Raw genomic sequence first — 72,089 nt, 5'->3', positions numbered from 1 at the left:
AATCAATGTGTATTCCATATTACATTTAAAAAATAAACAAAAAATTATGATTAAAGTAATTGCCCAACAGCGGAGAAAGTGACCCTATCACTGAAAACTTCCCAGAAAGAAATTTGTTTTTGAGAAAGGCATTCCAAGGTATGCAAACAGCCCAAGGGCTTAGCAGTAGATGAGTGGATTAAAATAGCTGTGGTACATTGACACAATGGGATACTATGAAGCTGTAAAAAAAGAAAGAACGCTTACCCTTTGCAGCAACATGGATGAACCTAAAGATTATTATGCTAAGTGAAATAAGCTACTCAGAGAAAGACAATAACCATACGATCTCATTAATATGTGTAACCAAATGAACAAGATAAATTAAGAAACAAAATAGGACCAGAGGCATGAATACCTGAAGTAGACTGCTAGGTGTCAGGGGTGGGGGTAGCGGGGACTGGATAAAAGAGCTTAGCCAAAGAACCAATATACATAGACCATGAACACAGGCAACAGTGTGGTGAAGGCCAGTGGAGGAGGGGAGTGGGTTGGGTGGAGGTCAGCAAATGTCAGGGGGAGAATCGGGGACATCTGCAATAGTGTCAACAACAAAAGAAGGAAGAACAACTGTCTTCATGCACCTTCTGATTTCGTGTTTCTCTGCAGCACTTATCACCATTGACATACAGACACTCGTTGTTTCTTCTGTTACCCTTCCCCCGACTAGAAAGACACCCTTACTACATAGTCTTTGCTATTCCTCCAACTTTGCACTGACGTTCCCCCAGTCTGGACACTTTCTCTTATGTACGCACCTACATGACTCTTTCCCTCGTTGAGAATTAGTCCAAATGCCAACTTTTTCTTGAAGCCTACCTTGATCATAATTTTTTATTGTTTCCTTATGCCTCTCTTCCAGAACCCCTTCCCCTACAATAATTTACATTTTGTTATTTTTTATTACTTTCACCTTTTAACATGTATTACTAATTTTTGTATTTTCTGTTTTCCCCTGCTTAGAATTTGTAATCTATAAATACTACAATTAATAAGACCAGACTTTCATGTCAACATTTGAATCTTTCTTTCCTAGAATATGAGTCCTTTATACCAGTTGATGAAAATTAATATGTAGATGTCAATAAATTTACAAAATTTAACTTAAAGGAGTCACCTTTTTCTGACTGCAGTGCAGCACAAGTTAAAAGTAATATCTAAAAAATAAAAATAACTTTTAACTTGAAAATTAAATACATAAAATTAATCTCAAATTATAATTAATTAAATAGAAATTTTACAAATAAACTTTCCTATCCATATAATGTATCATAGTAGGAATAATTAATATCACTGTATGTAAGTGAAAAGTAAGTGGCACTCTGATGAATAATGCAAATAATAAATTCCTGTATTATTAAATAGGTAAGAAAAAGTCAATAAAACAAGCAGTTGGTACTAGGAGCTCAAGAAAAAAACACTAAATTAAAAATGAGCCGAAACCGGTTTGGCTCAGTGGATAGAGCATTGGCCTGCGGACTGAAAGGTCCCAGGTTCGATTCCGGTCAAGGGCATGTACATTGGTTGCGGGCACATCCCCAGTAGGGGGTGTGTAGGAGGCAGCTGGTCGATGTTTCTCTCTCATCGATGTTTCTAGCTCTCTATTCCTCTCCGTAAAAATTCAATAAAAATATATTTTAAAAAAAGAAATTAAAAATGAAATAAAATGATAAAACTTAGAAAACAATTAATGAATTAAAATAAATAAATAATTGAGCATCAATCTCAAAAAGAAAGTAGAGCTATTTCTTTATGAGTTAAAGAAGAAAGAAAATATAAAAATAAAAGATAGAATAATCCAGGAGAGAAAGAAAAAAAAGATATAAAAAGTATAGTTAAAAATGTGATGAGCTAAGTAATACAATTATATCATTAAAGTCAAAACACATTGAAAATAGCTGATCAAACTTTGAATTCTGCCATGACAATATGTGACAAAAGTATAGCTTTGCAATCATAAGTAACTGTAATGGGTTCCAATATTTGGAAAATATTTTTTAAAAAATGTTGCTCCTGATAATTTTGCAATCATCATGCCTATTGAGGTGGCATTGACATTGAAGATAAGACCTTGTCTTCCTTTCGCCTCTACTCCCAAGGTTACCTTTTGTCAAGTAGTTTAATGCTGGTTTTTAAATTTCCAATTAAGCCTGTCTTAGCAGAACTACGTTTTTGTGAATAGAAGAATTGCCTTTCCAAAGGCTCAATGATATAACACATGCATGTAGCTCTTTTATCCAAAACAACAAATTGTGAAATTATGAAGTATAAGCAGACTTTCCTATAAGAGTTGCTTTTAAATCTAGATGGAAATTGATTTCATTGTCATGAATTAGTACAATATTCAAGAGAAGACTTTAATCTTATTCTCACTCTATCCCTTTACAGTTTATTTCTTTGCTTCTTCATCTTGGACAAACAATTCTCAATAAAATATTATACCTATTTTCATATTTTAATTTTTCACTTATATTTAGGAAAACACTTGACACATTTATATACAGAATACACTAAAATAGTAAAACAAAGTACAGAATATTGCTACATAGATGAATTAGGTGATTGTCAAACCAGAATGGGAAATCTACACCATGTTTCCTTGTGCTGCCTTAAAATATTTATCAAAGACTAATGTAACATTGGACATAGTGTGTTGTGAAGTTTTGGTCATGAAGTGAGGATTGGATGCTAAATATACAATATAATGATAAGTATGCAAATCTATAAATGCACAAGTATTAATGAAGGTAATAAAATGGTAGAAGTTTATCAAAATGTTGTAACATTATTGACATTCTCAATTTGTTCTTTGATTTCTGTTGCATTCTAATTTTTTCTGATGAACATATTTTAGTTCCGTGACAGTATCACACTTTTAAACATTAAAATGTTTCCTTGTGAATAATGAATTACTCCATCTTTGATGGTTTCACTCATACAGTAATTAAGTAAGTCTCTAGAAATGGTTTCTCCACCAACTCAGTGGAAAATATAGAGGATCACAAAAGAAGACCAAACAAGGTTCCTCATTGTGTGCCATCGAGGGAGAAAGGCAACTATTTCCTCAGAACATAAATAGCTGCAGTTAGTCCCAGTGTGATTTTTCCGTGGAAACATGCCAAGCAATCTTGCTTGGAACCTGATCTCCGGGGATGGCCCAATGTTGCGTTACCCACTATCCCCAGTATAAGAGGTGCCCTAGAAGAGAGACAAGACATCCACTTATGTTCACAGCAGATCCCAGATATTCCATTTAGACATAATTTCCTGGCAAATCTTCCATTCCACCAGGACCTTAACAAAATTTCTGTTGATTTTTTTTTTTTTACCTTGGGATAAAACGACATGAATGCACAAAAATTAACAAAGAACTTATCTCAAAGAAAAGAATATATTACAGAAAATTTTGACTCAAATGGTTTTCATATTTTATTAGTGAAAAACCTTGAAGTCGACAAATTTCTAGTCAGATAAGATTGGAGGAGGGGTTTTTTGGTGTGTTTTTTCTACTGACTTTGGCTCTTGGTAAGTATTACTCCAATAATAAGAGAGTTTTGGTGAGGATCAGGTAAAATGGGAGTATTTTTTAAGAAAAGTATACATACACATAGGACTTAGACCTTACCCTAAGTAATGCCAGGTTTTTGTGAAACCAGAAATATAGAGCTAATAAAATTATGGTCAACAAGCAAAGTACATGTTTTAATTTTATATTATATTTGAAAGAAATATGATTTTAATATATTCAATTTAGGAAAATATATCTTTTAGAAAGAAATATGTGGTCTATAATTTTAATCCCATAAATTAGAAATTTATTTGTGGTTACTATTAAAACATTTCAAACAAAATGACAGTAAGTGATGCATTGAAACTGTTTTTCATCATTGTTTATGACACATTTAGCATTTTCCCTCAGGTTTGCTCCTATTATTATTAACAGGAATATAATATAATGAGCATGTTCTCTGGAATCAATCTATCTTGGTGAAATCACAGAGCCAACATTGACTAGGTTTACTAATTAAGCATGGTGGTCCCTCCTTTGGAAAACTGCTGTTTAAAACTGCTGATTGAACTACTCTTTATTTTTAGATAGTCTCTTATTTTATAAAAAATAACTTTGTTTTTTAGCTTGAATAATAGAAAAGATAAATTTAAATGTCTGACCTTGCAGGCTAGCCATCTAAAGGGGCTGATACACTGATACTGATATTAATTCACATATTCTGCCAAGTGTTTGTTCATCCAAGGTTACAGGTGTCTATATAGATATGATATGTACTCAAGGTTACAAGCTGTCTTACACAAGGAACTGGAAGGATGTAAAAAGGAAAAAATCCTACTTGTGTTTGTTCAGAATTTGACAGAGGTAATCTGCTCTGAACCTGCATGCAATAAAGATGACTCCTAATTGTCTGATTAAGGTGTCTTGTCCAGATTGCTGATTTGCGATACAACACTATGAATAAGTTACTTAAACTGTCCGTGTCCTTTTACTCATTTAAAAATGTGGTTAATAGTAGCACCTGTGGTATAATATTCTCATGTGCTGTAAATAAATTAATATATGGAAATATTTAGAACACTGTAAGACTCACTCAAATTAGGCAATATGTTTGGGATGTTTGTTTGTTATATTTATGCCTACTTCTATATTTGGGAATCAAATTAAAAGTTTTCCATCATATTCTGTAAACCACTCATTATTAGTTTTTAGAAACATTAAACTATTATAAATAACCCTGTTTAAACTAAGTCCTTCCAATGATCACCTTTATTTCTCAACAGTTTGAAGCAGTTGAACACAATGGATCGAAGGAATAACACAAATGTGTCTCACTTCATCCTTATGGGATTGACAGACTCTGAGGAGATCCAGCTGGTCCTCTTTGTACTATTTCTCCTGATATACCTCACTAGTGTGCTGGGAAATGCAGGGATGATAGTGATAATCCGCCTGGATCTCCAGCTTCACACCCCCATGTATTTTTTCCTCAGCCACCTGTCATTTCTTGACCTCATTTATTCTAATGTCATCACTCCTAAAACCTTAGAGAACCTACTGACCTCCACCAAGTACATTTCGTACCTGAGCTGCTTCACCCAGATGTTCTTTTTCATCTTCTTTGGTGCCACTGAATGTTTTCTTCTCTCCTCAATGGCCTATGATCGCTATGTAGCTATCTGCAATCCTCTACACTACCCAGTCCTCATGTCCAAAAGACTCTGCTGCTCTCTCATTTTTGGGTGCTATTTGAAAGGCTCTTTGGACTCCATTATCAATGTGCTTTGCATGAGCAGACTGCATTTCTGTGACTCCAATGTAATCCATCACTTTTTCTGTGACACTTCCCCAATTCTAGCCCTGTCCTGTACCAACACACAAGACATCGAAATCATGATATTCATTTTTGCTGGCTCCACCCTGATGGTATCTGTGATCACAATATGTGTGTCTTATCTGTCAATTCTGTCCACTGTCCTGAAAATTACTTCCACTTCAGGAAAGCAAAAAGCCTTCTCTACATGTGCCTCCCATCTCCTGGGAGTCACCATCTTTTATGGAACTTTGATTTTTACTTATTTAAAACCTCATAAGTCCTATGCCTTGGGGAAGGATCAAGTGGCTTCTGTTTTTTATGCTATTGTGATCCCCATGCTGAATCCACTCATTTATAGTCTGAGGAATAAAGAAGTGAAAAATGCTCTCATTAGAGTCTTGCAGAAAACAAGTGGGCTTCAGGCTATTACAGTAACAGTGTTGCTAAACTGTTAACTTCTCTGTTCTCTCTTTCCTGTTGGGCATTTCTTTGGTCTCTTCCAAAACAACGAACTCCTTTCATTGTTTGGGTTTCTGTTGAAACACCCTTTACTTAATCAAGTATAATCTGGACATTTCCAGGAATATGTCTTTTCAAATCCTCAATGCAATATACTGATGATGTATCATAGAATTGTATACTTCAAACGTATATAAGCTAATTAAGCATTTTCACCCTAATGCATTTAATTACACAATTATAATAAAAGTACTCTTAGAAAACAATACAACAACCAGCAAGGTAGCCTGTTGCTGTTTGAGGGATGAAGGCAGAAGTCACAAGACTTCTAGTTAAGTGACAAAGGACATTATTATTCAGAGCAAAAGCAATAGCTACAGTTCATATTCACATCAGTTTCTCATACCCACCTAAGTCCCAGGAGTGTGAAGAGGTAGACATAGATGGATGAAGGCATATAAAGTGGGCTGGGTCATAGGAAAGAACAGTTGAGTATGGGAGACACACTTTGATGGTAAGCAGATTCATGTCTATTCTTTGAATACAGGAACATTACCTCATTGCCCACAGTAGCTCAATGCAAAAACAGCCTTGATATATAGCTCAAGTAAAATTTATACTTTTTTGAAATGTTCAGTGTTTACTTTGTAACATTATATTTGATTATTCTTTCTAAACACATTCTAAATGTTTAAAACTCATCAAATCAACAGTACCAAGAATAGAGCCCAAGGTAAGCTATGGATTTGAATAAGTATGTGTCAATGTAGATTACTCAATTGTAAGAAATGCTCCATTCTGGTGTGTGATGTTGACGATAAGGGAGAATATGCATGTTTGTTGGGGGATGGAGGTGTATGTGTACAGGAAATCTATGTACCTTTCTTTCCATTTTGCTGTGAACCTAAAACTGCTCTAAAAAAATAAAGTTTTTAAACAAAAGCACACACACATAAAATAAAACTAGGAAATAAAGTGCAACCTCCTTTTCGGAGTTAAAAGTGTATCTTTTTTTTTTTTTTACTAATTCAAAAGATTCAGTTAATATTTTCAATCATTTAATTATACATTATTTTCCTTTATTTAATTTATTTTAAAATGCCTTATACATCAATGCCATTTTAAAGTATGACTTATTTTTGCTTTAATATTCATTTTGTCTATACTGTACTCTAAATTTTCAGCTATTTCTATTTTTGTTGATAATCCTCACTCAATGACACTTATTAATTTTATAAAGAGAGGGAGAGAGAGAGAAGCATCCATGTGAGAGAGAAACATTGTTCAGTTGACTCTTGTACAAGCCTGGACCAAGATTGAACCCACAACCTAGGCATGTGCCCTGAGGGAGAATGGAACCAAACAACATTTCCATGTACTGGCAATGCTCCCACCAGCTGAGTCCCATTGACTAGGGCACTATTTGATTCTGTTTGCAATTATATATAAATATTCCATGAGCATTTATTATTTAACTATAGGCCCGGTGCATGAAATTCATGCACGGGGGGGTGAGGGGGGGGGGGAGGTTCCTTCAGCCCAGCTTGCATTCTCTCCATCCAGGACCCCTGCCGTCAGTTGGACATCCCTCTCACAATCCGGGACCTCTGGCTCCTAACTGCTCACCTGCCTGCCTGTCTGATTGCCCCTAACTTCCCCCCCTGCCAGCCTGATCATCCCTAATCACCTCTGCCTGCCAGCCTGATCGTCCCTAACTGCCCCCCCACCACTGAGCTGGTCACCCCCAACTGCCCTCCCCCGCAATCCAGGTTGCCCCTTACTGCCCCCCATGCTGGCCTGGTCGCCCTGAACTGCCCCCCATGCTAGCCTAGTTGCCCCTCACTGCCCTCCCTGCCGGACTGGTCACCCCATGCAGCCTGCTGGTCAGTTGTTTGATCATCCCTCACTAAACCCCCTGCCAGCCTGGTCACCCCATGCAGCATACTGTTCAGTTTTTACTGTGAGGGCATCATGACCAATTTGCATATTAACCTTTTATTAGTATAGATAATATGCCTTTCTGGATCATCTCTCATCTTACATAAGTATTTTGTCATTTCATATATTTATGGGCTTTTTTTTATTTTCCAGGTATTTTTTATAAACTATCTTTTCACCTTTCATTTATCTCTATTTCTATGACTAGGAAATGTATCTTCTTAAAATATGTTGGCAAAAATGGTCAACAGCCCTGCTGGTGTGGATCAGAGGTTGAGTGTCAACTCATGAACCAGGAGGACAAGGTTCAATTCCCGGTCAGAGCACTTATTGGGTTGCAGGCTAGATCCCCAGGATTGAGTGCGCAGGAGGAGCAGACTAATGATTCACTCTCATCATCAATGTTTCTATCCCTTTCTCCCTCTCCCTTTCTGTCTGAAATCAATAAAAGTATATTAATAAAAATAATGCTCAACAAATTCCATGAGTTGTAGATACTAGTAACACTTATGTTGAATAAATATTAATTTAAGATTACTTTATCCTCTTTACAATATAGTTTAAAACTATATATATATATGTACATATATACATATATATATAATGTTATTACATACATGTAAAGTAATCTACAGGCAACATGGAATATTTAGACTATTCACATTTGCCCTGTAATTTCCTTGTTAAATTAGTGCATATCATCCTATATAATAAAGAGGTAATATGCAAATTTACCCTCACACCCTCACACAAGATGGCCCCCCATGTGGTCAAAGATGGCTGCCACAAGATGGCAGGCAGGGGAGGGTAGTTGTGGGCAATCAGGCCATCAGGGGAGGGCAGTTAGGGGTGACCAGGCTGGCAGTGGAGGGCAGTTGGGAGGGGCTGGCAGGGGAGAGCAGTTGGGGGTGACCAGGGCAGCATTGAAGGGTATTTGGGGCAACCGGGCCGGCAGGAGAGGACAGTTGGGGGCGATCGGGCCAGCAGGGGAGCAGTTAGTTGTTGATCAGGCTGGCAGGGGCATAGTGAGGGGGTGATCAGGCTCCCAGGCAGGCGAGTGGTTGGGAGTCCCAGATTGTGAGAGGGATGTCTGACTGCCAGTTTAGGCCCGATCCCACAGGTTGGACATTCCCTGAGGGTCCCAGATTGGAGAGGGTGTAGGCTGGACTGAGGGACACTCTGACCCCACCCAACCCCCTGGGGCAAGAATTTCGTGCACCGGGCCTCTAGTATTTTATTTTTTTTTATTTATTTATTTATTTATTTATTTATTTATTTATAAATATATTTTCATTGATTTTTTTACAGAGAGGAAAGGAGAAGAACAGAGAGCTAAAATCGATGAGAGAGAAACATCAACGAGCTGCCTCTTGCACACCCCCTACCGGGGATGTGCCCGCAACCAAGGTACATGCCCTTGACCGGAATCGAACCTGGGACCTTTCAGTCCACAGACCGACGCTCTATCCACTGAGCCAAACCGGTTTCGGCGGGCCTCTAGTATTTTATATAAGATGCAATCTGAAGTAATTTTAGACATAATCATCCTGCTTATGATGTCATGCCAGAATTCTATTTAAAAAATATATGATACAGAACAAGAGTAGAGGGTGCCAAAAGTATGAATAGCTGCTTGTTTTCAAATAATTGATAGACATAAGGTAATAATATATTTTGCTGAGCACGTACCATGTGCCAGACAATATTCAAAGGGCTTTAGATGTATAATTACCATAGTTTTTCAATTAGTTTTCCATATGTTTATTTCATAAAGGAAAGCCATCTTTCTACTTGTTCAGGCAAAGACTTAAGGATGTTCCTGGAATTTTCTCTTTATCTCATACACCTTATGCTCAATCCATCAGCATATGACATTGATTCTAAATACAGGGTCTGACTGGTTACAACACTTTCTGCCATACCAACCCCACACCCCTAACAAGGACCCATTCTCTTAGTTTTAGGATTATTGCTGCAGTCTCCTAGCTTGTCTCTGTGTTTTGGCCTTATTCCACTTAAGTCTATTCTCAGTGTAACAGCCATAGTGCTACTGCTAGACACTAAGTTGGTTCACATCACTTCTACAAGAAGACTTCAAGACTTCAAATGCTGCAAAACTTCTCATCACACTAAGAATAAAGCCTACAGCCTTTACAAGAGTCCACTGGTCCAAAATGATCTCATCCCCACTCCTTACCTCCAAGAACCCCTTCCTTATTATTCCATTCTTCATGCTCATTTTGTTTTGAACACATGACTTCTTAAGTCTTCCTGTACACACTAGTCCTGTTACTGCCTGGAATTTCTCCATTCTCTCCTCTTCTTCCTGACAATAAATGATACAAGAATAGCCCTGCAATCATAAGTAGCTGTAGTGGGCTTTAGTATTGGGAAAACATTAAGAAAAATATGCTCCTGTTAATTTGTAATGACAGTGCCTATTGAGGTGGCATTAACATTAAAAATCACTCCTTGTCTCTCCTTTGCCTTAACTCCAAAGGTTACCTTCTGTCAAGTAGTTTAATGCTGGCTTTTAAATTTCCAGATAAGTCTGAATTAGCTGCACTAAATTTTTGTGAATACAAGGATTGCCCTTTCAAAAGTTTGTCAATAACACAGGCAAACGTAGCTCCTTTATCCACACCAACAAATTATCTTCTGAAATTCTGGAGTATAAATGGACTTTCCTGAAAGTGTTACTTTTTAACTTAAATATATTTTTCTTTTTATTTTATTTTAACTTTTAAAGTACATTTTTATTGATTTCAGAGAGGAGGGAAGAGGTGGAGAGAGAGAGAGAGAGAGAGAGAGAGAGAGAGAGAGAGAGAGAGAGAGAGAAACATCAGTGAGGAGAGATAAGCATTGATTGGCAGCCTCCTGCATACCCCCTACTGGGGATCGAGCCCACAACCCTTGAACAGACTGGAACCTCGGACCCTTCAGTCCCCAGGCTGATGCTCTATTCTACTTAGCCAAACCAGCTAGGGTTGAAAGAATTACTTGTAAATCTATATAAATTGGTTTCATTATCATGAATTAGATGATTCATAAGAATGCTTTAATCTTATTCTCAGTCTATCCCTTTTCATATTATTCCTTTTTTTCTTCATCTTGGACAATTTTCAATAAAATATTATACCTCTTTTCATATTTTAATTTTTTATTCATATTTAAGAAAATACTTGACATGTTTATATACAGAGTACACCAAAATAGTAAAATAAATTGCAGAAATATTGCTACATAAATGAATTAGGTGATTGTCAAACCAGAATGGGAAACCATGTTTTCTTGTGCTGCCTTAAAATATTTATCAAAGACTAATGTAACATTGGTCATAGGGTGTTGTGAAATTATTGTCATTAAGTGAGGATTGGATGCTAAATATATAATGGTAAGTATGCAAATCTATAAATGCTCAAGTAAGTATTAATGAAGGTAAGAAAATGGTAGAAATTTATCAAAATGTAACATTATTGAAATTCTCAATTTGTACTTTGATTTCTGTTGCATTCTAATTTTTTCTAATGAACATGTTTTATTTCAATGACAGTATCACACTTTTAAACATTAAAATGTTTCCTTGTGAATAATGAATTACTCCATCTTTGATGGTTTCAATTATACAGTAATTAAGTATGTCTCTAGAAATGGTTTCTCCACCAACTCAGTGGAAAATATAGAGGATCACAAAAGAAGACCAAACAAGGCTCCTCATTGTGTGCCATCGAGGGAGAAAGATTTCCTCAGAACATAAATAGCTGCAGTTAGTCCCAGTGTGATTTTTCCGTGGAAACATGCCAAGCAATCTTGCTTGGAACCTGATCTCCGGGGATGGCCCAATGTTGCGTTAGCCTCTATCCGCAGTATAAGAGGTGCCGTGGAAGAGAGACAAGACATAATTTGCTCCTCTTATGTTCACAGCAGATCCCTGATATTCCTTTTAAACATAACTTCCTGGCAAATTTTCCATCTCACCAGGACCTTAACAAAATTTCTGCTGATTTTTTTTTTTTACCTTGGGATAAAACGACATGAATGCACAAAAATTAGCAAAGAACTTATCTCAAAGAAAAGAATGCATTACAGAAAAATTTGACTCAAATGGTATTCATATTTTATTTGTGAAAAACCTTGAAGTCGACAAATTTCTAGACAGATAATATTGGAGGAGGTGTTTTTTCTGTTTTTTTTCCACCGACTTTGGCTCTTGGTAAGTATTACTCTTAAAATTAGAGAGTTTTGGTGAGGATCAGATAAAATGGGAGTATTTTTAGAAAAGTATATATACACATAGGACTTAGACCTCACTCTAAGTAATGCCAGGTTTTGTGAAACCAGAAAAAAGGAGCTAATGAAATTATGGTCAATAAGCAAAGTACATGTTTTAAAAATATAATATTTGAAAGAAATATGATTTTAATATATTCAATTTAGGAAAATATATATTTTAGAAAGAAATATGTGGTCTATAATTTAAATCCCATAAATTTGAAATTCATTTGTGGTTACTGGTAAAATATTTTTAAAACAAAATGACAGTAAGTGATGCATTGAAACTGTTTTTCATCATTGTTGATGACACATTTAGCATTTTCCCTCAGGTTTGCTCCTATTATTATTAACAGGAATATAGTATAATGTGCATGTTCTCTCTAATCAATCTATCATGTTGAAATCACAGAGCCAACATTGACTAGGTTTACTAATTAAGCATGGTGGTCCATCCTTTGGAAAACTGCTGTTTAAAACTGCTGATTGAGCTACTCTGTTATTTTTAGATAGTCTCTTATTTGATAAAAAATAACTTTGTTTTTAGTTTGAATAATAGAAAAGATAAACTGTCTGACCTTGCAAGCTAGGCATCTAAAGGGGCTGATACACTGATACTGATACTAATTCACATATTCTGCTAAGTGTTTGTTCATCCAAGGTTACAGGTGTCTATATAGATATGATATGTACTCAAGGTTACAAGCTGTCTTACACAAGGAACTGGAAGGATGTAAAAAGGAAAAAATCCTACTTGTGTTTGTTCAGAATTTGACAGAGGTAATCTGCTCTGAACCTGCATGCAATAAAGATGACTCCTAATTGTCTGATTAAGGTAGTCTTGTGAAGATTGCTGATTTGCGATACAACACTATGAATAAGTTACTTAAACTGTCCGTGTCCTTTTACTCATTTAAAAACGTGGTTAATAGTAGCACCTGTGGTATAATATTCTCATGTGCTGTAAATAAATTAATATATGGAAATATTTAGAACACTGTAAGACTCACTCAAATTAGGCAATATGTTTGGGATGTTTGTTTGTTATATTTATGCCTACTTCTATATTTGGGAATCAAATTAAAAGTTTTCCATCATATTCTGTAAACCACTCATTATTAGTTTTTAGAAACATTAAACTATTATAAATAACCCTGTTTAAACTAAGTCCTGCCAATGATCACCTTTATTTCTCAACAGTTTGAAGCAGTTGAACACAATGGATCGAAGGAATAACACAAATGTGTCTCACTTCATCCTTATGGGATTGACAGACTCTGAGGAGATCCAGCTGGTCCTCTTTGTACTATTTCTCCTGATATACCTGACTAGTGTGCTGGGAAATGCAGGGATGATAGTGATAATCCGCCTGGATCTCCAGCTTCACACCCCCATGTATTTTTTCCTCAGCCACCTGTCATTTCTTGACCTCATTTACTCAAATGTCATCACTCCTAAAACCTTAGAGAACCTACTGACCTCCACCAAGTACATTTCGTACCTGAGCTGCTTCACCCAGATGTTCTTTTTCATCTTCTTGGGTACCACTGAATGTTTTCTTCTCTCCTCAATGGCCTATGATCGCTATGTAGCTATCTGCAATCCTCTACACTACCCAGTCCTCATGTCCAAAAGACTCTGCTGCTCTCTCATTTTTGGTTGCTATTTGAAAGGCTTTTTGGACTCCATTATCAATGTGCTTTGCATGAGCAGACTGCATTTCTGTGACTCCAATGTAATCCATCACTTTTTCTGTGACACTTCCCCAATTCTAGCCCTGTCCTGTACCGACACACAAGACATCGAAATCATGATATTCATTTTTGCTGGCTCCACCCTGATGGTATCTGTGATCACAATATGTGTGTCTTATCTGTCAATTCTGTCCACTGTCCTGAAAATTACTTCCACTTCAGGAAAGCAAAAAGCCTTCTCTACATGTGCCTCCCATCTCCTGGGAGTCGCCATCTTTTATGGAACGTTGATTTTTACTTATTTAAAACCTCATAAGTCCTATGCCTTGGGGAAGGATCAAGTGGCTTCCGTATTTTATACTATTGTGATCCCCATGCTGAATCCACTCATTTATAGTCTGAGGAATAAAGAAGTGAAAAATGCTCTCATTAGAGTCTTGCAGAAAACAAGTGGGCTTCAGGCTATTACAGTAACAGTGTTGCTAAACTGTTAACTTCTCTGTTCTCTCTTTCCTGTTGGGCATTTCTTTGGTCTCTTCCAAAACAACGAACTCCTTTCATTGTTTGGGTTTCTGTTGAAACACCCTTTACTTAATCAAGTATAATCTGGACATTTCCAGGAATATGTCTTTTCAAATCCTCAATGCAATATACTGATGATGTATCATAGAATTGTATACTTCAAACGTATATAAGCTAATTAAGCATTTTCACCCTAATGCATTTAATTACACATTTATACTAAAAACTAGGGGCCCGGTGCACGAAATTCGTGCACTGGTGGGAGGGGGGGGTAGGGGGGGTGTGCCCCTCAGCCCAATCTGCACCCTCTTCAATCTGGGACCCCTCAGGGGATGTCCAACTTCCAGCAGTCGGACATCCCTCTCACAATCTGGAACCGCTGGCTCCTAACCACTCACCTGCCTGCCTGCCTGATTGTCCCTAACCCCACTGCCTGCCTGCCTGCTCGCCCCTACCTTGATCTCCTGCCAGCCTGATTGCCCCTACCTTGCCCTCCCCTATCAGCCTGATCACCCCAAACTGCCTGTGCCTTGGCCCCCCGTCTGGCCTCCCTCTGGAGGCACCACCCCCATAACCCCAATGCTGCTGCCACTGCAGCTGGTTATGGCTGCCTGAACCTTGGCCTTTGTAGCCACTGCGGCTTTGTCTGGAAAGATGTCCGGAAGACAACCACTCTAATTAGCATATTACCCTTTTATTAGTATAGATTTGGGGACCATTACAACCACGCAGAACTTGAAGAAAACACATGGCCCTGGTCAGTTTGGCTTAATGGAGAGAGCATCGGCCTGTGGACTAAAGAGTCCAGGTTTGATTCTGATCAGGGGCACACATGCCTGGGTTTCGGGCTCAATCCCCAGTAAGGGGCCTGTGGGCGGCAGCTGATCAGTGATTCTTTTTTTTTTTTTTTTTAATATATTTTATTGATTTTTCACAGAGAGGAAGGGAGAGGGATAGAGAGCTAGAAACATCGATGAGAGAGAAACATCGACCAGCTGCTTCCTGCACACCCCCCACCGGGGTATGTGCCCTCAACCAATGTACATGCCCTTAACCGGAATCGAACCTGGGACCTTCCAGTCCACAGACCGACGCTTTATCCACTGAGCCAAACCAGTTTCGGTTGATCAGTGATTCTTATCATTGATGTTTCTATCTCTCTCTCCCTCTCCCTTTCTGAAATTTTAAATATATATATATATATATATTTTAAAGAAAACACATGATCTTCACTTTGGGCTTTGTCATCTTACAATATCCTTTGTGCAGTGTTTTAACTTCCCTCAACTTTCCTTTACCCACCTTTAAAGTGCAATCTATTTTGGGGAAGATGATCAGGAAAGTGATTCCAGTGGGTAGAAGTTTTTTTTGGAGGGGATGGGTCATGAAGATATTTAAAAATTGAGCATGGTGATGGTTGTACCACTCTGAATTTACTTTAAAAAACCAGTTCATTGTACACTTTAGGTGACATGTACAGTATATGGGTTATATCTCAACAAAGCTGTTCTTTTATTTCTTTTTAAATAAAGACCAGTCTTATAATCAGTTGCAGATGTTTTCAGAGGCCCCTCAAGATTTGCTTACCATGTCCCAAATCACGGCTGTGATTCCCAGTTGCCTCCAGTCCTGGTGGATCTGGATGGTGTGGTTTGCAAAGGAGAAGGTGGCAAGAGGCTTATGGAATTTCGGCAACCCCATTCCCCCGGTCTCCTCATAGGGCACCAGGGCCATTCCCACTGTGCCAGCTCTGCTCCCTTTAACCTGTTGGGCAAAAGAATCCTGCGTGCTCTGGCCAGAAAGTGCATTCTTTCTTAGGTGGCCCGGATGCTTTTTTTAAGGTCGTTTTATGGATTCAAAAGAATAAACAGAGATGTGGAAAGCTTTTGTCAAAATCCTTTTACATGGTACTTCCAGTCTCATGGGAAATGAGATGTGGCTCTGAATTCATCCCAAAGTGTGTCTTTGGGCAAAAGCACCCAGAACGGCACAACTCCTGCAGAATGCCCCACACACTTTGCTGTCAGGACTCAGGGGGGCTTGAGGGTGAGCGAGGCGGCGGTGCCAGCACAGGACCTGGGAGAAGGTAGCCCTTTCTACACTGCCCAGGCCACGTGGACTACAGCAGTACCCGCCCAGGTGGGCAGGGTGTTTCTGCTGTTTTGTTTAGGTCTGGCCTCCACCCCGTCAGCCACGGACCTGTGCCTGCACTGAGACTGAATGGTTTGATGGCCCTGCTTTTTGGTGGACAGTGGATGCACTCCCAGAGACTGGCAGTTAGACTCTGGCGGCTTCTGAGTCAATTGCGGGGAGAGCCCGGCCCTAGGTCAAGAACAGACTCAGGCGTCCTCGGCCAGGAGGCCTCCTTGGGCTAGGGGCCGCCACAGTTTGAAGGCTGGCCATGACCCCAATCCTGGCAGGGGTCTCCTCTGGGGTACTGGCAGGCCTGGGCTAGATCTGGGGGCAGTTTGGAGGCCGGTCACGCCCCCAATCCTGGTGGGGGTCTCCTCTGGGGTGCTGGTAGGCCTGGGCTAATGGCCGCCCTGGTTTAGAGACTGGTCAAGCCCCCGATCCTGGCGGGGGTCTCCTCTGGGGCGCTGGCAGGCCTGGGCTCTGGCGCCGCAAAGGGAGAGGTTCCTGAACCTGCTTCCCACACACCTAGGCTAGGATACATCTTGTAGGAGGCGGCTTCAATGCCGGGGGTCGGTGACCAGGTCCTCCAGAGCCTCGCTTTCTGGGCTGCAGTCCCACATCTCCCAGTGCCCTAGGCTTGGATGTGCCCACGCAGTTGCCCCCACCACCAGCCACCTCAGCGCAGGCCACAGCACTGAAGCTAGCCTCTTGGAAGCCAGGCCACCACACCCACCACCCCTAGTAGCTCTCTGCTGCTCGCTCTCTGTGTCCTGTCCACTGGGGTGGGGGAGTGCTCCCAGCCCAGAGGCCCACCCTCCCTCGGCAGCCTGGCTTGGGAAGCTGGCCTCATGCAGCAACCCCACTCGGCCACTATGGGTGCAATGCGGACCCCACGGAGGCCAACCTGGAGAACGCAGACCTGAGATCTGCATCCAGCTGCTGCAGATGCCCTCATTGGTCAACTACCTCCGATCCTTCCACGGGCCCCATTGATCCCTCTAAGCACCAGCCATTTAGGCCAGGGTGGCGATCGCCCAGGGATACCCAGGGAGCGCCGGGCTCGGCCCGGACACGACCCCCGGGTGGCGATCGCCACGCGGACACCCGCGGAGCGCCGGGCTCGGCCCGGACACGCCCCCCCGGGTGGCGATCACCCCCGGGACACCCGCGGAGCGCCGGGCTCGGCCCGGACATGCCCCCGGGTGGCGATCGCCAAGCGGACACCCGCGGAGCGCCGGGCTCGGCCCGGACACGACCCCCGGGTGGCGATCGCCAAGCGGACACCCGGGGAGCGCCGGGCTCGGCCCGGACACGACCCCCGGGTGGCGATCGCCACGTGGACACCCGCGGAGCGCCGGGCTCGGCCCTGACACGCCCCCCCGGGTGGCGATCGCCCCTGGGACACCCGCGGAGTACCGGGCTCGGCCCGGACACGCCACCCCGGGTGGCGATCGCCATGCTGACACCCAGGGAGCGCCGGGCTCGGCCCGGACACGCCCCCCCGGGTGGCGATTGCCATGCGGACCCCCGGAACTTACAGGATTGGGCGCAGCCATCTTGGTCTTCCCAACGGCCGGATGGGCCACCCGGAGTCCCGCCCCCAGCCTCTGGCAGGCCCAATCATGGGCATAGCGGAGGTGCGGTCAATTTGCATGTTTCTCTATTATAAGGTAAAATACTCTCAGAAAACAATACAACAACCAGCAAGGTAGCCTGTTGCTGTTTGAGGGATGAAGGCAGAAGTCACAAGACTTCTAGTTAAGTGACAAAGGACATTATTATTCAGAGCAAAAGCAATAGCTACAGTTCATATTCACATCAGTTTCTCATACCCACCTAAGTCCCAGGAGTGTGAAGAGGTAGGCATAGATGGATGAAGGCATATAAAATGGGCTGCGTCATAGGAAAGAACAGTTGAGTATGGGAGACACACTTTGATGGTAAGCAGATTCATGTCTATTCTTTGAATACAGGAACATTACCTCATTGCCCACAGTAGCTCAAAGCAAAAACAGCCTTGATATATAGCTCAAGTAAAATTTATACTTTTTTGAAATTTTCAATGTTTACTTTGTAACATTATATTTGATTATTCTTTCTAAACACATTTTAAATGTTTAAAACTCATCAAATCAACAGTACCAAGAATAGAGCCCAAGGTAAGCTATGGATTTGAATAAGTATGTGTCAATGTAGATTACTCAATTGTAAGAAATGCTCCATTCTGGTGTGTGATGTTGACGATAAGGGAGAATATGCATGTTTGTTGGGGAATGGAAGTGTATGTGTACGGAAAATCTATGTACCTTTCTTTCCATTTTGCTGTGAACCTAAAACTGCTCTAAAAAAATAAAGTTTTTAAACAAAAGCACACACACATAAAATAAAACTAGGAAATAAAGTGCAACCTCCTTTTCGGAGTTAAAAGTGTACCTTTTTTTTTTTTTTTTTTTACTAATTCAAAAGATTCAGTTAATATTTTCAATCATTTAATTATACATTATTTTCCTTTATTTAATTTATTTTAAAATGCCTTATACATCAATGCCATTTTAAAGTATGACTTATTTTTGCTTTAATTTTCATTTTGTCTATACTGTACTCTAAATTTTCAGCTATTTCTATTTTTGTTGATAATCCTCACTCAAAGACACTTATTAATTTTATAGAGAGAGAAAGAGAGAGAGAAGCATCCATGTGAGAGAGAAACATTGTTCAGTTGACTCTTGTACAAGCCTGGACCAAAATTGAACCCACAACCTAGGCATGTGCCCTGAGGGAGAATGGAACCAAACAACATTTCCATGTACTGGCAATGCTCCCACCAGCTGAGTCCCATTGACTAGGGCACTATTTGATTCTGTTTGCAATTATATACAAATATTCCATGAGCATTTATTATTTAACTATAGGCCCGGTGCATGAAATTCATGCATGGGCGGGTGTGGGGGGTTGCCTCAGCCCAGCTTGCATCCTCTGCATCTGGGACCCCTGCCGTCAGTTGGACATCCCTCTCACAATCCGGGACTGCTGGCTCCTAACTGCTCACCTGCCTGCCTGTCTGATTGCCCCTAACTTCCCACCCCTGCCAGCTTGATCACCCCTAATCACCTCTGCCTGCCAGCCTGATCTTCCCTAACTGCCCCCCCACCGCTGAGCTGGTCACCCCCAACTGCCCTCCCCACCACCATCCTGGTTGCCCCTTACTGCCCCCCATGCTGGCCTGGTTGCCCTGAACTGCCCCCCCTGCTAGCCTAGTTGCCCCTCACTGCCCTCCCTGCCGGACTGGTCACCCCACGCAGCCTGCTGGTCAGTTGTTTGGTCATCCTTCACTAAACCCCCTGCCAGCCTGGTCACCCCATGCAGCATACTGTTCAGTTTTTACTGTGAGGGCATCATGACCAATTTGCATATTACCCTTTTATTAGTATAGATAATATGCCTTTCTGGATCATCTCTCATCTTACATAAGTATTTTGTCATTTCATATATTTATGGGCTCTTTTTATTTTCCAGGTATTTTTTATAAACTATCTTTTCACCTTTCATTTATCTCTATTTCTATGACTAGGAAATGTATCTTCTTAAAATATGTTGGCAAAAATGGTCAACAGCCCTGCTGGTGTGGATCAGAGGTTGAGTGTCAACTCATGAACCAGGAGGACAAGGTTCAATTCCCGGTCAGGGCACATATTGGGTTGCAGGTTAGATCCCCAGGATGGAGTGCGCCGGAGGAGCAGATTAATGATTCACTCTCATCATCAATGTTTCTATCCCTCTCTCCCTCTCCCTTTCTGTCTGAAATCAATAAAAGTATATTAATAAAAAAAATGCTCAACAAATTCCATGAGTTGTAGATACTAGTAACACTTAAGTTGAATACATATTAATTTAAAATTACTTTATCCTCTTTACAATATAGTTTAAAACTATATATATGTATATGTACATACACACACACACACACACACACACACACACACACACACACATCCTATCTAATAATAGACAAATATGCAAATTGACCATACCTCCGACACACCCACAAGCCACGCCCACCATCCAATCAGAGCGAGCATGCAAATTAACCCAAACCAAGATGGCTACAGCCACAGAGAGCAAGGTTTCCTAGGTAACAGAGGAAGCCAAGCTTTCTGCCTGCCCTTGCCAGGCCTAAGCCTCCACTCAAGCTACAAAGTTTCAATTATAGAAGGTAAACAAGTTCAAACAAATGGCGGCGGAATGGAGCTTGAGAGAGCAGGCCAGGGTTGCCGCTGGCAACAGGGGAAGCAAAGCTTTCCGCACACCCTGGCCAGGCCCACCCACTTAAGGCAACAAAGTTTCAATTATAACCCCAACACAAATGGCTGCGGGCCTCGGAGGGAGCCCCAGGCTTGGCTCTGCTCCAGGCTACAAAGTTTCAATTGTAGAAGGAAAATAAATTCCAGATACCAGGGCCTCTTCTTGGGTTGCCAGGGGGTGTGGCCGGCCTGCAAACCACCACAGGCCCCTTGCTCAGGCCGCCCCACACCCCAAGGAACCCCCACCTGATCCGGGACGCCCTTCAGGGCAAACCAGCTGGCCCCCACCCCTGTACCAGGCCTCTATCCTATCTAATAAAAGACTAATATGCAGATTGATCATCACTGCAACACACAATATAGCTGCCCCCATGTGGACACAAGATGGCCACCATAAGATGGCCAGCAGGAGAGGGCAGTTGGGAGGCACCCGGCCTGCAAGTGAGGGCAGTTGAGAAGGACCAGGCCTGCAAGGGAGGGCAGTTGGAGGTGATCAACCCTGCAGGAGAGGGCAGTTAGGGGTGACCAGGCCAGCCGAGGAGGGAAGTTGGGGGCAAACAGGCTGGCAGCAGAGTGGTTAGGGGGTGATCAGGCTGGCAGGCAGAAGCGGTTAGGGGCAATCAGGAAGGCAGGCAGGCAAGCAGTTGGGAGCCAGCAGTCCTGGATTGTGAGAGGGATGTCCGACTGCCCGTTTAGGCCCTATCCCGGGATCGGGCCTAAACGGGCAGTCAGACATCCCTTGAGGGGTCCCATATTGGCGAGGATACAGGCTGGGCTGAGGGACAACCCCTCTCCGTGCACGAATTTCGTGCACCGGGCCTCTAGTATATATATATATGTATATATGTACATATATATACATATATATATATATAATGTTATTACATACATGTAAAGTAATCTACAGGCAACATGGAATATTTAGACTATTCACATTTGCCCTGTAATTTCCTTGTTAAATTAGTGCATATCATCCTATATAATAAAGAGGTAATATGAAAATTTACCCTCACGCCCTCACACAAGATGGCCCCCCATGTGGTCAAAGATGGCTGCCACAAGATGGCAGGCAGGGGAGGGTAGTTGTGGGCAATCAGGCCATCAGGGGAGGGCAGTTAGGGGTGACCAGGCTGGCAGGGGAGGGCAGTTGGGAGGGGCTGGCAGGGGAGAGCAGTTTGGGGTGACCAGGGCAGCATTGAAGGGTATTTGGGGCAACCGGGCCGGCAGGGGAGGACAGTTGGGGGTGATCCGGCCAGCAGGGGAGCAGTTAGTTGTTGATCAGGCTGGCAGGGGCATAGTTAGGGGGTGATCAGGCTGCCAGGCAGGCGAGCGGTTGGGAGTCCCGGATTGTGAGAGGGATGTCTGACTGCCAGTTTAGGCCCGATCCCACAGGTTGGACATTCCCTGAGGGTCCCAGATTGGAGAGGGTGCAGGCTGGACTGAGGGACACTCTGACCCCACCCCACCACCCAGGGCAAGAATTTCGTGCACCGGGCCTCTAGTATTTTATTTTATTTTTATTTATTTATTTTTAAAAAAAATATATTTTTATTGATTTTTTTACAGAGAGGAAAGGAGAGGGACAGAGAGCTAGAAACATCGATGAGAGAGAAACATCGATGAGCTGCCTCTTGCACACCCCCTACCGGGGATGTGCCCGCAACCAAGGTACATGCCCTTGACTGGAATCAAATCTGGGACCTTTCAGTCCGCAGACCGACGCTCTATCCACTGAGCCAAACCGGTTTCAGCTGGCCTCTGGTATTTTATATAAGATGCAATCTGAAGTAATTTTAGACATAATCATCCTGCTTATGATGTCATACCAGAATTCTATTTAAAAATATATGATATAGAACAAGAGTAGAGGGTGCCAAAAGTATGAATAGCTGCTTGTTTTCAAATAATTGATAGACATAAGGTAATAATATATTTTGCTGAGCACGTACCATGTGCCAGACAATATTCAAAGGGCTTTAGATGTATAATTACCATAGTTTTTCAATTAGGCGCTAGCAAAATCCATATGTTTATCTCACATAAAGGAAAGCCATCTTTCTACTTGTTCAGGCAAAGACTTAAGGATGTTCCTGGAATTTTCTCTTTATCTCATACACCTTATACTCAATCCATCAGCATATGACATTGATTCTAAATACAGGGTCTGACTGGTTACAACACTTTCTGCCCTACGAGTCCCACACCCCTAACATGGAACCACCCTCTTAGTTTTAGGATTATTGCTGTAGTCTCCTAGCTTGTCTCTGTGTTTTGGCCTTATCCCGCTTAAGACTATTCTCAGTGTAACAGCCATAGTGCTACTGCTAGACACTAAGTTGGTTCACATCACTTCTACAAGAAGACTTCAAGACTTCAAATGCTGCAAAACTTCTCATCACACTAAGAATAAAGCCTACAGCCTTTACAAGAGTCCACTGGTCCAAAATGATCTCATCCCCACTCCTTACCTCCAAGAACCCCTTCCTTATTATTCTATTCTTCATGCTCATTTTGTTTTGAACACATGACTTCTTAAGTCTTCCTGTATACACTAGTCCTGTTACTGCCTGGAATTTCTCCATTCTCTCCTCTTCTTCCTGACAATAAATGATACAAGAATAGCCCTGCAATCATAAGTAGCTGTAGTGGGCTTTAGTATTGGGAAAACATTAAGAAAAATATGCTCCTGTTAATTTGTAATGACAATGCCTATTGAGGTGGCATTAACATTAAAAATCACTCCTTGTCTCTCCTTTGCCTTAACTCCTAAGGTTACCTTCTGTCAAGTAGTTTAATGCTGGTTTTTAAATCTCCAGATAAGTCTGAATTAGCTGCACTAAATTTTTGTGAATACAAGGATTGCCCTTTCAAAAGTTTGTCAATAACACAGGCAAACGTAGCTCCTTTATCCACACCAACAAATTATCTTCTGAAATTCTGGAGTATAAATGGACTTTCCTGAAAGTGTTACTTTTTATTTTAAATATATTTTTTCTTTTTCTTTTATTTTAACTTTTAAAGTACATTTTTATTGATTTCAGAGAGAGGGGAAGGGAGAGAGAGGAGAGAGAGAGAGAGACATCAATGAGGAGAGATAAGCATTGATTGGCAGCCTCCTGCATACCCCCTACTGGGGATCGAGCCCACAACCCTTGATCAGACTGGAACCTCGGACCCTTCAGTCCCCAGGCTGATGCTCTATTCTACTGAGCCAAACCAGCTAGGGTTGAAAGAATTACTTGTAAATCTATATAAATTGATTTCATTATCATGAATTAGATGATTCATAAGAATGCTTTAATCTTATTCTCAGTCTATCCCTTTTCAGATTATTCCTTTTTTTCTTCATCTTGGACAAACAATTTTCAATAAAATATTATACCTCTTTTCATATTTTAATTTTTTATTCATATTTAAGAAAATACTTGACATGTTTATATACAGAGTACACCAAAATAGTAAAATAAATTGCAGAAATATTGCTACATAGATGAATTAGGTGATTGTCAAACCAGAATGGGAAACCATGTTTTCTTGTGCTGCCTTAAAATATTTATCAAAGACTAATGTAACATTGGTCATAGTGTGTTGTGAAATTTTGGTCATGAAGTGAGGATTGGATGCTAAATATATAATGGTAAGTATGCAAATCTATAAATACTCAAGTAAGTATTAATGAAGGTAAGAAAATGGTAGAAATTTATCAAAATGTAACATTATTGACATTCTCAATTTGTACTTTGATTTCTGTTGCATTCTAATTTTTTCTAATGAATATTTCAATGACAGTATCACACTTTTAAACATTAAAATGTTTCCTTGTGAATAATGAATTACTCCATCTTTGATGGTTTCACTCATACAGTAATTAAGTAAGTCTCTAGAAATGGTTTCTCCACCAACTCAGTGGAAAATATAGAGGATCCCAAAAGAAGACTAAACAAGGTTCCTCATTGTGTGCCATCGAGGGAGAAAGGCAACTATTTCCTCAGAACATAAATAGCTGCAGTTAGTCCCAGTGTGATTTTTCCTTGGAAACATGCCAAGCAATCTTGCTTGGAACCTGATCTCCGGGGATGGCCCAATGTTGCGTTAGCCTCTATCCCCAGTATAAGAGGTGCCGCAGAAGAGAAACAAGACATACTTTGCTCCACTTATGTTCACAGCAGCTCCCTGATATTCCTTTTAGACATAATTTCCTGGCAAATTTTCCATTCCACCAGGACCTTAACAAAATTTCTGTTGATTTTTTTTTTTTTTACCTTGGGATAAAACGACATGAATGCACAAAAATCAACAAAGAACTTATCTCAAAGAAAAGAATGCATTACAGAAAATTTTGACTCAAATGGTTTTCATATTTTATTTGTGAAAAACCTTGAAGTCGACAAATTTCTAGGCAGATAAATTTGGAGGAGGTGTTTTGTTTTGTTTTTCCACCGACTTTGGCTCTTGGTAAGTATTACTCTGAAAATTAGAGAGTTTTGGTGAGGATCAGATAAAATGGGAGTATTTTTAGAAAAGTATATATACACATAGGACTTAGAACTTACCCTAAGTAATGCCAGGTTTTGTGAAACCAGAAATAAGGAGCTAATGAAATTATGGTCAATAAGCAAAGTACATGTTTTAAAAATATAATATTTGAAAGATGATTTTAATATATTCAATTTAGGAAAATATATATTTTAGAAAGAAATATGTGGTCTATAATTTAAATCCCATAAATTTGAAATTTATTTGTGGTTACTGGTAAAATATTTTTAAAACAAAATGACAGTAAGTGATGCATTGAAACTGTTTTTCATCATTGTTTATGACACATTTAGCATTTTCCCTCAGGTTTGCTCCTATTATTATTAACAGGAATATAGTATAATGTGCATGTTCTCTTTAATCAATCTATCTTGGTGAAATCACAGAGCCAACATTGACTAGGTTTACTAATTAAGCATGGTGGTCCCTCCTTTGGAAAACTGCTGTTTAAAACTGCTGTTTGAACTACTCTGTTATTTTTAGATAGTCTCTTATTTGATAAAAAATAACTTTGTTTTTAGTTTGAATAATAGAAAAGATAAACTGTCTGACCTTGCAAGCTAGGCATCTAAAGGGGCTGATATACTGATACTGATACTAATTCACATATTCTGCTAAGTGTTTGTTCATCCAAGGTTACAGGTGTCTATATAGATATGATATGTACTCAAGGTTACAACTGTCTTACACAAAGAACTGGAAGGATGTAAAAAGGAAAAAATCCTACTTGTGTTTGTTCAGAATTTGACAGAGGTAATCTGCTCTGAACCTGTGTGCAATAAAGATGACTCCTAACTAATTGTCTGATTAAGATGTCTTGTACAGCTTGCTGATTTGCGATACAACACTATGAATAAGTTACTTAAACTGTCCGTGTCCTTTTACTCATTTAAAAATGTGGTTAATAGTAGCACCTGTGGTATAATATTCTCATGTGCTGTAAATAAATTAATATATGGAAATATTTAGAACACTGTAAGACTCACTCAAATTAGGCAATATGTTTGGGATGTTTGTTTGTTATATTTATGCCTACTTCTATATTTGGGAATCAAATTAAAAGTTTTCCATCATATTCTGTAAACCACTCATTATTAGTTTTTAGAAACATTAAACTATTATAAATAACCCTGTTTAAACTAAGTCCTGCCAATGATCACCTTTATTTCTCAACAGTTTGAAGCAGTTGAACACAATGGATGGAAGGAATAACACAAATGTGTCTCACTTCATCCTTATGGGATTGACAGACTCTGAGGAGATCCAGCTGGTCCTGTTTACACTATTTCTCCTGATATACCTGACTAGTGTGCTGGGAAATGCAGGGATGATAGTGATAATCCGCCTGGATCTCCAGCTTCACACCCCCATGTATTTTTTCCTCAGCCACCTGTCATTTCTTGACCTCATTTACTCCAATGTCATCACTCCTAAAACCTTAGAGAACCTACTGACCTCCACCAAGTACATTTCATACCTGAACTGCTTCATCCAGATGTTCTTTTTCATCTTCTTGGGTACCACTGAATGTTTACTTCTCTCCTCAATGGCCTATGATCGCTATGTAGCTATCTGCAATCCTCTACACTACCCAGTCCTCATGTCCAAAAGACTCTGCTGCTCTCTCATTTTTGGGTGCTATTTGAAAGGCTTTTTGGACTCCATTATCAATGTGCTTTGCATGAGCAGACTGCATTTCTGTGACTCCAATGTAATCCATCACTTTTTCTGTGACACTTCCCCAATTCTAGCCCTGTCCTGTACCGACACACAAGACATCGAAATCATGATATTCATTTTTGCTGGCTCCACCCTGATGGTATCTGTGATCACAATATGTGTGTCTTATCTGTCAATTCTGTCCACTGTCCTGAAAATTACTTCCACTTCAGGAAAGCAAAAAGCCTTCTCTACATGTGCCTCTCATCTCCTGGGAGTCACCATCTTTTATGGAACTACTATTTTTACTTATTTAAAACCTCATAAGTCCTATGCCTTGGGGAAGGATCAAGTGGCTTCCGTATTTTATACTATTGTGATCCCCATGCTGAATCCACTCATTTATAGTCTGAGGAATAAAGAAGTGAAAAATGCTCTCATTAGAGTCTTGCAGAAAACAAGTGGGCTTCAGGCTATTACAGTAACAGTGTTGCTAAACTGTTAACTTCTCTGTTCTCTCTTTCCTGTTGGGCATTTCTTTGGTCTCTTCCAAAACAACGAACTCCTTTCATTGTTTGGGTTTCTGTTGAAACACCCTTTACTTAATCAAGTATAATCTGGACATTTCCAGGAATATGTCTTTTCAAATCCTCAATGCAATATACTGATGATGTATCATAGAATTGTAAACTTCAAAAGTATATAATCTAATTAAGCATGCATTGCCACCCTAATGCATTTAATTACAAAATTATAATAAATGTACTCTTAGAAAACAGTACAACAACCAGCAAGGTAGCCTGTTGCTGTTTGAGGGATGAAGGCAGAAGTCACAAGACTTCTAGTTAAGTGACAAAGGACATTATTATTCAGAGCAAAAGCAATAGCTACAGTTTCTCATACCCACCTAAGTCCCAGGAGTGTGAAGAGGTGGGCATAGATGGATGAAGGCATATAAAGTGGGCTGGGTCATAGGAAAGAACAGTTGAGTATGGGAGACACACTTTGATGGTAAGCAGATTCATGTCTATTCTTTGAATACAGGAACATTACCTCATTGCCCACAGTAACTCAATGCAAAAACAGCCTTGATATATAGCTCAAGTAAAATTTATAGTTTTATGAAATGTTCAGTGTTTACTTTGTAACATTATATTTGATTATTCTTTCTAAACACATTCTAAATGTTTAAAACTCATCAAATCAACAGTACCAAGAATAGACCCCAAGGTAAGCTATGGATTTGAATAAGTATGTGTCAATGTAGGTTTCTCAGTTGTAAGCAATGCTCCATTCTGGTGTGTGATGTTGACGATAAGGGAGAATATGCATGTTTGTTGGGGGATGGAGATGTATGTATATGGGAAGTCTCTGCACCTTTCTTTCCATTTTGCTGTGAACCTAAAACTGCTCTAAAAAATAAAGTTTTTAAACAAAAACACAGACACATGAAATAAAAACTAAGAAATAAAGTGCAATCTTATTTGGAATTAAAAGTTTAATTTATTTTTTTACTAATTCAAAAGATTCAGTTAATATTTTCAATCATTTAATTATGCATTATTTTCCTTTACTTAATTTATTTTAAAATGCCTTATACATCAATGCCATTTTAAAATATGACTTATTTTTGCTTTAATTTCACTTGGTCTATACTGTACTCTACATTTTCAGCTATTTCTATTTTTGTTAATCCTCAGTTGATGACACTTATTAATTTTATAGAGAGAGGAAGAGAGAGAGAAGAATCCATGTGAGAGAGAAACATTGTTCAGTTGACTCTTGTACAAGCCTGGACCAAGATTGAACCCACAACCTAGGCATGTGCCCTGAGGGAGAATGGAACCAAACAACATTTCCATGTACTGGCAATGCTCCCACCAGCTGAGTCCCATTGACTAGGGCACTATTTTTTCCTGTTGCAATTAGATATAAATATTTCATGAGCATTTATTATTTAATAATATGCCTTTCTGGATCATTTCTCATCTTGTGTAAGTATTTTGTCATTTCATATATTTATGGGCTCATTTCATTTTCCAGGTATTTTTTATAAAGTATGTTTTCACCTTTCATTTATGTCTATTTCTATGACTAGGAAATGTATCTTCTTGAAATATGTTGGCAAAAATATGTTGGCACCAGCCCTGCTGGTGTGGATCAGTGGTTGAGTGTCAACTCATGAGCCAGGAGGACAAGGTTCAGTTCCCGGTCAGGGTACATATTGGGTTGCAGGCTAGATCCCCAAAATGGGGTGTGCAGGAGGCAGCAGATCAATGATTCACTCTCATCATCGATGTTTCTATCCCTCTTTCCCTCTCCCTTTCTGTCTGAAATCAATAAAAGTATATTAATAAAAAAATGCTCAACAAATTCCATGAGTTGTAGATACTAGTAACACTTAAGCTGAGTAAATATTAATTTAAATTAAGATTATTTTATCCTCTTTACAATATAGTTTAAAAACTATATACATATATGTATATATACATATATGTATGAATATATACAATGTTATTACATAGATGTAAAGTAATCTACAGGCAACATGGAATATTTAGACTATTCACATTTGCCCTGTAATTTCCTTGATAAATTAGTGCATATCATATTTTATGTAAAATGCATTCTGAAGTAATTAAAGATATAATCATCTTGCTTATGATGTCATGCCAGAATTCTATTTTAAAAATATATGATACAGAACAAGAGTAGAGGGTGCCAAAAGTATGAATAGCTGTTTGTTTCCAAATAATTGATAGACATAATGTAATAATATATTTTGCTGAGCACGTACCATGTGCCAGACAATATTCAAAGGGCTTTAGATGTATAATTACCATAGTTTTTCAATTAGGCGCTAGCAAAATCCATATGTTTATCTCACATAAAGGAAAGCCATCTTTCTACTTGTTCAGGCAAAGACTTAAGGATGTTCCTGGAATTTCCTCTTTATCTCATACACCTTATACTCAATCCATCAGCATATGACATTGATTCTAAATACAGGGTCTGACTGGTTACAACACTTTCTGCCATACCAACCCCACACCCCTAACAAGGACCCATCTCTTAGTTTTAGGATTATTGCTGCAGTCTCCTAGCTTGTCTCTGTGTTTTGGCCTTATTCCACTTAAGTCTATTCTCAGTGTAACAGCCATAGTGCTACTGCTAAACACTAAGTTGGCTCACATCACTTCTACAAGAAGACTTCAAGACTTCAAATCCTGCAAAACTTCTCATCACACTAAGAATAAAGCCTACAGCCTTTACAAGAGTCCACTGGTCCAAAATGATCTTATCCCCACTCCTTACCTCCAAGAACCCCTTCCTTATTATTCTATTCTTCATGCTCATTTAAACACATGACTTCTTAAGTCTTCCTATACACACTGGTCCTGTTACTGCCTGCAATTTCTCCATTCTCTCCTCTTCTTCCTGACAATAAATGATACAAGAATAGCCCTGCAATCATAAGTAGCTGTAGTGGGCTTTAGTATTGGGAAAACATTAAGAAAAATATGCTCCTGTTAATTTGTAATGACAGTGCCTATTGAGGTGGCATTAACATTAAAAATCACTCCTTGTCTCTCCTTTGCCTTAACTCCTAAGGTTACCTTCTGTCAAGTAGTTTAATGCTGGTTTTTAAATTTCCAGATAAATCTGTCTTAGCTGCACTAAATTGTTGTGAATACAAGGATTGCCCTTTCAAAAGTTTGTCAATAATATAGCACAGGCAAAGGTAGCTCCTTTATCCACACCAACAAATTATCTTCGGAAATCTGGCGTATAAATGGACTTTCCTGAAAGTGTTACTTTTTATTAAATATAATTTTTCTTTTTCTTTAACTTTTAAAATACATTTTTGTTGATTTCAGAGAGGAGGGAAGAAGGAGAGAGAGAGAGAGAGAGAGAGAGAGAGAGAGAGAGAGAGAGAGAGAGAGAGAAACATCAATGAGGAGAGAGAATCATTGATTGGCAGCCTCCTGCATACCCCCTACTGGGGATTGAGCCCACAACCCTGGCATGAGTCCGCAACCCTTGATCAGAATAGAACCTGGGACCCTTCAGTCTCCAGGCCAACGCTCTGTTCCACTGAGCCAAACCAGCTAGGTTTGAAAGAGTTACTTTTACTTCTGTATAAATTGATTTCATTATCATGAATTAGGTGAATCATAAGAATACTTTAATCTTATTCTCAGTCTATCCCTTTTCAGATTATTCCTTTGTTTCTTCATCCTGGACAAACAATTTTCAATAAAATATTATACCTCTTTTCATATTTTAATTTTTCATTCATGTTTAAGGAAATACTTGACATGTTTATATACAGAGTATACCACAACAGTAAAATAAATTGCAGAAATTTTGCTACATAGATGAATTAGGTCATTGTCAAACCAGAATGGGAAGCCTACACCATGTTTCCTTGTGCTGCCTTAAAATATTTATCAAAGACTAATGTAACATTGGACATAGTGTGTTGTGAAGTTTTGGTCATGAAGTGAGGATTGGATGCTAAATATACAGTATAATGATAAGTATGCAAATCTATAAATGCACAAGGATTAATGAAGGTAAGAAAATGGTAGAAATTTATCAAAATGTCGTAACATTATTGACATTCTCAATTTGTACTTTGATTTCTGTTGCATTCTAACTTTTTTCTAATGAACATGTTTTATTTCAATGACAGTATCACACTTTTAAACATTAAAATGTTTCCTCTTGAAAAATGAATTACTCCATCTTTGATGGTTTCACTCATACAGTAATTAAGTATGTCTCTAGAAATGGTTTCTCCACCAACTCAGTGGAAAATATAGAGGATCACAAAAGAAGACCAAACAAGGTTCCTCATTGTGTGCCATCGAGGGAGAAAGGCAGCTATTTCCTCAGAACATAAATAGCTGCAGTTAGTCCCAGTGTGATTTTTCCGTGGAAACATGCCAAGCAATCTTGCTTGGAACCTGATCTCCGGGGATGACCCAATGTTGCGTTAGCCTCTCTCCCAGGTATAAGAGGTGCCTTGGAAGAGAGACAAGACATAATTTGCTCCACTTATGTTCACAGCAGATCCCTGATATTCCTTTTAAACATAACTTCCTGGCAAATTTTCCATCTCACCAGGACCTTAACAAAATTTCTGCTGATTTTTTTTTTTACCTCAGAATAAAACAATGAATGCACAATGGTACAAATTTATAAAGAACTTATCTCAAAGAAAAGAATATGTTATATAAAATTTTAACCGAAATGGTATTCATATTTTATTTGTGAAAAAACTTTAAGTTGACAAATTTCTAGACAGATAATATTGGAGGAAGGGTTTTATGTTTTTTCCACCGACTTTGGATCTTGGTAAGTATTACTCTGAAAATTAGAGAGTTTTGGTGAGGATCAGATAAAATGGGAGCACTTTCAGAAAAATATGCATACTTATACACTTAGACCATATCCAAGGTAATGCCAGGTTTTTAACCAGAAGTATAGAGTTGATGGATTTATGGTTTACAAGCAAGATGTATGTTTTAGAAATAGAATTTTTGAAAGAAATCTCATTTTGAATGGTCAACTTAGTAAAACTTATCTTTTGGAAATTAATACTAATATGTGGTCTATAAATTTAGTCCCCTAAATTTAAAATTTGTTTGTGGTTAATAATTGATAATTCTCAAAACAAAAGGACAGTAAGTGATGCATTGAAATTGTTTTTCTATCATTGTGTATGACACATTTAGCATTTTCCCTCAGGTTTGCTCAAATTAGAAATAGTAATATAGTATAACAAGGGTGTTCTCTGGAGTTTATCTATCTTGGTGCAATAACAGAGCCAACATTTAATACCTCTACTCTAAACAAGTGACTTAAACTGTTTGTGCCCTTTTTTATTTAAAAAAATGTGGGTAATAGTCACACCTATAGTTTAATATTTTCACGTAGAGTAGATAAAACAGTGTAAAGCTCATTCTTATTATGCAATATGCTATTTATTTTATTATATTAAGCCCAAGGGATATTTTATGCCTATTTCTATATTTGGCAATCGAACTAAATTTTTCCATCATATTCTGCAAACCACTCATTATTATCAATTTTTAGAAATATTAAACTAATATAAATAACATTTTGAACTCATTTCTACCAAGTATCACACTTATTTCTCAACAGTTTGAAGCAGTTGAACACAATGGATGGAAGGAATAGCACAAATGTGTCTCACTTCATCCTTATGGGATTGACAGACTCTGAGGAGATCCAGCTGGTCCTCTTTGTACTATTTCTCCTGATATACCTCACTAGTGTGCTGGGAAATGCAGGGATGATAGTGATAATCCGCCTGGATCTCCAGCTTCACACCCCCATGTATTTTTTCCTCAGCCACCTGTCATTTCTTGACCTCATTTACTCCAATGTCATCACTCCTAAAACCTTAGAGAACCTACTGACCTCCACCAAGTACATTTCATACCTGAGCTGCTTCACCCAGATGTACTTTTTTACTTTTTTAGGTTCCACTGAATGTTTTCTTCTCTCCTCAATGGCCTATGATCGCTATGCAGCTATCTGTCATCCTCTACACTATCCAGTGCTTATGTCCAAAGGACTCTGCTGCTCCCTGACCTTTGGGTCCTATTTTCTTGGCTTTATTAATTCCATTATCAATGCACTTTGCATGAGCAGACTGCATTTCTGTGACTCCAATGTAATCCATCACTTTTTCTGTGACACTTCCCCAATTCTAGCCCTGTCCTGTACTGACACACAAGACATTGAAATTATAATATTCATTTTTGCTGGCTCCACCCTGATGGTATCTGTTATCACGATATGTGTGTCTTATCTGTCAATTCTGTCCACTGTCCTGAAAATTACTTCCACTTCAGGAAAGCAAAAAGCCTTCTCTACATGTTCCTCTCATCTCCTGGGAGTCACTATCTTTTATGGAACTATGATTTTCACTTATTTAAAACCTCGTAAGTCCTATGCCTTGGGGAAGGATCAAGTAGCTTCTGTTTTTTATGCTATTGTGATCCCCATGCTGAATCCACTCATTTATAGTCTGAGGAATAAAGAAGTGAAAAATGCTCTCATTAGAGTCATGCAGAAGACAGAGGGCTTCCGGCTACTAAAATAACAGTGATGCTAAACTGTTAACTTTTCTGTTCTCCCTTTCTGTTGGGCATTTCCTTGGTCTCTTAAAAAACCATCAAGTCCCTTCGTTTTTTGTATTTCTGTGGAGCCATCCTTTACTTAATCAAATATTGGCTATTTTCTGCAATATGTCTTTTCAAATCCACATTGTAATTGCAAACTATAGAATATGTGTTAAATCCATGGTCCAAACATATATGTGTTTTTAAGGGGAACTGATGAGCAAAATGAGAAATTATAGATGTGATCTTTTGAACTCCATCCGGCATACATATTACCATGCATACCCCCATGACAAAGAATTTTACTATGAAAATGAGGTCCAGTTGGCACACTGATAACAGTTTCAGAAACAATTTTATTTATCATAAAGAGAAAAAATGCATTAGAATGATTATGAGCCCTGACTTTGGAACCAAACATTCTCTCCTCTTCATCCTGGAACTCCTTTTTTTATAGATCACTGCACTGTATTTCCGAGTCTCTTCTGAATAAGAACATTCTATGTCATCTTATTTTAAATTGTGCTGGTTCCTCCTATCCCTCTTTCATGCTTCATTTGTTTTCCATAACAGTTATCTCCATCTAACGTTTTTACATCTGTAACTTGTGCCTTTTGCTTCTGCTCTGCCACCCACACCCAGCTCTCCCATAAGCTCAACGAGCACAGGCCTTTTCTGACTTTGTTCAATGTTTTATGCCCAGCACTTGGAGCAATGCCTCAGTAAATGTATCTGAAAGCCAAATCTTACAGATGATGAATCTGAAGCACAAGGGATGAAATAACTGGTTCGTGATCACTCCATTAGTTAAAGAACAAGCTCCTTTTGAACCCAGACACTCTAGAGTTCACATTCTTCATCATCACTCTGTTGTGAGAGTGGTGAAAAATAGAATTAATCATTATATTAAGGAAGGCATAAATCAAATACCAGGAACCTTTGAAAGGTGTATGTGGCTGGTAAACATTCTCAGAACTGCTGATAGAAGACAATGTGATTTTGGCAATATTTGTTCAAGCTCCTCAAACCCACAGGCATAGTCTTATTTACAGGAAGAATAATCCTGGCAAAGAAATGACAATCCCATGATGGAATGATGCCAGGAAGAGAGTCTGCATTAGTACGAGGACAGGTATCCTGGTATTGTAAAGGGATTCAGAAACAGAGTGGCTCCACAAAGGAAAGCATCCTTGGTTAAAACCTTGCAGAATTTAGCTGACTCGGGTTTGTCCATGGCTCTTCTTCATGAGGTCACCATGGAAACTAGGCTTCTTTTCGCCTTGGTATGTTTTCTCCCAGATGCTGTCCTCTTCTGCCTGGGAGAAGAGGGCTCACCCAGCACTCTGCACATTGCCTTCTGAGACCGACGTGACATTTTCACGTTGGAAAAACAATTCTCAAACTTTTGTGCATACAGTGGTGAGAGACTTCCTGCATGGCTTTTAAGGAATATGGTAATTTATTTAATAGATTAAGGAAAAGTCATGTCACCCAATTCTTCTGATGTGAGCATCTTTAAGCAATTGCATATTTCTCTTCCTTATCAAAATTATTGTCAAAGAGGTGCTTATAATATTTTATTATTTTTATTATAATGTTTGTAGGGACCAAGTGTTTTTCTTTTTTTTTAATTTCTGATATTGGTAATGTGTTGTTGTTGTTTTTTTCTGTTTAATGGTGACCATAGGAATGATAATACACATGTTTAATGTATCATTGTCAACTGAAAATAATATACAATATAACTTTTAATATAAGAAACTTAGAGTAGTAAAGACCAACTTCTTCTCACCCAAACTTTGTGCTAATTTTGTCATAAAAATCTTCTTTGTATGTTTTAAACCCCCAATATATCAGCATAGTTTTATTTTGGTCATTCATCTTTAAGCCAATTAAAATTAAAAATTCAATATTTATTACATATATCTTAATATTTATATTTTTGGTCTTATTTAACTTTTGTGTAAACCCTTGTTTCCTTCTGTTGTCATATTTATTTTCCTTGGAATAGCGTGGAAGCACAAGTCTGCTGGCTAAAACCCATTTCAGTGTGTGTGTGCTGCATACTCATGCATGTGATTAAAGAATGCCCTTGAACAACAACAAAAACAACACCGACAACAAAAGTTATGTTAACAGCGGAGATTGAAAATCTCTAGGTATAGATCTAAGAAAGATACATTGAAACCCTAACTCTCCCCAAAGAATTAAAAAAAAAAAAAAAAACTTAAAAAAAATGAAAACATCCTGCCAAGTGTATGTATTTATTTCATTTAGTATGAGGGAGAGAAAAAGGTTCCAAAGAAGTCCCACCTATTTAAAAATACTATGTAAACAAATGAGAAATATGTTATAAATATTTATTGATAATAAAAATATATTGAGAAAATACACCTTAAGGAAACACAGGTACACACAAACTAATTAAGAATGTCTAAGATGTATTGCACATGACATAGAAAATATAAGCAAGAGTATGTGTAAAAAATGAGATTTCATAAAAAGAGCTGCTTACATTCAAGAAAGAATTGTGCTAGAAACAGACTTATAGGACAACAGACTGACAGTTGTCAAAGGGGAGGGGCTTGAGGGCTCTTAAAAAAAAGGTGAAGGGATTAAACAGTACAAATGGTTAGTTACAAAATAGTCACAGAGATGTAGATTATAGCATAAGAAATATAATCACTAATATCAAGAGAAATAAGTATGGGGCTAGGTGGGTACTTAAAGCAGTTGGGGACCACCCTGTAAAGTACATGGTTTTCTAAACACGTTGCTGTACATATGAAACTAAACAGAATAATATAGAATGTAAACTTAAATTAATAAATAAAATAAACTTTAAAGAAAGAAAGAACTGTGGAAAAATCATAATGTAGTAAATGAGACCTTACTAAGAATTGACATTTAAAGGAAGGAATTGAGAGAATCACAGTGAAGAGAGAAATCAAAACAGGAGAAAAGAAATGCAGAAAATTTTTTTGGTGGAATATATTGTAATAAGAGATACTCTGTGTTTGCACTGTTGAGGTGTTATTTAATCTTAATCCCACTTTAGAGAAGTATTCTTAGTACTCTGTATTCTAAGGAGATTATTTTGGTTGGAATGAAAAGGGTTTTTACAAAATAAAAATATATAATAATAATAATAATAATAATAATAACAATAGACTAGAAAGAAGAAAGGAAGGGAAGAAGGAAGGACCATTGCCACTTAAAATTATTCTTGAAAGACACATGTACTTACAATGGCAACGAGGCTTGTTGGAAGCAGGGCTAAACATGAGCATAGGAGATATGCTTTTCTGTACCTTGGTTTTGGGCCTTGGGACTGAGGAGTAGTAGCAAGTTCATCACAGAGTGGTAGGTGTCAAAGTAAAACAACCAAAGTTGAGTCAGGACCAGGCCTCAAGGGAAAAGCATAAAGATGAGCTGGAGCTCAGTTGTGGGAAGAGTCCAATCTGCCAGCCAGTTGTACCTTACTTTACAAATTGTGCTTGTCTTTTGTCATTCTTGAGTATAAGTATGACCTTCATAAACATCAATGCCTACTTTCTGTGTATTGTAAGAAATTAAAGAATGGATTTTGTATTTGTGCTCTAGTTGAAATAATAAAATCTCTCTATATAAAGAGGTAATATGCAAATTAGCCAGGATGCCATAATAGTCACGACCAGTCAGGAGGAGGTTTCGTGCAGGTGAGTCCCGGAGTGGAGACGGAGACAGAGATGGGGGGCTGCCGGAGTGGACACAGGGGGACCTGGGGCTGCTCCAGCCGCAGCACACCAGCAGTCACACCTCTGTGTGTGAGCTGCAGAGGAAACACCTTTTCTGACTGCTCATTGGCTAAGCTCCTGGTACGCCACTTGTAGTGTTCTTGGTAACTTGGGTAATAAGAATCCAAGAAGGTGATCTAGGGTTTTTCCACCTCACTCCTGGAGGAAAAAATGAAGGTCCGCTTCTGGAGGGGCTAAGAAATGTCATATCCTGCCCTAACTGGTTTGGCTCAGTGGATAGAGCCTCTGCCTGTCTGCAGGGTCCAGGTTTGATTCTGATCAAGGGCATGTAGGTTGCAGACTACTCCCTGGCTGGGGCCCCAGGTCAGGGATCATGAAGAAGGCAACCAATCGAAGTGTCCCTCTCACATTGATGTTTCTCTGTCTTTCCCTCTCTCTTCCACACTCTTTAAAAATCAATGAAAAAATATCCTCAGGTGAGGATAGAAAAAAAAAAAGAGAAAAAAATGTCATATCCTACGAAAGAGTCATCTTGAAAATGCCTAAAGAAAGTTGTCATTTTTTGTGTGTGTGGTGAAGGGACTGGTGTTTGTGTTGATGAAAACACCTTGGCAGCTGCAGTGGCCAGCAGTGGCAGCAACAGCGGGGTGATAGGGGTGATGACTTCCCTTGATCAGCCAGTCACCTTCCACAGAGGGAGGCCAGATTGCGACTTAGGCCCGCTCCCTCCAGGGAACGGGCTTAAGCCATCAGTAGGACATCCCCTGAGGGCTCCCAGACTGTGAGAGGGGGCAGGCTGGGCTGAGGGACCCCACCACCAGTGCACAAATTCCGTGCACCAGGCCTCTAGTAAAGGACAATAAAAATTGTGCTCTAGTTGAAATGCACTGTCACAGACGACATGGTAATGACACCAAGAATTTGGAAACATTGTGGACTTCAAACCACAGGCTATACTTAGATTACTGCCAATGTATAGACCTAAGGAAGGAGCAGAGTGCTTTGAACTGGAGTCAGGTACCATTGTCAGGTGTGGTAATATGTGAGCTCTAGTTTTGGTATTTATTAAGTAGTATTTGTTCAAGCTTGTCAGATATAATCATAAAGATACTTGTAACTGCAACCTGGAACTCTTTCTAATTCTAGTCACATTGATATGAAAATGAACACTATACATTTTAAAGAAAAGATTACATGTGTATGGGACTATATGTGTGTGTTTATATACATATAATATATACCAGTATTCATGTTGAAATCCTAATGCTTGTACTGCAGAATGTAAATATATTTGAAATACAGGCATTGTGAAGGTAATTAAGTTAAAATGAGGTCTTTTGGGTGGGCCCTAATGCAATATGACTGGTGTTCTTATAAGAAGAGGATATTAGGACACAGACACTTAGAAGAAAACAGGTGAGGACATAGGGGTAAGACCGAGAAGAGAGACCTCAGAAGAAATCAACCCTGCCATTAACTTGACCTCAGACTTCTAGATTAGAGAACACTGAGTAATAAATGTATAAGCCACTAATAGTCTGCTGTACTTTATTATGGTAGCCCTGACAGACTAATACAATCACCATCAGCATATATGTAAATATACAGGTGTGTGATTGGGCAGTGTGTGTATCTGAGAATAAATTAAGTGAGGAGTAAATGGATGACACAGCTTTCCTACACGTGTGGAAACAGCACAGGTGGAGGTGTGACTACAATCTTTATATAAAAAGTTCCAGGAAGAATAGAAATACACTAATACACTAAAACAAAACATTTTTATTATAACTTTTAAATATGGAGACAACAAACATAATCTTAACTTTTAATGTTTAGGAAGAAAATATATTTTATTCATACACCCATTTTTCCCAAACACTCTTTTCATTGCCTCTTTCACATCTTTGTTCCTCAAACTGTAGATGATGGGATTCAGCATGGAAATCACAATGGTGTGACATACTGACACTGTCATGTCATGGTCCAAAGCATAACTGGAACTCGGTCTCACATACATGAAGAGGATGGTTCCATGATAAATTGACACTCCAGTTAGGTGAGAGCCACATGTAGAAAAGATTTTTCTCCTCCCTTCAGCAGAATGCATCCTCAGAATCACCAACAGAATAAAACCACAGGAGATCAGGACAATCAGGATGGTGACGATCTCAATAGAGCCCACAAAGTAGAAGAGTAGAAGCTGGTTTGTGTGTGTGTCAGAACAAGAAATGGCAAGGAAAGGAGAGATGTCACAAAAGACATGTCTAATTTCGTTGGATGCACAGAAGGATAGGCTGAAGGTGGCCACTGTGTGTATAGAAGCATGCAAAATGCCACCAACATAGGAAGCAATGATGAGTGACACATAGACCCTGGGTGACATGCTGACTGAATACAGGAGAGGGTTATAGATTGCTACATAGCGGTCATATGCCATTGCAGCCAAGAGGAAGCATTCTGTGGTCCCAAAAGTAACAAAGAGAAACATCTGTGTTGCACATCCAAGGAATGAAATGACTTTATTCTTTGACAGGAAATCTACAACATATTTGGTGTAAATACTGAGGAAAATCAGGCATCCACAGATGATAACACACTCAGAAAATAATACATGGGGTTGTGGAGCTGGAAATCCCCAGTGACCAATACAAGCAGCCCTAAATTTCCCATCAGAGTAAACAGGTAAATTGCTAGAAATAAGAATAAGAGGATCTGTAATTCAAACTTGTCTGTGAAGCCTTTCAGTACAAACATAGTATCTTCAGCAAAATTCTTCATATTGAAACACACTTGAAGATATTAATAAAATAATTTATATTGCTCTGACTAAAAGAAGCAATATTGTGACTAAGTTAAAGTGAATTATGTCTTCATATATATATCTTTTCAATGAATAATTTCTCAGCTGTAGTTCAGGAGCAGGGATATGACCAGGGGTCAAAGGTTGATGCCACTCACTACAGAATCAAATGGAAAATTTTGGTTTCAACTCACAGGCTCAACTCATGTTATTTACAAAACCATAAAGTCAAATGGTTAATTTACCACTGAATTCTATTAGTTGTTTTTCTATTAAGTCACATTAAACACAAGTAAACATCTAAATACTATTCCCTTACATAATCAAGACAATTTTTATCTCAAAACAGAATAAATATTGAACAGAAAATATATTAATAAAATTATATCTTTAAAATAACTCAATAGAATGTGTTAAATAAGGTTTGTTTGATTGACTAATGGCTTAATGAATTATAATTTTTATAAGTTAATCTCTAAAAATTTTCCAACTCTGTTAAGTTATTGAAAAAAAGCTAATCAAGATTTTTTAAAGTACATGGATTAGGATTTTATATATTATTTTATGATAGTTTATGTACCACTAAATTTGTTATTGAAATGATCTGCATTAGATTGTCCTATTGGGCAAATATTTGGTCATTTGTAATATTTTTGGAAATCAAAGATCCTGAAAATATATAATTTTCTACTCTCTCAAAATTATGTGGTGACTATAGAAGAAATAATAATTGCACCTAGACATAAACTTCACAATTAAGAGTAAATAAACTAAAAAAACAAAACAGTTAGAAGTAATAGAAAAAAAAAATTCCTGCATAGTGGCATGGTTAAATTAGGAGTCAAAGTGATACCTGAATCTGAATTCAAAGTTTTATTATTAGCCGATAATATAACACTAGTTGGAAGGATAGATTTTATTCAAGTTAGTTATCATAGTAATTTATTTAATTTTTTAATAAATCCACCCAGAGAAAATTTGAGTTGGTCTTAGAGCACATAATCTGCTGCAAATAATATTTTGTACATTATTTTAACTCATAATGTAAGTCAAGCTCCAGTTTCAGTACTTTAGCATGATTTCATCAGTGTGAGAGAGAACCATTTGGATTTGAAATAGAGAATAAAGTATATATGAACAATCTTATGGGAAGGACAAAGTCAGGATTACCTAGAAGAATTGTCACTATCAGGAGCAAATGTTTTCATAGAATTATTGGGAAGACTAAAGGCAGAGAAAACAGGAACAACTCAAATTATATGTCCAGTAAGGCAGAATTTAGGTTGAATCATATGTATTGGAAATAAAAGTTACAACAAAACAAATTAGGACACTTGAACCACTTATTCTAATTAACTCTGCATTTTTTTAGCTGCTCTAGCATAATAAAATACTTTTAAATATATATATCATTTCATTAAAAAATCTTAACAAATTGATTGGAGAAACCACAAATATATATACATATACATTTTTTAAAAAGGCATGGGAAATGGTGACATGACAATTTAATGAAAGGGAGGTTTAGAGGAAAGAATTTATGTAGATGAGGTCAAGACAAAAATGAAAGAAATAACAGAATAAACTTTTATAAATGTGAAGAAATCAATCTGTGTTTTACTGCAATTAGGAATCACAAGAAAAAGCTCAACCCCAATACAGTTCTTGCCATCAGTTCAATGATACACCTGGTACAAGGAAAATTACATAATATTTGGTATCTGAAAGTGTGTACTCAGCTCCATAATTAAGTCATATGTGATGTTAGGTTTGTCCTCCAAAATTTAATCTTCTTTCAAAGAGCAGTAAATTTAAATGACAAAGCAGACACAATAATGCACAGCTAGGCAGATTAATTAAATATAAAAAACAATAAATATTTAAAGCAACTTATTTTAAATATGTCAAATTTTGTTATAAATTTAGGATGCCCACATAAGTGAACTTTTGTCATTACATATGTTTATTTTTAAAAAAATAGCATATATTGAGCTACAACACTAAGTTATCTACACTAATAAAAGAGAAAGATGCAAATTGACCATACCTCCACGATGCCCACCAACCAATCAGGAGTGAGTATGCAAATTAACCCAACAAAGATGGTGGGTTAATTTGCATACACAGGTGCTGAGCAGCTGGGGGCCTCTGGGCAGTGTGGGAAGGCGGAAAGGCAGATCCGAGCAGAGCAAAGGCAGAAAGGCGGCTCTGCGCCAGAGCAAAGGTGGTGCCAGCAGCCAGGGAAAGGAAGGGCCATTCTTGCATGAATCTTCGTGCATCAGGCCTCTAGTAACTATACAATTAAAAGACATAGCCTTACACTAGATATATTTCTTTAGCAACATGTGAAATATTTATTTTTGTGATAATTAATATGCACTTAAACATTTTTCTATCAGATTAAATCAAATGGATTATATTATGATTCTCATTTTTCCTCTGTGCACTTTTTATGTGTCTGGATTGGAAAATAAAGAAGCTTTGTGAGTTGCATAACCTGTTAATTAAAAAAAAAACTGACACAGATCAATACAATCTCATTGGCTACATAGTAGTGGGCTTATTTTTGCTTTGAGTAAATAAGATAATGAAAAATTACTATGTTAAACATTTTGGTTAAATTTATCTTAAAACTGTCATTTCATTTAGATGAGTATGACTAAAATGTATCAGAATATATTGAAAAGACTCAGAGTTATAAAGAGAAAATGACTATGTATCCTAAAGAATTTAGTAATATAGAATCAACTTTTATAATTAACTAGAGGCCCGGTGCACAAAATTCGTGCAGGGGGTGGGGTGGGGTGTCCCTTAGCCCAACCTGTCAGATCAGGCCTAAACGGGCAGTTGGACATCCCTCTCACAATCTGGGACTACTGACTTCCCACTCACCTGCCTGCCTGCCTGATTGCCCCTAAACACTTCTGCCTGTCAGCCTGATCATCCCCTAACTACTCTCCTGCCAGCCTGATCGATGCCTAACTGCTCCCCTGCCGGCCGGATCGCATCCAACTGCCCTCCCCTGCAGGCCTGGTTGCCCACAACTGCCCTCCCCTGCAGTCCTGGTTGCCCCCAACTGCCCTCCCCTGCTGGCCATCTTGTGACGACCATCTTTGACCACATGGTGGCAGCCATTTTGTGCGAGGGTGTGTGGGTCAATTTGCATATTACCTCTTTATTATATTACTAGAGGCCCAGTGCACGAAATTCGTGCACGGAGGGGGGGTGTCCCTCAGCCCAGCCTGTACCCTCTCCAATATGGGACCCCTCAAGGGATGTCCGACTGCCCGTTTAGGCCCGATCCCTCTCACAATCCAGGACTGCTGGCTCCCAACTGATTGCCTGCCTGCCTTCCTGATTGCCCCTAACCACTTCTGCCTGCCAGCCTGATCACCCCCTAACCACTCCGCTGCCAGCCTGTTTGCCCCCAACTTCCCTCCTCTGCCGGCCTGGTCACCCCTAACTGCCCTCTCCTGCAGGGTTGATCACCTCCAACTGCCCTCCCTTGTAGGCTTGGTCCCTCTCAACTGCCCTCCCTTGCAGGCCGGGTGCCTCCCAACTGCCCTCTCCTGCTGGCCATCTTGTGGTGGCCATCTTGTGTCCACATGGGGGCAGGATCTTTGACCACATGGGGGCAGCGATATTGTGTGTTGCAGTGATGATAAATCTGCATATTACTCTTTTATTAGATAGGATAGAGGCCTGGTACAGGGGTGGGGGCCAGCTGGTTTGCCCTGAAGGGTATCCCGGATCAGGTGGGGGTTCCCTTGGGGTGTGGCAGTCAGACATCCCTCTCACAATCCCCCCTGAGCAAGGGGCCTGTGGTGGTTTGCAGGCTGGCCACGCCCCCTGGCAACCCAAGCAGAGGCCCTGGTATCTGGAATTTATTCTCCTTCTACAATTGAAACTTTGTAGCCTGGAGCGGAGCCAAGCCTGGGGCTCCCTCCGAGGCCGGCAGCCATTTCTGTTGGGGTTATAATTGAAACTTTGTAGCCTTAAGCGGGTGAGCCCGGCCAGGGTGTGCAGAAAGCTTTGCTTCCCCTGTTGCTGGCGGCAACCCTGGCCTGCTCTCTCAAGCTCCATTCTGCCGCCATTTGTTTGAATTTGTTTACCTTCTATAATTGAAACTTTGTAGCTTGAGTGGAGGCTTAGGCCTGGCCAGGGCAGGCGGAAAGCTTGGCTTCCTCTGTTACCTAGGAAACCTTGCTCTCTGTGGCTGTAGCCATCTTGGTTTGGGTTAATTTTCATGCTTGTTCTGATTGGATGGTGGGCGTGACTTGTGGGCGTGTCAGAGGTATGGTCAATTTGCATATTTGTCTATTATTAGATAGGATATAGGATTATTATCAATTCTGTCATAGCTTATGCTTTCAGATTCTTTCATTATATACATGGTTAGAGGATTTTGAGACACATAAACAGGTTAAATTCCCAGGAAGACGAAATTGGATTTTAGGGAATTCCTCACTCAAATTAGCAACCATTGCACATAGTTATTTAGTATCAGAGCTAGGTCTATGTTCTGTGTCATTAAATTTCTTTTTCAGTCTTGCTCAATTTTTTTTCTGATTTTATACCAGAGAACAAAGGGCATTCATGTAATCATTTTCATCATATTGTTTATTGCTCCAGAATCATTCCCTTGTTTATTATGGAAAAAAACACATAAAAATAACCTTGCTACTTTTTCTGTCCCAGAAGAGAATTAGTGTTTTCTTCTTGGAGTATCCCTGTGGACTTTAGAAGAGCTTGGGAACCTGGTATAAGAATCCAAGTGTTTAGCATTCATAGCATACCTTAATTGAGTGAGCAGTTCATTTCCACTGGTAAGAGGAAAGGTTTTTCATCGATTAAAAAATATCAGATATTATAATCTTGAATCTCAAATTAGATTATGTGCTTAAATATTTAAATCTGAGATAGAAATTTCTACTTAACTTAGAGTTGAATTAAAAATTGAATGAGAGAAATCCAAAGAAAAAGCAGGGATAATAAGAAAGATAACATATTTAAGTATGTAGATAGATTAGTAAATGAGAAATGTGACTTAATTCCTTTGATGAAAGATAACAGAATAAAAGTAGTAGAAATAAAAGACTATATTTCAAATTTAGGAAAATTATTAAATGAAGAGAAAATTAACTAATAGTCATCCATTGAGTCTATGTCATACTGAAATCATATTTTTTTCTCAAAAAGGATATAAACAAATTTTAAGTTTATTTTACGTGGTAGCTAATTGATCTAGAAGCTACTTCAATTGGTTTTTATCAACTATATTATGGCTTGCTTAAACTTGTGGCTTTGTAAAAGAATTCAGATACATGAAGATGTTATTTTGTGTTGCTTCTAGTGGATGGCATTTCCAAATGTATGGCATATCACAATGAGTGTGTGATATGGGCAAGTGCAAAGAGCTTAGTTTGGAGAGAGAGCACCCTGGACTTTAATCCTTGCTCTGATAGTGACCAGGATCAAGTTACAGGTCAGGGTGGTTCTCAGTTTCCTCATCTATAAAAAAGTGCTGAGTTACTTTGCAGGTCGCTATGTAGGTTACATAAGATAATTTACACAATGTCTGCAACACTGAGTAGCCATTTAACAACATGTGGCAGCTTCAAGTTTAGTGTTTGCATTGCTGTTCTCAGGAATGTCTGCTGCTTTCTGTTTTCTGACTGTGTGAGGGTTTAGGGACTCATGAGACTTTAGAGTTCCTGAATGATCATGTTTTGTTAAATGTTGAAATCTAATATTTGCTTTCTAACATCTATTTCTTAAATTGAAATTAGTTAGATGTATCACAATCAGTTCTAATGTCCTTAAATGTGAGTCAATGGAAATGTCTGTTTAAAGAGCATCTTCAGTGAAGAAGATGAACCCCATATATTTCGTCTATCATTCCTCCAGCTCCCTCCATGAAGTAGATAAGTGCTCTAATGGGACATAATTTGAATTAAAATATACCATCATTTATAAACCATCTTTGTGTACTTCAGGTAAAATCAGAGAAATCAAGAGCTATGAGAAAGTTATTATGGTCAAAATTATCAGAAGAATTTAAGCAGACCTGTTCTTATTTTACTGTTATGCCCAGAGTCAAAATGCAATGACAGAAATGTATTCTTAAGGTTATTTTTTAAGGCTCTAGATACCATAGAATATTGGGATTCCCTGGGTTTAATCTCATGGGAAAGGTATTTAAATATATCTTAAGTGTATATAACAAACACATATAACTATAAGAAGAGTATTTAGCTTCTGGTTCAGTGCTCATTTATTACTCAATGCTTTGAGAAAATCTGATTTTACTACCCCCTATTCATATTTTGTAGTTAAATAAAATTTTGAAGTCATATATCATATAGATGTATCCTTCACATATAATTAAAACACTTTAATAAACATTTTAATACATCCCATAAATAAGCTGAAATCACAACATGTTCATATCGTTCAATAAGATATGCCTGAAAATTTGGTTAATCTAAGTTATTCTTTGGTTTGGAAAGAAAGTTACTTTTTCAAGATTACACTGTCATAGGTGCTAAATTGAGATATTAATACAGGCTTTTAGAGTACAAATATAATGTTCTTAATCTTCCACTATTATATTATCTCAGACACATCAATTGAGTAAAAGTTAGAACTATAATGTTGCTGAAATTTCTCCTGTATATAACAGTCAATGTGTAGTTTGTAATGGATACCTTTAGTGCACTACATATTGGTATATTTTTCTAAAGTTGCTTGCATATTTTTTTTCACCGTGCTTCTTCTAATCTGCCTAATTCTTCTTTTGTCCATGAATCCCTTTCATAAGTATTTTAAAAATATATATAACCCATGGATGAGAAAGAGAGAGAGAGAGAGAGAGAGAGAGAGAGAGAGAGAGAGAGAGAGAGAGAAGGACAGAGAGAGAAAATGAGAAAGTTTTAAAACAGAAATAAATACGTTGTGATGCCCCCAAAATACATTAATGCATATTTATAGTATCAATAGATTATTTTATGTTATTTTATTAACTTAACTATTCAAACTAAACTGAGAATTATTATAAGATATTTGTGTGTGTGTTCTCAAGTCTATTCTGAGTTGCCTGTATTTACACAGAAGTTGAAACTTAATGCAATTATGTATTTTTTACTCTAGAATTCTCTATGAATTTAAATGGGCATTTTGTTTGTGGGGGTTGGTGTCCCCACATTTGAAAAGCTATTTATTGTCTGTATTTAAAAAGTCTTCCACATAGATCTGGGAAGACCTTTCTGGGAAAATAAAGACATGTAGTTTTCTTCTTCTAAGAATAATTTTTAGCAGATTTTCCTTATTTCTTCTTGATGTAGGAACATCTCAATATGACAAACATGTTGTGTGTTTCATGTCACAAATATAAATCCTTGGTATGTCCCCGGCCCTGAACACTGCAGATTTTTCACTCCTTCAGTCTGTTACACACTGAAGGAAAAACAAGAATTACAGTCCTGGCCCTAGCCGATTTGGCTCAGTTGGATAGAGTCTTGGCCTGGGTTCAGTTTGGGTTGGGGGCACATGCCCAGGTTACAGGCTCAATCAGAAGGCAGCCAATCAATGATTCTTTCTTATCATTGATGTTTCTCTCTCTCTCTCTCTCTCTCTCTATCTCTCTCTCTCTCTCTCTCTCTTCCTCTCTGAAATCAATAAAAATACATATATTTTTAAAAAGAATTACAGTCCTGAAATCTGGCTCCTAAATATGGTGGATGAAATTTTTCATTTTGTTTAAATCATGAAGACTTTGAGTCTAGATACAGGTGACTCTTCAACCTTTCTAAAAATATATACTTTTATTTACATTTCACTAAATAAGAAACAGTCTGGAGTCACAGGGAAATATACCAAAAATAGAACACCACTTGGTGGCTTATATTGTAATTTTACTCTTTTAGCAATAGCATCTAGAAATTATATAATCTATTATTGGGTAATTTTTTATAATAATTTTAATGACTCCTTAAGAAACTATAATATATTAAAGAAATGGCCACGATTTATTTTTGACATACATGAGTCTTAAAAATATGCCCAAGGATTTTGCAAGGATAAATAGAAAAACAATCTTGCATTGGCATTACATTAAATTTGGAAAATCATTAACAGTATAATAAATTCTGTAGGCCTAAATGGACAGATGGTTATAGACGTATCAAAAAAAAAAAAAACTTAAAAAAAACACACCAAACCAAGCCAATGTTTTATTATGATTTGCATACTAGGTGAGTCCACCTCCAGAAATATATCTGTTTTCTGTTCACCAGTGTTCTAGATGTGCTAATGGAAAGGGATACTAGCCAAAAGGGGGATACACATGGTTTGGTTGAAAAGGGTTACACCATACAAGCTGAAAGGTAAATCTAACTTAGCCCATTTTCTAGTCATCTGGGAACAATTTGAAAACAATTATCTTTTACATTGTTTTTCTCATTTAAATACAATTCTTACTTATACATAATCCTGTGATATGTGTGGTTGCTTTCATTTTAACAATTGTAAACATCAAGGAAGGGCATTTCATGCACACTGTAGAAAATCTATAATTAGTATTCAGATGTATACTTTCTATTATAAATTTTTACACTAAAATTTCAATATTTATTTATATTTATAGATTTAAGATGATGAGATATGAAACTAAATGGCAGTAAATTGAACAGAAAATAAATTGAAAATTAAACCACATAAATTGATGTAATTTTTCACATGACACATTTAGCCAACCATCTAATAAAAATTCTTTAATTTAACAGGATATTACATCCATTGGCTCCAGCTTGTTCATCACTGCCTATTCCCTCCAAGGGATTTCAATATGTCCTTCTAAGAAATAAGTAAGAGGGTATAATAGGGTGGATTCTATTTTCAAAAAATGTTGCTTTAAAAACTACAAATAAAAATAAAAATGGCACACTTGACATCAGATTTAGATTTCTATAGCATTCAGATGAAAAATGTGACTGAAGTCACTATGTTTATATTGATGGGCTTCACAAATAATTTTGAGATACAAGTCTTCTTGTTTTTACTATTTCTAGAAATCTATCTTTTTACTCTCATAGGAAATTTGGGAATGGTTTTATTGGTCACTAGGGATTCTCGGCTCCACAACCCCATGTACTATTTTATTAGTGTATTATCATTCTTGGATGCTTGTTATTCTTCAGTTGTCACCCCAAAGATGTTGGTCAATTTCTTGAAAGAAAATAAAGCCATTTCTTATCTTGGCTGTGTAGCACAGATGTTTCTCTTTGTTACTTTTGGGACCACAGAATGCTTCCTCTTGGCTGCAATGGCATATGACCGCTATGTAGCAATCTATAACCCTCTCCTGTATTCAGTCAGCATGTCACCCAGGGTCTATGTGTCACTCATCATTGCTTCCTATGTTGGTGGCATTTTGCATGCTTCTATACACACAGTGGCCACCTTCAGCCTCTCCTTCTGTGCATCCAATGAACTTAGACATGTCTTTTGTGACATCCCTCCTCTCCTTGCCATTTCTTGTTCTGACACACACACAAACCAGCTTCTCCTCTTCTACTTTGTGGGCTCTATTGAGATCGTCACCATCCTGATTGTCCTGATCTCCTATGGTTTTATTCTGTTGGCCATTCTGCGGATGCATTCTGCTGAAGGGAGGAGAAAAGTCTTCTCTACATGTGGCTCTCACCTAACTGGAGTGTCAATTTATCATGGAACCATCCTCTTCATGTATGTGAGACCAAGTTCCAGCTACGCTTTGGACCATGACATGATAGTGTCAACATTTTACACCATTGTGATTCCCATGCTGAATCCCATCATCTACAGTTTGAGGAACAAAGATGTGAAAGAAGCAATGAAAAGAGTGTTTGGGCAAAATGGGTGTATGAATGCAGTATATTTTGACACCAGTCGTTAAATGGAAACAAATTAAGATATGTTGATTGTCTAAATATCAAAATAATAATTTATTTTTGTTTTAGTGTAGACCTTTTTATATAAAGAACATAGTCACACTTCCACCTGTACTGTTTCCACACATGCAGGGAAACGGACATCCATTTGCTTCCTACTTAATTCTCTGATAAACACACAGACATTTATAAATATATGCTGATAGTAATTGCATTAGTTGTCAGGGCTGCCATATCAAAGCACCACAGACTTGTGACTTAAACATCAGAAATTTATTTTTCACTGTTCTAGAATCTAGGAATCTTAGATCAAATTAAAGGCTTGGCTGATCTTTTCTGGGGCTTCTTCTCTTCATTTGTTGATAGTTATCTTCTTTCTCTGTCTTCACATCATCACTTCCCTGAGTATTTCTGTGTCTTGGCACTTCTTCTTATAAGGACACCAGTCATAGTGGATTATAGGCCAAACTAATGACCTCATTTTAATTTAATTATTTTTACAAAGACTCTATCACCAAAATCAGGCACATTTTGAGGTCAGAATATTGACATATGAATATTGGTATATAGTACATGTATATTTACATACACTCACTGATGCACTTAATCTTTGCTTTAAAATGTATAATGTAGACTTCCATCTCATACTACTCAAATTGGATAGGTTCCAATGATCAAAATTATTAGTAACTTTATAAATTATACCTCACTACCTTAAGCATATACCACCCAATCAGTAACAAAATCACAGTTCACATATTCCCAGATCACTTTCCATGGACTCATTGATTTACACTCCAGTCCAAAGCACTGTGCTCCATCCTGAGATCTATGTCTGTGGAGACCACAGATGTGTTTAATTTCTGTGCTGATTTATGAGGATGTATTTATCCCCTTTTTATTATTCCATCCAGAGCATGAATACAAAACCTATTATTTAATTTCTCATAGAATACAGAGACTATACATTTGCTTTTATGAAGATTATACTTAAACTCAAAAATGACAAAAGACAAGCATAATTCGGAGAGTCAGTTCTTTGGCTGGGAGTTTGCGCTCTTTCCACACCTGAGCCCCAGCCCATCTTTATAAATAAAAACAACAACAACATAGACTTGTACAAAATATTTGCTAAAGAGCTATCCAATAGAGAATATGTATCTAGATTTTATAAAGAACACTAAAACAAAATATAACAAAACAGTAATAAGTGGGCATAAATTTGAAAAAATATTTCACCATAGAAGATACACAGATGGTTAATAACTCCATGAAAAAGTGCTAAGTACTATCTTATGTTAGGGAAAGAAATGCAACTTAAGAACAACATGATCCTATACACCTATTAGAATGAGTGAAATTAAAAGTATAATAGTAACTGATAATATAAGGTGGTTTATTGAGGATGCAAAGCAACTGGAACTCTCATCCATTCCAGGTAGGAATGCAGATGGTGCAGCCACTTAAGCAAACAATCTCACAGTTTCTTATGAAGTGAAACATACTAGTACACTTACCATATGACTTCATGATCTGATTTTGCCATTTGCCCAAGAAAAATGAAAACATAGATGAATGCAAAGATCTGGGTTCCAATTTTTATAGTGCCTATATTCACCATAGTTCCAAACTGAAAGCAATCCAAATGTCCATCAAAGATAGAATAAATAACTATCTGTGTTGCATCCATAAAATGAAATACCACTCAGCAATTTCATAGTAATAATACCATTGATATATTCAAGTACATGGATGAATCTCAAATATCTTGTGCCTGCTGGAAGAAGGCAAATTCAAAAGGTGACAATGTGATTCTACTGATATCACATTCTGCAAAATGCAAAATTCTAAAAATGGAGAAGGTATCTGTGGTTGCCAGATAGACTACATAGTGGAATAATGGGACTTTTTAGAATGATGAAAATGTTATATAACTTTATTATAGTTATACAATTCTATGTGTTTGACAACATTCATATAACTGGCAGCTATATGTAGTGGGGTTTTATTAATTTATTGATTTATATTAAAACTTAACCCTAACGTCAAAACCTAGATATTACATAAATTAGTTTTTGCTTCATAATAAGGATTTTCTTAGTAGGGGAGATATGACTAGAAAAAAGCATAAGGGAGGCATCTGGGTACTGTCAATACTTTACTTCTTAGTTTTAGTTTTATTTATAGGATTATGGTCAGATTGTGGAAATTTATCAAGCTGTATACTTCATACAAGTACTTTTCTGTATATATATTTTCTTCATTAAAAATTAAAGGATGGCCCTAACCAGTTTGGCTCGGTGGATAGAGTGTCAGCCTGCGGACTGAAAGGTCCCAGGTTCGATTCCGGTCAAGGGCATGTACCTTGGTTGCGGACACATCCCTAGTAAGGAGTGTGCAGGAGGCAGCTGATTGATGTTTCTCTCTCATCAGTGTTTCTTACTCTCTATCCCTCTCCTTTCCTCTCTGTAAAAAACCAATAAAAATATATATATATATTTTAAAATTAAAGGATGAATCAAATCCTTATTTTGTTGCAAATTTTCTAGTAAACTTAATAAGCCCTCAATAATTTAAATGTTTTTTTAAATGTCTTATCTTCTTATTGATTATTCTATTATTAGGAAAGTTTGCAAATTTTGCTACATGTCATTTTATATTGGTATGAATGTTTTGGACATTTTGAATATTATAGTTTATGATTTTTCTCAGTTTCTCTCAAACTCTTAACTTTCTTCATTTCAATTTTTTTCTCCTTATCTCTCTTTTCTATCTTCTCTTTCCTTAACTGTGCTTTCAAGTTGCCATATATCCTCATTCACTGCCAGTGGGAATGTAAACTGGTATGGACAACAGGATAGAGGTTCCGCAAAAACTTAAGAATCGAGTTGCCATACGACCCAGTAACCCCTCTTCTGGGTATCTACCAAAAAACATTTGAAAACATTTATTTGCAAAGCCATATGGACCTCTGTGTTCAATGCAGCACTCTTCATGGTGGACAAGACATGAAAACAACCAAAGTGTCCTTTAGTAGATGATTGGATAAAGAAGATGTGATACAGCCATGGCCGGGTGGCTCTGTTGGTTGGAGCATCATCTCATATACCAAAAGGTTGAATGATTGATTCTCAGTCAGGGCACATATCTGCATTGCAGGTTTCATCTTAGGTTGGGTCCTGTATAGGAGGCACCCTATCAATGTTTCTCTCTCATATCTCTCTCCCCCCTCTTCTCTCCCTTCATCTCTCTAAAATCAGCAAACATATCCTCAGGTAAGGGTAAAACAGAAGAAGTGCTACATATATACAATGGAATACTTCTTAGCCATAAGAAGAAATGAAGTATTGCCATTTGCGACAACTTGGATGGAGCTTGAGAATACCATGTTAAGTAAAATAAGTCAGCCAGAAAAATCTAAGAACCCTATGGTTTCCCTCATATGTGGAATACAAAGCTAAAACTCATAGACAGAGACAATAATATTGTGGTTACTGGAGGGAAGGGGGTGCACAGTAAATGGTAAAGCGGGCCAAATATATGGGACAGAAGATGCTTTGACTTTGGATGGTAAGCACACAATGTATCATGTATCACAGAATTGTACATTTGAAGCCTATATAATCTTATTAACCAATGTCACCCCAATAAATTTAATTAAAACATAAAAACAAGTACAATAAGTATAGATGCAAAAAATACTTAACATCGCTATTATCAGGAAAATACAAATAATCATTTGTAAATTATAAAGTATCAGTATAATCAGAGGACTGAGGACTGATTATTTAATAAATATCAACTTGTAGTAAATTATTCCACAACCATTTACTTTTTGTTATTGAGTAAATCATCATGTTGCTATTTTAAACCAGAAGATAATTGGGGCATGTTCCCCTTGGGGCAACTCTTGCATTTTTCATCAACAGTTGAGTAAGCAGATATAAATAATCTAAATTAATCATACCTATAGTGTACTTAAACCTGCTTTTCTTGTTACACAGGTAAGAAGAGAAAATGCCAGATATTTACAAAATATTTTATGAGGTGGGACCTAAAATGTTAAGATCAAATATTATGAAGTCCCCAGTATTAAACCCTTTAGTTGCTGCCTATCACATAGGTAAATAAATATAACAAAGAAAATATAAACTATTGATTTTAGGTTTGTAGACTTAAGATTTTTACAAATCAAGTGTACGCTATTATTTTTCTTATTGAAGAAGAAAGATCAGATTAAACAAGAACACAGAGAAAATTCATCAGTAGAAAGCAAGAAAACTTTTGGCCAAATCAACTATTTTGCTCTAATGAGTAAACAATCAATTATCTTTCATTTTGCTATATTTTGTGATATAGAAGCCACTTCAAGTTCATGCTATTTCATAATGTTTCTCTAATCTTAATGCTTAAACTTTATCTAAATAAATACAAGGAACCATGTTTTATTTCAGTGGGAGTGGTAAGTGGGGAGGTCAGTTACAGAATGAGACCATGGTATTACAGGGGACTGTAAAATTGTGAAAAGTGCATGCACTCTGAAGGAGACCTAGGATTGAATCTTGGCTCTGTTTTTTTTTTTTTAATATATTTTATTGATTTTTTTATCGAGAGGAAGGGAGAGGGATAGAGAGCTAGAAACATCGATGAGAGAGAAACATCGACCAGCTGCCTCCTGCACACCTCCCTACTGGGGATGTGCCCACAACCAATGTACATGCCCTTGATCAGATTCGAACCTGGGACCTTTCAGTCTGCAGGCCGTCGCTCTATCCACTGAGCCAAACCGGTTTCGGCTTGGCTCTGGTTCTTATTAGCTGTGGAGAGTTGCTGGAAAGGTAAAATAAAGCAATGTGCATAAAAGTCTATTTCTGCTGCATGTGCTCAATACATGGCTGTTATTATTTTTCTCCTCCTTTGCCAACTTGGTGTTTCCATGTTGAGGCAAAGATATTTTTAAATTTTGTAACTTCTATTAAAACTATATTTCTAGAACTGGTTTTGCATTGATTTTAAAAGCTGATGGAGTATTATTAAATTCTTCAAGAATCATAGACATTTTCTTGTTATGTCTGAGTTATTTCAATATTGACTCAGATTTTCCCAGTATAAATTTTATTTTGGTTTCTAGTAGAAATATCTGATTCAATTAAAATTTCGCTGAATTGTTTAACATTGTAGTCTATCACTATCTGACCTAAGTAAATTAAGCCCACAGTAATGTAGCAAATGGAATCGTGGTGAGTTCTGTGTGGTAGAGGGAAAAAATCATAACTATGATAGAATAATGTTTCAATATGTATTAGTAATCACAAAACAAAATTTAAATGTAGCTAAAGAATGAAATATCTGGCTTAAGGCTCTGGTCACATATATTTTTAAATGATTAGTTGCAATAGTTTTTGTCACTCAATATTTGCTAATGTTTTAAAAATAAATACATCTGATAAAAAAAGTTCAATTATATAGTCATCTTAAATTTGTAACCAAAAATTGACCGATTTAAAGGAAATTGCTTTATATATTTATTGCTTAATATATTTGATTAGTCTTCATGGCTATATGCTATTATGTCTGGTTGGTCATTCAAACATGTTACTATTTAAAAAAAAGACTAAACTGTGAAGGAAAATTCTAATCTCACACATGGCATTTAATCATGAACCTGGGCAATAAACACATACTTTCAGATCTGAATCCTATGTTATTTGTCTTGAACAGGTATGTCATTGAACTGATGTCAAGAATTGAATTGAAGCTGACCTTTTTCTTGTGAATCTTGTTCACATTAAAAAAATAGATTTCATCATATTAATCAAAGTTTGTATTTTATTTTTTAATTTGGCTTAACTCAATTGTGGCCCATCATCCTTAAAAAAAAATCTTAATTTGTTCTTATGGATACCCAAGAAGATCTAATAGTGTTAGAAAAATTTTAGAGATTAGCTCATAAAATGTTCACCGCTACTCTGTAGAACCAACCTGATTCAGTATACTCTCTATTGAACAGAATTGTCATGATTCAACTTTATTAACACATTTTGACTTTTAATATTCATTCTAATATTGTAGAATAAATATTAATGCTCCAATTCTACAGGTGAGTAGATTATAGAAAATCATTTTATACCATTACTGAAAGGTCTAGAATGCTGAAATTCTATTCCAATGCTACATACACTGATATACTATCTCATGCGTGTCTATGTCAAAAGAAAATTATTTTTTAACCAATCATTTGTTTGTTTTAATAGAAAAACAGCTAATAGAATGCAGTTGTAAATTAACAAGTTGACCTGATGGTTTCATAAATGATATGAATTCACCAAGTGAGTGAACACCCATCATTTTCATTTGATTTTACAGGGAGTGGCATGGACACTTGACCCACTGTCTTGTTGCTGTCTGTGACCTGCAACTGGGAAATTTTATATTGCCAAAAAGATAAATATGAGGATATAGCTCATGCCCCCCTATTTCACAATATTGGGTCAGAATTCTTTTTATTCTTTTTGTAGTAAATGAATTGTAATTTTAACAAATATCGTTAAGTTTTTTCCATGAGGTTTCAGCATGAAGAATGTCACTGAAGTTACGATGTTTGTACTGAAGGGTTTCACAGACAATCTTGAACTGCAAATTATCTTATTCTTTCTGTTTCTAGCAATTTACCTGTTTACTCTGGTGGGAAATTTAGGGCTGCTTGTGTTGGTCATTGGAGATTCCCGGTTCCACAACCCCATGTACTATTTTTTGAGTGTGTTGTCATCTGTGGATGCCTGCTTTTCCTCAGTAATTACCCCAAATATGTTAGTAAATTTCCTATCAAAGAATAAAGTCATTTCATTCCTTGGATGTGCAACACAGATGTTTCTCGCTGTTACTTTTGGGACCACAGAATGCTTCCTCTTGGCTGCAATGGCATATGACCGCTATGTAGCAATCTATAACCCTCTCCTGTATTCAGTCAGCATGTCACCCAGGGTCTATGTGTCACTCATCATTGCTTCCTTTGTTGGTGGCATTTTGCATGCTTCTATACACACAGTGGCCACCTTCAGCCTCTCCTTCTGTGCATCCAATGAAATTAGACATGTCTTTTGTGACATCCCTCCTCTCCTTGCTATTTCTTGTTCTGACACACACACAAACCAGCTTCTCCTCTTCTACTTTGTGGGCTCTATTGAGATCGTCACCATCCTGATTGTCCTGATCTCCTATGGTTTTATTCTGTTGGCCATTCTGCGGATGCATTCTGCTGAAGGGAGGAGAAAAGTCTTCTCTACATGTGGCTCTCACCTAACTGGAGTGTCAATTTATCATGGAACCATCCTCTTCATGTATGTGAGACCGAGTTCTAATTACGCTTTGGATCATGACATGATAGTGTCAACATTTTACACCATTGTGATTCCCATGTTGAATCCCATCATCTACAGTTTGAGGAACAAAGATGTGAAAGGGGCAATGAAGACAATGTTTGGGAAAAATGGGTTTATCAAAAAAGTGTGTTTACAGTTAAAACTAAATTAAAAAGTTGAGAGTGATGTTCTGTGCTTAAGTATAAAGAAAATATGATTAACATTTTTTAGTTTATTAATGTATTTGTGTTTTTCTGGATATTTTAAAATAAATATAGTCAATCCTCTACCTCTGATGTTTTTACATGTAAAAAAGTTATTATCAACTTGATTCTTAGTACATTCTTACTGACATATGTATATAGTATATAGGTCCTTATACTGATTGATATAACACAAATGCACATATACACAGACTTATGTGTATATAATCATTACTTTAGAATGTTGTATATTGTTTCTTTTTATCTCCAGGTAATATATAGGATCTAATAGTTGCAAGTATAAATAATATTATAACAATTTTACCTGACTACCTTGATCACATACCACCTAATCAATAACAAAGCCATAACTCACATTAGCCCAGACTGCTTTCCATGAAGCCATTGGTATCTTACTCCAGTTCAAAGTATTTTGCTCCATCCTTAGGTCCATGCAATGATAGCAAGATAATCATAGCCTATGTTCCTGGGACCACAGAAAATGAGTTCAAATTCCTACTGCCATTACTATGCTTCTGTGAAGGTGCATTTCTCCCCATTTTTTAAACCCAGAGCATGGATATCAAACCCATCTTTAATATACAAAAAACAAAGTCTATGCATTAATATTTATCACAATCATACTTAAACTCAAGAATGACAAAAGAAAAGCACAATTCAGAGAAAGGTACACTGGCTGGAAAATCCATCTTTATAGGATTTCCTGTAGGCCTGGTTCTGACTCAGTATTTAGCTCTCTTTTTCTTTGACCTCTGCCCCTTTGTAATGTCCTTGCACATGCCACCAATGGTCAGTGTCCAGGCTCGAGAACCAACTTACAGAAGAGAGTCTCTCCTATGCTCATGTTTAGCATAGTTTCCAGCAGACCTCATTTCACTGCAAAGTTCTGTCTACATAAAAAAAAAAAAAAAAAAAAAAGTTGAACGTTCTCCCTTCTTTCCTTTTCAAAAACATTTACATTAAATTTTAATTATTATTTTATTAAATCTTATTCTCTTCCTTGTTTTACTTTATTTTATTCTATATTATTATTTTTAATTTATCTTTATTGTTGAAAGTATACAGTTGTCCCCTTTTTTGTCTCACTGACCCCTCCTAGCCCATCCCTCCCCTTGTCCCAGGCCTTGACCAGACTATTGTCTGTGCATATAAATTCTTTGGTTAATCTCTTTCCAGCCACCCTCCTATGCCTTCCCTCAGAGATCATCAGCCTGTTCCATGTTTCTATGTCTCTGGATCTATTTTGTTCATTAGATTCCACATATGAGTGACATCGTGTGACACTTGTCTTTCTCTGACTGGCTTATTTTGCCTATAGCATGTTACTTTTCAGGTCCCTCCATACTGTCATAAAGGATAAGCGAGCCTTTTTATTTAATGCTACATAGTATTCCATGGTATAATTGTACCACAGCTTTTTTGTTCACTCATCTATTGATTGGCCCCTGCCTATGTTCATAATGTCCTTGTTTTTTAATTCAACAAGATAATCTCCTTAGAATTAGAGTCCAACCTAAGAATATTTCATAAATTGGGTTTATTATATTTAAATAACTTCTCAACAATTATGCAGAACACTTCTTACTGTCATATATTCCTACCACAGTGCCTCTGCATTTATTTTCTCTTCTTCAGAAAGCTCACCCCACCATGAATCCTTCCTTAAAATGTCAAAACTAAACCATGATCACTTATATTCATTATCTTTACATATCCAAATGAAGCAAATGAGAACAAGGACTGACCCTCTGTGTGTGTATGATTTAGCATTGAAGGCATCTTCAAACACAGCTAAAATCACAAAGATAGATAAATTTTATCCTTTAAAATTTTAAAGGTCTGAATGAAAAAAATAATCACAAATATAGCAAAAGAACTAGCCATGGACAAGAGAAAATAGATAGATACAATTATGCATCTGTTAAATTAAATAATAGGCTAAAATTTCATAGAACTATGGGCCAAGAATTCACATGGACAATTCACAAAAAGCAACCTTTAGGCCAATGAATACAATTAACATTAATAATTATCTGGAAAATGTGAATGTAAAATGATAGAACATTGGCAAAAATTGAAAAGTATGGGACTATCCCATGAGTAAACTTTATTATCGTTTGTTACAGAGAAGATTTAGGAACAATTGAAATTCCCATCTACTCTATGAACAAAATCCACAACAATCAAGATTACTAAATCTCAAAATATGATGGTTAAGGAATATATATATATACCAAGCACAGAATGATGTAAACATTTTAAATCCACTTATATAAATTTAAAAATTCAATTACATAAACTTTAAAATCACATAACTAGCAGTTATATATTATTAGACTCTAGTAACTAGAGGCTCGATGCATGAAATTCGTGCAAGGGGCTCGTCCAGAAAGTTGTTAGGCTGTCCAGTCTAATTAGCATACTATGCTTTTATTATTATAGACTAGAGGCCCATGCACAAAATTCATGTAAGAGAGGCCTTCCTTCCCATGGCTGCTGGCACCAGCTTCCCTCTGGCACCCGGGACCCAGGCTTCTCTCCAGCCGCCAGCTTCATCCGGATCACATCTGGAATGACATCTGGTCTAATTAGCATATTATGCTTTTATTATTATAGATTATATATATATACATTATATATACATATTTACAATGTATATATACATACATAATGTGTACATATAGGTATAAAAATGTGTCTAAGAACATTAGAGTTAATGCATTTTATTTTAAAAAAAGAATATGGGTAAAGAATAAGAATACTAAGTGAAATAAGCTAGTCACAGAAGGACAAATACTGCATAATATTATTTATATGAGGTATATAAAATAGTTAAACACATAAAAGCAGAGAGTAGAATGGTAGTTGTCAGGGACTGGGGAAGAGGAAATGGTTATTGTTATTTAATAGGTATAAAATTTTAGCTATGAAAGATGGTTACATTCTAGAGACACAATATGCAACACTGTGCCTATAGTTAGTATCACTGTATTGGGCACTTAAACATTTGTTAAGAGGTTATATCTCCTGTTAAGTGTCTTTACCACAATAAAACTAAATAAAAGCATTTGGAAAACAGAAAAAAAGTTGAAATAGTTAATACTAGTAGTTGTTTTCTCTAGATGGGTGGAGGGAATGGGAATGAGAGAGGTTGAATCAATGAAAATTTAGCTTATATTTAATTATGTATTGCTTTAAAATAATGAATCTTATAAGATAATTCTGTTGTATGATATAAATGATAAAAATATGGTATTTCTACTGTCATTTTTCTGCATATTTATGTGTGTGTGTGTGTATGGATTTCTTACAAATATTTTGATAAGTGAAATCTTGTGATGCACTGATGATGCTATCTTAGTTTTGTCTGCTTGACCTTGACCAGGGTAAGTTTATTAAATAGACTAATCAAGAAATAAGAAATGGAAAATAATTCTTGTACAATAATAATATGACTCAAATGAGAGATCAAGTTGTAAAATTAAGCATCAATACCAGTAGAAAGTATAAAAGAGTTTTTAAAAAATCTTTATAATGTTATAGGAATGCTAAATAGATAGAGTCGGCAGAGCCGATGAGGGAATGAAAATATTAACTAGTGGCCCAGTGCATGAAATTCATGCCTGGGGGTGGGGGGGGAGTGAGCCTCACCCTGACCTGTACCCTCTCCAATCTGGGACCACCTCAGGGGATGTCCGACTGCTGGTAGTTGGGACATCCCTCTCACAATCTGGGGCTGCTGGCTCCTAACTGCTCACCTGCCTGCCTACTTGATTGCCCCTAACCACTCTGGCTGCCGGCCTGCTCGCCCCCAACTGCCCTCCTCTGCCAACCCAGTCGCCCCCAACTTCCCTCCCCTTCAGGCCTGGTCTCCCCTACTGTCCTCCCCTGCAGGCCTGGTCCCCCCCAACTGTCCTCCCCTATAGGCCTGGTTACCCCCAAGTGCCCTCCTCTGCTGACCCGGTCACCCCCAACTGCCCTCCCCTGCTGGCCTGATTGTCCCCAACTGTCCTCCCTTACAGGCCTGGTCCCTCCCAACTGCCCTCTCCTGCTGGCCATCTTGTGGCGGCCATCTTTGACCACATGGGGGCAGCCATTTGTGTGTTGGAGTGATGGTCAATTTGCATATTACCTCTTTATTAGGATTGAGCATAGTAAAGATTGACTGTGTCTTTGCTCACATGAAAGACAATAGCCAATGGTCATTATAGAGGAAGCTACCACATAATCTTCATGGGGTTATTTGGACTCTGGAAAGAACCTCAAGGGTTTAAATTCATTATACTGATAACTTGAAGTTGTTAAAAAATCTCCTTATTGTTCACAATTTGTCTGTTTCTTCATTAATTTTGGAGCTTAAAATGTGAAGTAACCTTCTTAGCTATACCAGAATGAAGAAAGTACAGTTGTGTCCTGCCCTAAAGTACAGAATATTCTAGAGAGTGATATGCAAGTTATCACTGCTTCTTTATCAAAGTTAAAATTATATTAGCAGTAGATTAAGACACTGGAAACAAAAATCTCATATTTCATTTCACAGTTTTTAAGAAAGATATTGTATTTATTCATTAACTTATTCATTACTTCATCAGCCAGTTTTTCTTTTGAAATATCTTTTGAACATGTACTTTTTCCTCAGTATGATTTTGAAAGCTGTTAAAACAAAGGCAAACTATTTAGACATGCCTTTTTCACTTATAAAACTTAAAGACTAGAAAATCTACACAAAAAGTAAAATAAAAATATATTTATATACATTATAAATATATTACATAATTACATATGTTATATATTAATTATAATATTTATATCTGCTTGAGGAACGATCATAGGATTATACATAAATCATGTTTCCAATCAAATAATTTTAATTAAAAACTAGAAATAGGACCAGGTTCTGATGGGTACCTTATTAATTTAAATAAAAAATTATATTCAATCTTCTTACAACCATTCACATTTTGAATTTATGTTGTATATCATCTAATATTTATGACAAATACACCAGGCCTTGTTCTTTTTTTATTTTTTATTGATTTCAGAGAGGAAGGGAGAGTGAGAGAGGAATAGAAACATCAATTATGAGAGAGAATCATTGATTGGCTGCCTCCTGCATGCCCCACACTGGGCCACAACCCAGGTGTATGGCCCAACCAGGAATCGAACTTACCTCCCCATTCATAGGTCTATGCTCATCCACTGAGTCATGCTGGCTGAGCCCCAGGTCTTGTTCTTGATGTAAGAATAGAGACGCTGTTTTGAATCTACTCCAAAACATTCACATTAAAATTGAACATTGGGGCTAGAATCTGGTGCTTTCTGTTAGATTTACTCCATCTCAAGGGCCAGCAACACTTCCCAAATATAGGGGTGCAATTTAAAACAAAGAATGGAATCAATGCATGTGATTGTTTTTCAATATGATTATCTAGGAGAGTCCCTAAGCTATCTACACAATTTTCATTCTTTGGGTGAAATTTTGGCATGGAGACTAGATTAATGAGCATTTAATTTGTCTTTCCACGGGGGAATTAGGGCTTTGGGAATTCTGGTTCTCATGTTTGGGGACTGGGACTACATACAAACGTAATTCAGTATGAAGGTGTTCAGAGACTAAAACTCTTTAAACGTGCTTCCTGGAGCAACCTTAGGAGGAGGTCTCAGCAGATCTTTGTGTACAGGTAGGTTAAAGCAAATACTCATTACTAATTCTGGATATTGGACCAAACATCTTGGAAGCTGAGTAATTCAAATCAGATCCCAGGACCAAAATGTTATCTGCTCTGTTCTCTTTTTCTCCGCCCTGCCCATTAATTGCTAAGTGAAGTGATGGTGGTATGACTTAAAAATTAGTGTCCAGCATCCCCACTGGTAAATTGGACTGCTTTAGCATTTAGACAGAATAATGAATAGTCATTACAGGGAGTATATTTCACCTTAATATAAAAAGGAATATTGTTTTGTGTTTACCATAGAAGTGGCAGAATTGATGGATGTTTTAGAGGATACTCTACACCAGATAGAAAGCTTCTCAAGTGTCTGTGTCATATAAGATCTATGTCTTCACGAAAGACCTAAAAAATTACTTACCATCAAGAAAAACAACTTGTTCTCCCCTTTCTTCTTTTGGCATTGCTCAGGGTGATAAACCTTAGGATGAAAAGATTCCCTGATGTCAACAATTAGTTGCTGATGGAACACTGAGAACTCATATCAGGATTCAGTGTTTGTTCCTAACACAACCTATCTCTAAATAAATTTAAGACATACTCTACAGTTAGAATATGTAACCTCAATTAAACATAGAGTAATCTCAATGAAACATAGTCTTGAAATCATATCAGCAGCTAATTAAAAATTAATTTGTACTATGATGTATTATTAAAATTATAAGATAAAATGATTAAAACTAGGTACATTTTAAAATTTGTATTTGCTGAGAATGTATTATCTTGGTAGACCTATAAACTATTTATATTCAAAAACAAATTAGAAAAAAATTATTGGTAAAAATATTAAAATTGTTCTTTTTTAAAACAATGCTAAATGAGACAAGGTTCTGAAGAAACAAGAAAAACTGAGGCAGTTCTACAGAAACTTTATTTCAGTGACATATACTAACTGAAATAAAAAACAACCCTAGCTTTGCGTTCAGTTATACTGCAGTTGAAGAGGAAATACATAATAGGTAAGGATATAATAATATATTCTCCTTTTCAAAAGCTACTTGAACAAATTCATGGTAGATAATCAATAATTGCTATTGTTGATTCTGTATTTTGTTCTTGTTAGGGATGAGTTTATTGAGTATATTATCTCAGAGGAAAACATGCACAGAGTTGCTTGATGTGTAGCAAAAAAAAAAAATGGAATATTTTGATCAATGAGTATTGCCACAGTGTTTTCCATCAAAAGCTTATCTATGCAGTTCTTTTTAGATGAAGTGCAACACCATCAGATTAGCTCATTAGACACATATCTGATGTATGGAACTAAGCATCTTCAAATGAAAACAAACAAACACCACTGTTTTAAAAGAATCAGGTTATGGGAGAACACAGCCTGATTTGTTTATTAAATATGTAGCTGGATATCCTGTGTCACAGTTTCTTAAATATGCAGAATTATAATTCACTTGCTATTTATATGTTAACTATAAAGCCTTCAGTAAGGTTGAATAGGTTACCAGAGCCGAAATAATAAACCAGATTATTTCAAAACATGCTAATAACATAAACAACTGGTATAAATTATTTTGCATTCATTGTTACCAGAAGCTGTGCCAACTAATCTATACATGTGCATTATCTCGTTTAATTCACACAATACAAAAATAGCAATACTTGAAAAAATCACAACTAGTAATCAGTGAACTAACAAGAAACCAGCCAACTAACCTATCAACTAAGCAAACAAAATATACAAGAGAAACCATAAAACCATACCATTAACCAATATCTTCTACAAACTATGTTTGATTCACTTAATCCCATTAAACCTCATTGTTCTGTCAGACATTGAAATAATTACATCTATTTTTTAGGACTCTCCTGCAGAATAATGAGATCAACTCTTTCAAAATGCCTTGCACAGCTCTGGGCTCATGCTAAATAACATTAGCACTGTTCCCCATTTATTCTCTACCCAATTAAAATAATGATCAAGCTTTAACAAATCAAAACTATAAGTAATAACTTAAAAAAAATCAAAACAGGCTTTAAACAATTTAAAGGAAGGAGGCATAAGCTGGAAAGAGAAGGAAAGGCTACCAGAACAAAACAATAGAGAAAAATCTGAACAATTAGAAGTTAGGTTGATAGGCCAGGACTGGCTTATTTGGTAAAAGAAAGAAAATATGATTAAGTGAAGAGGACACAGTTTCTGAATGATACTAAGGAATAGTTTTGAGGTGTGGTCTGTGGGGAGCTGAAACAACATAGCAGTGTGGTGGAAATTAATAAGGAAAATCCCAGTATACTGTTTCCCATTGAAATTCTCAAGGATGATGATGACAAGATGTAAGCTGAAGAGAAGGCCTATGGCAGCTAAGGAAAAAAATAACTGGAAGTCCTTCTGACTCATCTGTTTCTTACAGGTAACTCTGTTTTATCATTGGAAACATGCACACACTCACACTCAGAGGCATGTGTGTACAAGTAAATATATACATGCATATATATATATAGATATACATATATATTCATGCAATTGCAAATGTTAATATAATTAATATATACATATACATATTAATACATATAATAATATAAACTGTGTATATTCATCCAATACAAACTATATTCAGGAGTGGCTAAAAATAAATTAGCAGCTTATTCAAACAGTTCTAAGATCCTGAAATTGGTCTCTGGAGATGGTATTTTTGAATTTTAAGATCTGAACAAAAATAAACTGATCAACATACACATGGTATATCATAGAATTGTACACTCAAAACATATAATTCAATTAACCAATGCCACTCCAATAAAGTTAATAAAAATAAATTTTAAAAATAATTCAAAAGCAACGAAGAACAATAAAAATCAACTAATTTTACATGAAACATTTAACAATATGGCATTGAACAGAGACAAGTTTGTTGTCTATTAATCTCTTTTCATTTTCCTCATTAATTGATGAAAGCAACAAAATCAATGGCCCCAGGGAATCTCTCGCAGGTGACTGAATTCATTCTCATGGGCATCTCACAATATCCGGAGCTCCAGATTCCACTCTTCTTTGTTTTCCTGGTCATCTATGGGCTGACCTTGGCTGGGAACCTGAGCATCATCACTCTCACCAGTGTTGACTCTCGACTTCAGACCCCCATGTACTTTTTCCTCCGGCACTTGGCTATCATCAACCTTGGCAACTCTACTGTCATTGCCCCTAAAATGCTGGTTAATTTCTTGGTTTCAAAGAAAAGTATATCCTACTATGGATGTGCAGTGCAAATGGGTGGATTCATAAGTTTTACTGCTGCTGAGATTTTAATGCTGGCTGCAATGGCCTATGATCGCTACATGGCTATTTGTAGTCCCCTGCTCTACATGGTGATAGTGTCTCCACAGATCTGTCTTTTGCTGGTGTCCCTTGCATACTTCTTCAGTCTGACCACAGCACTGACTGTCTCTTCCTGTGTGTTCTCTGTGTCCTATTGCTCTTCCAACATAATCAACCACTTTTACTGTGATATTATCCCTTTGTTAGAATTGTCGTGTTCTGATACCTATATTCCAGAAACAGCTGTGTTTACCTTTTCAGTAATTAATTTGATGTTCTCTATGATTGTTGTTTTAGTATCCTACTTTAACATCATCCTTGCCATCTTGAGGATACGTTCCTCAGAAGGGCGACAAAAAGCCTTTTCCACTTGCGCTTCTCACATGATGGTTGTCACTATCTTCTATGGGACCCTTCTCTTCACGTATTTGCAACCAAGGACCAACCACTCATTAGATACGGATAAAATGGCCTCAGTCTTCTACACCCTCGTGATACCAATGCTGAATCCCCTTATTTACAGCCTGCGGAACAAGGATGTGAAGGAGGCATTGAAGAGGTTCTGGGATAACCCATGTCAGCCATTCAAACTAATGTAAAAAATAACAACTATCTTCATTTATGGGTTTTCTTTTGCTTCTGAAAAAAAAATAAAAAAAGAAGCAATAGTTTAAAATTCTATTGATTTCAATGGGAGAAATCTTAATCCGTTTTACCCAACCTCAAATACCCAATTTTCCCTTTAGAAAAATGCATTAATTGACCAAAGAAAACACCAGTTACATAAGTAATAAACAATAATTTTAAGATAAACACATTTTAAAACAAAGTCAAAGTTACTGAAGGGTTTTTATAATTTCTAAACAAGGACGACAAAACCTGATGGCTGGTGGTGAAGGTATGCGTGATTCATTTCTTGCAAAGTGGTTGAGTGAGATCATCTTCCTTGCCACAGATACTTTTGTTCAGCTAGTAAAAGTTGAGTTATTTTTTTGTAGCATTTTGTCCATCAATTTCTCAACCTTTTCGACCCACTTTTATCTTGAGCTTAAAATATATTTGTATCACAGAGGGGGAAAAAATGAACCTTTAGATGAAAATAAAAACTAAACAAAAAAATGCTTAGTCATGAAAAGAAAAAAGAGGTCATGTGGCAAAACAGACTGAAAAAAATATGTAAAAAAGGAGTCTACTTTTTATCCCTCTCACATTATGCCTTTCACTTGGTATATGTACACAAAGCAAAGCATTGCTATTCATCCAAATATGATGTATATTTGACTTTTTCAAAATTATAGTCTTATACTAAAAACTTTGGTGTCTTTGTTATGCAATCATAACAAAAAAATTGCTTTAGCATTTTTATTATTGGGTTTTGAAGTGACATGTTATTAGAAAAGAATTCTGTTGTCCTCAAAGTGACAGTAATTCTGAAGGGAACTCATCACCACCACCAAAAAAAAGTTGACAGTCATATGTTCCATATCTTGTGGAGAAGCATGAGACTTGGTTGGAAAGTTTGTAAGGAGGGCATTCTGAGGAAAGGGAAGTGTGCAGAAGGCCACCAACCCTGTTTATCAGAATTCTGACTTAGGGGAGTGCTGAAGGCAGCACCCCTAATTATTCCTTGACCTTTCCAAACAAGTCTGTGCACATGCAGACCCCTGGGTGTTTACTGGAATCCTTATGCTTAATTTTTAGGTATCCTTGCTTAAAAAACACTATAAACACATGTGTCCTCCCAATAGTACTTACCCTACTGATTGTATCTAAAAGATAAACTTTATCTCAAACTGCTGCTACAAGGAAAGCCTAACAAGGCAGGCAATTGAGGCTGTCTGTTTCCTTTAGCCAGGCAGTCCCTTAGCCCTCTCTTTCACAGCAAACATTGTGTTAATCATCCATCCGTCACTCAGGGTCTGCTGGTCAGCCCCAGCAATATCTTTGTATGTATAAAACATACTAACATTTAATGCTCTCTCACTGGAAGTCCACAAGCCTTTACACCAGTTGTCCAATTGTCATAGGTCACATCTATCTTCCCTGCTTTCTGAAGGCTACTTCTGCTATCAGCTTCCACAAACACGAAAAAGCCCGTTTAAATAAATCATTTGAAAATTAAGTAAACTCACTGCAGATATGGGTGGAAAGAGGCCAAAAAGTGGTTGTTATGGCATCAGGCCTCCTTCTTAGAGTAACTGAAATACTAAATTTCCCACTTGCCTTTCTCTATATTCCCCAGCCTTACTCCTTCTTCTTGTCCCTCCTTTCTTTTCTCCCTCTGTTTTAATTAAAGGCTATAATCTTTTTCTTTCCTTCTTATAAACAGAGCTATTACTTTATGAAGCTTGAGATCCTTGCATAAATTATGCCCCCAGTTGTCATCTTCTATTCCAAGCTTCTGTACAGGGTTGGTTTTTATTCTTTCAATGCTTATAAAAGTATTTTTATATTATCTGGGTTGGAGCAATTTTGACAAAAGACCTGTGAAAACAAACTCTTTACTTCATATCACAAAATGTACATGTTTTGGGGTTAACTAAAATATCAAATTAAGCATTAAAATATATATTTTAGCTAAATACCTATCTATCTATCTATTTATCTATCTGTCTATATTTTTTATAAAGTGATTCTAATCACAAAAACATTTTGAGCTATAATGGTCTGAGGAGGCTGCTAATGATAAAAAACAACCACACTTTATAAAATGCATAGCTGAAAGATTCAATCGGATATATTACTAAGTGATAAAGGTTATTAATGTTTCCACAGTCATAAAATGTGATTATTTTAACACATGGACTCATGAGATTATACTATATTAATTTAAAACCATTCATGAAATATCTAAGTAAGAAACTTTTATGTTAAGTTATGACTGCTCAAAATATTGCTTCTTAATCAACGAATAACCAAAATAGCTGCCAATACTTCCTTGATTGTGGTGGCATCTTCATGCCATTGGAATCATTTTTCTCATTGTTTACTTCCTTCCTCATAATGGTTCATCATTTTACCAATATTTTATAATTCGACAACAGAAAACTACAAGCTCTAAAATAGAAGTTGTTCTGAAAAGCCACTCAGAACAAGTTTACCGCGAGACTTACGGAGAGGAAGGCACTGTGACATCCATGAGTTAGACTAGAACCTAGACACTGCATCATACCTAACTGCAAGGAAGAGGGGCAATAGTCCAGCCACGTGCCCAGGAGAAAAAGGACAAAGATCTGGTGGCCATCTCTGCTACTGGGTGTCAGTGTTGTTGGTTTTTTTGTTGTTGTTTGTTTGTTTTGTGTGTGTGTGTTTTATAATTTTTTTATTGTCTAAAGTTTTACATATGTCTCCTTTTTTCCCATTGACCACCCCCCCCCGCATCCATTCCCACCTGGGCAAGCCCCCACTACCCCAGTGTCTGTGTCCATTGGTTATGCTAATGTGCATGCACAAAAGTCCTTTGGTTGCTCTCTAATTCCGCTTCCCTCCCCTGCCATTTGTCTCTGGATCTATTCTTGTTCATCAAATTATGTTGATCATTATATCCCACATATGAGTGAGACCATATGATATTTATCTTTCTCTGACTGGCTTATTTTGCTTAGCATAATGCTCTCCAGTTCCATCCATGCTGTTACAAATGGTAAAAGTTCCTTCTTTTTTACAGCTGCATAGTATTCCATTGTGTAGATGTACCACAGTTTTTTAATCCACTCGTCTGCTGATGGGCACGTAGGCTGTTTCCAAATCTTAGCTATTGTAAATTGTGCTGCTATGAACATAGGGGTGCATATTGGGTGTCAGTGTTCTATGTTACTTCAACAACTACTTCATCAGCATTATCCCAGATATTCAATCTTATCACAATTATGGATGTTCATATAGTAAAACTATATTAAAATGTTGTGTTTATTCATCTGTGTTATAATCTCTGAACGTTTTGTTGACATAGATTGTGCTTAGTGCATATTTCTATTTCAAATCCAAACCACTATTTGCATTATGTATTAAGACAAGTAAAACAATTTTAGTTTTAAAGCTAAAATTAGTTAGCTCTCTAGGTAAATCTGATTTAATTATTTACTGAAATCCTTCACCATAAGCAGTAGTTATCTATAAATTTCCAGAGTATGAAACTCTAAGGTATTGATGGTGGAATATATATTGAAATCTTGAAATACATCTATCTTTATTTAAATAAATTAAATGTGCTTATTTTTCCCTAATCAAGCACTCACTTCAGGAGATATTTTACTGAGACTCATTTATGGATCAGTGGGACCACACACACAAAGTTGTGAAATGCAGTGAAACATGCATAATCAAGAGTTGATTAATTACTAAATGCCTATTGGAAACAAATATATATTAAATGAGGGTAGACCCAGATTATAATAATTTTATTAAACAGAAGTGAGTCAAATATTGGTGTGTGTGTGTGTGTGTGTGTGTGTATAGTAAATGAATGTGCTTAAAAAATATATAATCAAGTGAGAACTTTTAGGTATAAAATGAGTTATATAACAGATGTGCACATTAAAATGTACATTATATTTACTTTAGAAGGCTCTAATTATTTTTAAGGACATGTATCAACTTGTGTAGAAGAAGTTCCTGTGTAGGAAAGGGAAATGGAAGATAGAAAATGAAAACTGATGATGATTATTGGTATTGAATGAGAGTATTAACTCAATGTAGTCCTTTATATTAAAAAGTAAAAGTCACACACATATTCTTTATTTTTGTCTTGTTCTGAATCATTTAAAACACTACAGGGCACATTTAAAGAGTTTTGTCTTCATCCTCAGACATAAAATTGAGAAGAATTCATTGTGGGAAATACTGAATATTAAAGTAATTTAATATTTTATAACACATTTATATCCAGATGTTTGAGTAGATGCAGTAAAAATAAAAGATAATAACAAAGGAAAGCAGGTAAAAATAAATTCTTCAATAAAATTATCAAAGGTACCCTGGATAATTAATGAAGACTGCGTATAA

General features: G+C 37.2%; 8 protein-coding genes across 8 annotated transcripts; 7 read left to right on the top strand and 1 right to left on the bottom strand.

The window, feature by feature from the left end:
• The first annotated feature begins 4,849 nt into the window (after positions 1–4,849).
• On the top strand, positions 4,850–5,818 carry LOC114228939 (olfactory receptor 8H1-like). The gene has a single exon (XM_028136180.2). It carries the CDS (start codon positions 4,850–4,852, stop codon positions 5,816–5,818), a length of 969 nt encoding a protein of 322 aa, XP_027991981.2.
• A 7,433-nt stretch (positions 5,819–13,251) lies between these two features.
• Positions 13,252–14,220, top strand: LOC129151327 (olfactory receptor 8H1-like). Its single transcript, XM_054725705.1, has one exon. It carries the CDS (start codon positions 13,252–13,254, stop codon positions 14,218–14,220), a length of 969 nt encoding a protein of 322 aa, XP_054581680.1.
• A 12,193-nt stretch (positions 14,221–26,413) lies between these two features.
• Positions 26,414–27,382, top strand: LOC129151326 (olfactory receptor 8H1-like). The gene has a single exon (XM_054725704.1). The coding sequence runs from the start codon at positions 26,414–26,416 to the stop codon at positions 27,380–27,382; it is 969 nt and encodes a 322-aa protein (XP_054581679.1).
• Positions 27,383–33,067: 5,685 nt separating this feature from the next.
• Positions 33,068–34,015, top strand: LOC129151283 (olfactory receptor 8H1-like). Its single transcript, XM_054725604.1, has one exon. The coding sequence runs from the start codon at positions 33,068–33,070 to the stop codon at positions 34,013–34,015; it is 948 nt and encodes a 315-aa protein (XP_054581579.1).
• Positions 34,016–39,596: 5,581 nt separating this feature from the next.
• LOC103302301 (olfactory receptor 5T2-like) lies at positions 39,597–40,549 on the bottom strand. The gene is given in 2 exon segments (XM_008159362.3): positions 39,597–40,315; positions 40,318–40,549. Coding segments are annotated over 2 exon segments (951 nt in total).
• Positions 40,550–49,494: 8,945 nt separating this feature from the next.
• On the top strand, positions 49,495–50,505 carry LOC103302302 (olfactory receptor 5T1-like). Its single transcript, XM_008159364.3, has one exon. It carries the CDS (start codon positions 49,507–49,509, stop codon positions 50,503–50,505), a length of 999 nt encoding a protein of 332 aa, XP_008157586.1. The 5' UTR covers positions 49,495–49,506.
• Positions 50,506–56,429: 5,924 nt separating this feature from the next.
• On the top strand, positions 56,430–58,033 carry LOC103302303 (olfactory receptor 5T2-like). The gene is made up of 2 exons (XM_008159365.3): positions 56,430–56,463; positions 57,066–58,033. The coding sequence occupies exon 2, from the start codon at positions 57,074–57,076 to the stop codon at positions 58,031–58,033; it is 960 nt and encodes a 319-aa protein (XP_008157587.2). The 5' UTR covers positions 56,430–56,463; positions 57,066–57,073.
• An 8,703-nt stretch (positions 58,034–66,736) lies between these two features.
• On the top strand, positions 66,737–67,684 carry LOC103302256 (olfactory receptor 8J2-like). The gene has a single exon (XM_008159293.2). The coding sequence runs from the start codon at positions 66,737–66,739 to the stop codon at positions 67,682–67,684; it is 948 nt and encodes a 315-aa protein (XP_008157515.2).
• Positions 67,685–72,089: the final 4,405 nt, after the last annotated feature.

The sequence above is a fragment of the Eptesicus fuscus genome, chromosome 13, assembly GCF_027574615.1.
Source record: "Eptesicus fuscus isolate TK198812 chromosome 13, DD_ASM_mEF_20220401, whole genome shotgun sequence".
Taxonomy (NCBI): domain Eukaryota; kingdom Metazoa; phylum Chordata; class Mammalia; order Chiroptera; family Vespertilionidae; genus Eptesicus; species Eptesicus fuscus.
Note: the sequence above shows the minus strand (reverse complement) of the source record. Positions and strands in the feature narration are given on the sequence as shown.

What these genes read in the sequence shown, in the direction of transcription:
- LOC114228939 (XM_028136180.2), top strand. Translation starts at nt 4,850, where the DNA reads ATGGATCGAAGGAATAACACAAATGTGTCTCACTTCATCCTTATGGGA.
- LOC129151326 (XM_054725704.1), top strand. Translation starts at nt 26,414, where the DNA reads ATGGATGGAAGGAATAACACAAATGTGTCTCACTTCATCCTTATGGGA.
- LOC103302256 (XM_008159293.2), top strand. Translation starts at nt 66,737, where the DNA reads ATGGCCCCAGGGAATCTCTCGCAGGTGACTGAATTCATTCTCATGGGC.
- LOC103302303 (XM_008159365.3), top strand. Translation starts at nt 57,074, where the DNA reads ATGAAGAATGTCACTGAAGTTACGATGTTTGTACTGAAGGGTTTCACA.
- LOC103302302 (XM_008159364.3), top strand. Translation starts at nt 49,507, where the DNA reads ATGGCACACTTGACATCAGATTTAGATTTCTATAGCATTCAGATGAAA.
- LOC129151327 (XM_054725705.1), top strand. Translation starts at nt 13,252, where the DNA reads ATGGATCGAAGGAATAACACAAATGTGTCTCACTTCATCCTTATGGGA.
- LOC129151283 (XM_054725604.1), top strand. Translation starts at nt 33,068, where the DNA reads ATGGATGGAAGGAATAGCACAAATGTGTCTCACTTCATCCTTATGGGA.